The 71579-nt window shown below is 42.8% G+C and overlaps 2 protein-coding genes across 2 annotated transcripts; both read left to right on the top strand.

Moving 5' to 3' along the window:
* The first annotated feature begins 29403 nt into the window (after positions 1-29403).
* On the top strand, positions 29404-33363 carry LOC117011198 (sushi, nidogen and EGF-like domain-containing protein 1). Its single transcript, XM_033086522.1, has 8 exons — positions 29404-29525; positions 30262-30315; positions 30403-30438; positions 30724-30854; positions 31657-31938; positions 32088-32225; positions 32689-32867; positions 33271-33363. Exons 2-8 carry the CDS (start codon positions 30279-30281, stop codon positions 33272-33274), a joined length of 807 nt encoding a protein of 268 aa, XP_032942413.1. The 5' UTR covers positions 29404-29525; positions 30262-30278; the 3' UTR covers positions 33275-33363.
* Positions 33364-40670: 7307 nt separating this feature from the next.
* LOC117011212 (IgGFc-binding protein-like) lies at positions 40671-48170 on the top strand. Its single transcript, XM_033086540.1, has 9 exons — positions 40671-40869; positions 41391-41854; positions 42874-43435; positions 43620-44212; positions 44426-44999; positions 45860-46134; positions 46543-46923; positions 47159-47445; positions 47907-48170. The coding sequence occupies exons 1-9, from the start codon at positions 40671-40673 to the stop codon at positions 47962-47964; spliced, it is 3393 nt and encodes a 1130-aa protein (XP_032942431.1). The 3' UTR covers positions 47965-48170.
* The last annotated feature ends 23409 nt before the right edge of the window (positions 48171-71579 follow it).

Raw genomic sequence — 71579 nt, 5'->3', positions numbered from 1 at the left:
GCCATGTCCGTTTTATCTTCTTTTGTAAAAAGGAAGAATCCCTCAAATTGTAATTGGATTATTTGTTGTTTGGGGATGACCACTGGTTTTTAAAAATGCACATATGGCAAAAACAGAATGAAGAATTTAATTAAATGAACTATTGCATCCTAGTGGAGAAATCTTCATCCTGAAGAAAATCCTGAGAAAAAATCTTGAGAAATTTTACTTCTGAAGTTGAAAGCTTCAAAAATACTGGATTAAAGACAGTAGTTGGATGATTCATTTAAACTGCCTCTAAAGTAAACAGATAAGATAAAAAAGCACATAACAAAGATAACAAAGCACATTCTAAAGTACCCATATCTCCATTTGCCTTTTTTTTAATCTGCATTTTGCTTAGAAAAACACAGACATGAAAGTTCCAAAGCACAGATAAAAAGATGAGAGATACTGAAATTTTAAGTGGCCAAGAGGATTAAAAGCCTGAAATTTGATTAGCTATCAGAAGACGTTCCAACAATAAAACATGGGTTTAAGAAATTAAGATATTTTTTAAAAAGTACTGACCTTGAAATTTCTTGGCAATTGGAAAAGTCTAATTTTTAAAAAATTTCAAAGAGTGCTTTCCCTCATTCTTAAGTAACCCACAGTGAAAAAAATTGCTCTCTATGTGATTTTTTTTTTTCTCCCAAAAAGAACTTTTATTCTTGTAGGTTTATTTTTTTCCTCAGTATCCAAGGCGATATTACTGCAACTCTTAAATTATTTCTGAATTTAATTTTTTTTCTTATTTAAAGAATTTTTAATTTCTGAAATTCTGCTTGGTGATAACTAATGGAATTTAGCTTCAAAAGCCTGATATTTCAAATATTTCAAATTGAACCAACGTGTTCAGTGTTGTTCTTCAAAAGAAAATTCAAATTAAAATCCTGTTGGGTTTTGAGGGGTTTTGAGATGTATTTTGTTCTGTTTTGTTTTTTCTTTTATCTCTGCACATCCAGGAAATAAAACAAGAGCTGAAAAGTTATTGGAATTCATATCTGTTTGCAAGGAATTAATCTTATTTGTCAACAAATGTAAGAGGTACTTTTATGCAGTTTTCTTTTAAAATATACTGAATATGTGGCTTATACAAAGTTGTGCTGTAGGTTTTGGGGTAGCTTTTTGCCTGTTTATTTATGTTTTGTTTTTATTCTAAAAGCCTACACTGTCAAGAACTGTCTGGCCTGATATTTTATTCATAATGCGAGATATCTAGAGAAGACCAGAGACATTTAGACATATTAATGGAACATTTAACACATGAAGAGAGGGTGCTCAGAAACAATAATTGTAGAAACTGATATGTCACTTAATCCAGATCAATGTTATCAGTATGAGAGTCTTCAAATAAGCGCAAAATGTTGGTTCTCAGTGGTCCTTGGGAAAGCTTTATAAAAGCACAGTCACTGTGTGGAGTGGGGAGATAATCTGAATTTTGGAAACTGAAACAAGAGTTGTGCAGTTGAAACTGTAGGAGGAGCATTGGTTAAATGGATGTACTTCTCATGGGAATAATGCAGAGGTATTATAGACCACAATAGATGAGCACAGAGACTTGACTATTTGCCTCCTGTATATTTGAAAAAGTAGAAAGAACTGGTATCCTTCCAGGTACGATTCATATTTAATTGTATTCAGTGTGGAATAGCTCAACTTGATGCTGAAAAGGAAAAAAGTGTTAGAATACATAAAATTATTTACTGTATAAAGCAAATCATTTTCTGCTCAATAAATTCACTTTATTGCACAGATAACTTGTATTATATTCACTTGTAAATGGTGAGCATCTTTTAACTGCCAAATAAAATGCACCTGCCTTTCTGCCTTTACTTACTATTTGTATTTCTTCATACATAGCATGGGATCATTAAATGTGTTTGAAGAACAGCCAGCATCTATATCATATGTGGAGCAAGCAAGAGCCAAGAAAAATCTGCTCTGTTGCTGTTTAGTCTGAAAATAACAGCCTGCCAAACAGAGGGGATTTTTTTTTTTTTGACAAACTTTTTTTCTTTGGAAGTTGAATTCTAACCAATGCAGGGCTCAGTTAAACTTTTTCTTTATAAGAGAAGGCAGTGACAGGTATCTAAGCACAGAATGAAGTGCAGCAGAAACCTCATGGTCCATCATCTGTGAAAGAGCAGAGGTGTAATGGGTGTTTTGTGGCACCAGTCAAAGATCATCAGCAGACAGGGTCTGATCCACCAGAGGCAAGGAAACTTCCCTGGAGGAGGAGATGTGACTGAATCCTATGACATTTCTGCATTTGGGCTTTCCACAGCAGTGGATTCAACAGGACCAGGCTTGCAAGGATCTGTTCCTTAATGTTGACTTTTCTGGTTTTTATATTTAAATTATTTTATTTATATTACTATTTATTTTATTTATTTTAAATTTTAAAAGGTTGTCCTAGTATCTAGTGAGAGATGGTAAGAGTAGTATCAGTGAGCCTTTGTGACATGCCTGGACCTATTCCAGTATCCATAGTGAAAAGGAATGAGAAAAATTCTCAGAATAAAACTGATCTTAATAGTTCTGACCACTCACTGGGCTTTTCATAATGTCTTTTTCATGAAGGACTTTTTTTCCTGGTTTATGAGACCTACATAGAAAAAAAAATAATCATTTTCTACTTGAAAAAAAAAAAGAAATGGAGGTGGAAAAAAGTTGTTTCCACTTCCAGAAGCATTTTAAAGACCTTCAGAGCCAAGTACTGTGCAAATCCACTTCAGGGTCTGGGGAATCAGTGCACACCATGGGGAAATGGTTTCTCTTGTAGCTGTTCCCTCAAACTTCATCCAGACAGCAGCCAGAGGCTGTGGAGACGACAACACCTCTGCTGAATGACAAAGGTGTTGCTGCTTCATCTCCATCTCATCCTGGGTGTTTGGGAGTTCCTGCTTCCATGAATGAATGTAGGAGCAAGCACCATAATGCCACAAATTCAGGAAATACTGAATGTCATCTGGCAGAGATTAAAGCTTCAAGGTCAAATTATAGGAAAAACAGCACCACTGCAGAGATAAATTGAAACTATGTGTCTCAGGAAGGGGTGTGCTGTGAAAGACTGTTTGGTCAATTGATATTTTTTTCAAATTTGAGGGAAAAAAATGGTGAGAAACAAGTCACCTAGGGCAAAGACAAAATGTAAGAATTGCAGAAGTAAGGATGAGTAGCTCATAAAAACCTGTTTCTATCCACCATGTGCTCAGAGTGTAGCCTGGGTTTAACCATGATGAACCTACCACCCCTCTGACAGTCCTGAGTTTGTGTCAGCAAGTGCTCTAAGTTATGAAATAGGAGATGCTTTGGTTGGTGTGGGAGTTATGTTTTTCACTATTTTTATCTGGTTGATGCTATCAATGTATTACTGTCAACCCACACTGAGGAGTAAATCAGGCTGCTGAGGTGAGCACAGTTTAATTTGTGACTGTGTGTGCACAGTGGGATTAAGCAACAGGGCATGAAGGGAGTTTGATAACCCTGACATTTTTTGCTGGTTTTTGGTCAATATAATTTTGCTCAGTCTAGACAAGCCTACTATTGTAAAACTGACCATTTGTCTTATTTTTGCCTGCAGCGAGGAGCTGTCTGGTGATTGTTCTCGCCTGAGAACAGCAGGCTCAATTCCAGGTTGAATGGGTATTTATGGGTGCAGTTTCCAAAAAAGTTGCCATGGTTTTGCAGCAAAAGGAACATCTAAGAAAGTCTCTTTGGCTGCCAGACAATTGCTCCTTGAGTTGATACACTAGTTGGTGAATTGGTGAATTTCCATAAAATGAGTCCTCAGTTAAGAGATTTATGTAACTGTATTACATAAATCCTGGGTCAGACCCACTAGCTGATGTAAACCTACCGAGTTCAATTTCCATGTATTTCCATGTATCTGCTATGATTTATATTAGCTCAGAGATCAGTCTTGTATTTTCTCAGCCTGGCTGGATTATTATTTATCAAAAGTCAATTTGTCATTTACAATACCCTAGAGATACAAATCAGCCAGGTTTCTGACTTAATTTTCCTGAACATGAGCTAAAATCATAGGGAAGCAACAAATTTGGATTCCTTTTGCAGTAGTATTATGACAGAGACAATTTCGTGTTAGCTGGTCTGCTCAGGAAGTCTAAACCACATTGCAACTAGCGTTTTACACAGGAAGCATGTGAGAAAACATATGGAATGAGTTGTCTTTACTTAAACATTCAGACAGGTTGTGCATCTGAGTTGCTGCACCCGTTCTGCGCATTCCTACAAAGAGACACCAGCAGGAGGAGATCCCGGGGTGGAACTGTCCCATCAGAGGTCCTTGGCAGTGATTACTATGGGCCAGTGTGATGCACAAATAATTTTCTCTCTGAGGGTCTATGAAGCAGCCCTAAGAGGAATGAAAGTGCTGCATTTTAGCCAGGCTGAACTGGCACGGATAGCAGAAAACCAGAAGAAATGTGATCCCCAGCCTGCCTTACCATGGCCAGCATGGAAGAGATTTCCTTGAAAACAAGACCCAGAAGGAGTTGGACTGTGCACCGGCACAACAGGGCAAGAGAGCAAAGAACTCAGGATAGGACAGCTTCCCAGGATGGTGGTCAGCCTCAGACAGAATCAGCCCTGTGTGTCATGGGGTACAAATGGGACTTATTTCTGTGGTGGGACATTAGAACAGGTTAGACCATGAGAATGTCATGCATCAGTCTTCATTCTCTTAGCTGCAGACAAGAATATAGAGTAATCAGGCAAAACCAGGCAAATGGTTTAAGTATTTCTGCCAAGTATGTGAAACTCATACTCCAGTCAAAGTAACAGGCAGTAAAAAACATGAGCTGGAAGTAGTTTCTACACCTGGGCAAATACTTCACCAGACCAGACTTGGCATGCATAAGTGTGCACCTTGATCAATAATCACACTTGAGCTCTTCCCTGATCTTTACTTTTTCTATTGATTCAAATTTCCCCCCACTCCTTCCTTCATAGTAGTGTTCAAAACTAATATGGGTATATCCATGAATCCAGATTTTTCCCCTGAACCACTGGGGAGACTTCCAAAAGGGTTTTAAAATACACTGCCAATAAATCCCAAAGAGAATAGCAGCAGGAGAAGTTGAGCTGAAGTGACATTGATATACAAGTCTCTGATAGATTTCTTTCCCTGCAGTGAGTGTGACAAACGCACTCCACAGATGACAAGTGACTGCTGGGCTCCCAGCAGGAGTCTTTGATTGCCCAGCTGAGACCTCGGGAACTCTGTTTTTATGCCTTTATTTAGCCTAAGTGCCAGGGGTGTCTCAGCTGAGCCCATGGAGCGTCAGCCAAGGTGGTAGCTGGCACGGAGAAACACACACAGACATGTCAGCTGATCCTCCTAGCACTGAGTGTTGCCTTCCTGGGGTTCTCCGACACTGCCACTTGTGCATTCACCAGCAGGGAAGGGAAATTGTGTTTCAGAGCAAGTTGTGTCCCTGCTCAGGTCATTCACTGACCAGCCCCTTTGGAGGAAGGTGTGTTTCATTCCCGCTGGTACCCACAGTGATTGCAGAGCTCCTGTTGCCAATGAAATTCCTTGAGTGAGCTCATGCCTGTTGAATTTTCTGTCTACCAATAGCCATGTGGGAGCTGGTTCTTGTTTTTCTTCAGCATGCCTTCCCTTCCATCTTCACAGAGAGAAAAAGGGACCAGAAATGGCAGCTGTCACTCTGTGACTATTGGTATTAATGGATTTATAGGGTCTGCCAACACAGAGATCATGGTGTGAAAACCTTTTTACTGCTAGAGAAGATTTCCTGTCTTTTACTGTTTCTCTTATGTTCTTTTATAGAATGTTTTCACTCTCTTTCTTAATGATTGTTCTTTTTTTGCCAGAGAATGGCAGCCAGATCACAGGGAAATAGACTGGGAACTTCTTTTGATTGATTTGTGAAAGTACTAACAGGATTATACAGCAGAAAATAAAAAAGTGGTATGAACTTATACCCGGTGTCCCTTCTACTATGTGATTAATAACTAGAAGTGGATTAATGAATTTCCTTTCTGTTTTGGATAAGCAAAGTGAAGCACATCTGTCTGTTGACATCGCATGAGTATGAGGAGACATTTTTGGTGTCTTTTGAAGCTTTGATGATTTTAACACTAGGTTTTGGTGTCCCAGCAGCTGCAACAGACCTGTGAGATACCAAGAGATGACCTGCACTTCATGACAATGAACAAGAAAAGGGAAGACAACATGGGGAGTCAAAGGGAGAGGGAATGGAAGGAGGAACTCTGATATCTGGATGTTGCAGTGGACAACAGCTGGCATGGAGGCCTCACAGTTATAATTAATCCTGGTTTTATAACTGAAAGATAACTAATTACAGTAATTTCACGAATACAAGCCGCACCGTTTTGACCAAAATTTTGCTCCCATACTGGGAATGTGGCTAATATTCAGGTGCAGCCAATATGTGAATAATTTTCTGACATTTTCAACCCTGGGAGTGCAAACCAAGTCAGTGCAAACTGCAAAGTCGAGCTCCTGCCAGTAAAACCCTGCATTTACGCAGTTGTTACAAATTGTTACTCTGTTGCGCGGCGGGTGGAGTTGCTCTGTGCAGGCAGCACAGGGGGTGGGGAAGGCGGGGCAGCTCTCTCCTGCTTGGCCCCGCAGCTCGGGGGAAGGCAGGCAGCTCTCTCCTGCCTGTCCCCGAGGCTCGGGGGGCTCCCGTCCCCGCGTGCCGCCACCGCAGGAGCAGGCAGGCTACATCCCCGGCTCCCATGGCCGCCGCAAGTGCCGGCAGGCTCTGTGCCCCGCCTGCCGCCGCGGGGCAGCGCCGGGCCGGGGTGACCAAGCCCAGCAGTGGCGGCGGCCGGCCCCAAGCAGCCCCGCCGAGCGGCAGCGCCAAGCTGGGCCACCCAGCCCTATTGGCAGCCCTGAGCCCTCATGGCCCGAGCCGAGCCAGTAAACCCCGCCCTGCTGCGATTCTGTTACTATTTGGCAACTTTTTTGCACACGGGTCCTCGCTGTGAACACAGAGCAGCTTATACTCGGGTGCGGCTTATTTATGGACAAAAAACAAAATGTTTGCCAACACCCAGCGATGCGGCTTATACTCAGTGCGGCTTGTATTTGTGAATTTACTGTATGTAAGTACCTTGATTCTATAACTTGACCAGTGTGGACAGTTGGAGAGCAGACCTGGGCCACTGGGGACATGAGCACCTATGGGCTGGTTGGCCAGGCGGCAACTGGTTCAACCAACGGGGATTGACTGCACAGGTCTTTGGATGTGCATAAGAAACAGAACACTCAATAAAGTTGGCTCTTATGCATGAACTTTGGACTGTGTTGTCACATTCCTGTCTGTAATATCAGCAACCAGGTGCATCTGGGGAATGCTTAGAAATGTTTTCACATTTATCTATCGGTCTTCCAGGTTACTTCCTAACCCTTACAGTTTATCTCAACATGAGCCAGCAGAACGACTCCGTAGAGCTACTTTGCTCCAGGATTGCTCTAATCTTACCCTGAACTTGAAGTAAAAAATGTCCTTCCTTCCTTCCTGGAGTCCTTCCTTCCTTCCTTCCTGGAGTCCTTCCTTCCTGGAGTCCTTCCTTCCTTCCTGGAGTCCTTCCTTCCTGGAGTCCTTCCTTCCTTCCTTCCTTCCTGGAGTCCTTCCTTCCTGGAGTCCTTCCTGGAGTCCTTCCTTCCTTCCTTCCTGGAGTCCTTCCTTCCTGGAGTCCTTCCTTCCTGGAGTCCTTCCTTCCTTCCTGGAGTCCTTCCTTCCTGGAATCCTTCCTTCCTTCCTGGAGTCCTTCCTTCCTGGAGTCCTTCCTTCCTGGTGTCCTTCCTGGAGTCCTTCCTGGAGTCCTTCCTTCCTGGAATCCTTCCTTCCTTCCTTCCTGGAATCCTTCCTTCCTGGAATCCTTCCTTCCTGGAATCTTTCCTGGAATCCTTCCTTCCTGGAATCCTTCCTTCCTGGAATCTTTCCTGTAATCCTTTCCTGGAATCCTTCCTGGAATCCTTCCTGGAGTCCTTCCTTCCTTCCTGGAGTCCTTCCTTCCTGGAGTCCTTCCTTCCTGGAGTCCTTCCTGGAGTCCTTCCTTCCTTCCTGGAGTCCTTCCTTCCTTCCTGGAGTCCTTCCTTCCTGGAATCCTTCCTTCCTTCCTTCCTGGAACCCTTCCTTCCTGGAATCCTTCCTTCCTGGAATCTTTCCTGGAATCCTTCCTTCCTTCCTTCCTGGAATCTTTCCTTCCTTCCTTCCTGGAGTCCTTCCTTCCTTCCTGGAGTCCTTCCTTCCTGGAATCCTTCCTTCCTTCCTGGAGTCCTTCCTTCCTGGAGTCCTTCCTTCCTTCCTGGAGTCCTTCCTTCCTGGAGTCCTTCCTTCCTGGTGTCCTTCCTGGAGTCCTTCCTGGAGTCCTTCCTGGAGTCCTTCCTTCCTGGAGTCCTTCCTTCCTGGAATCCTTCCTTCCTTCCTGGAGTCCTTCCTTCCTTCCTGGAGTCCTTCCTTCCTTCCTGGAGTCCTTCCTTCCTGGAGTCCTTCCTTCCTTCCTTCCTGGAGTCCTTCCTTCCTGGAGTCCTTCCTGGAGTCCTTCCTTCCCCCCTACCTCCCTTCTCCTTTCTCCTCCACCTCCTCCTCTACCTCCTCTTCCTTCTCTTCTCCAACAAATTTTTGCTGTTTTGCCAAAATTATTAAGAAAAACAACTACCTAGTCTCCTTTCCTCCTCAATAACAACTTTCTCCTATTACTGGATGTAGCAGTGGCAACAAAGCGACATGGACTCCCTTTATGCATCTAAAGGAGATGCTTTACTGCCAAAATTGGCCCCTGTTGTACCTTTAATCTTCACCTGACAGAATGGGAACCAAACTGAGACCGAGTGGAAGTGAATAGAAAGAAGCCCTGATTGGCTGCCTCAGTTGTCCACACATCCTATCGTCCAATCAGCTTCCCATTCACAGGCTGTCACCGTCTTCCTCCAGCCAATCACAATCCCACTCCCAACGTCACCGCTTTAACAATGAGAGCCCCAAATCCCAGAGCTGCACTCCTGGCACAAAGCCCATTGTAAAAATCAGAGTCCTTATCCTTTGGTGGTGTCGCCATGTCCTGCCACATCCAAGACAGATACAAAGTTTGGTATGAGCAGGAACATCTGATCACCAGACTTGTTGGCTAAAATGTCATCAATTAGCATGTCCTCCATTCAAAAGGCAGAGTGGAAGAGAGCAAGGTGATCTGAGAGGTACAAGGTACTGAAACATCCATCTCTTCCTGCAGTGCTGACTTCCAGCCAGGGAAAGTGTTGACAAAGAGTAAACCTGAACTGGAGATGATAAGATAATTTGGGGCAACATGGAATTCAACTGAATACTTCTGTCATGGTCCTTCCCTTTCCTTTTGTTTCCTTCTGTGAAGGAAAAAAAAAACCAAGATATGCCTTGTCTGCCCTCTGGAAAAGGCTGCCTTCTGTGAGAGGAAACTGCATTCTAATTTCTATTACTCTGGGGTGAACTAATGAGCTCCAAATAGATAAAAGCAAACCAGTGAACCTGTCATTTGTAATCTTGCACTTTGTCAGATATCACTCAGGTACTTACTCTTTTGAAAACTTTTTATGGATTAAAGTCCATCTGTCCCTCTGGTTTCCATTCAATGTCCTCCATTTATTTCATTTATTTTATCTTATTTAAAAAGAATTCTAAGGGCCTTGATTTTACTCCTGTTTGGAAAGGAAAATTAAAGAAAAAACATCAGAAAACAATTTTCAAATGGTGCCATGACCAGGAATCCCCTGCCTCTTTTTCTGTTAAGTTTTCTGAAAAATTTTGCCAAGATTCTTCCCCCTAAAGTTCTAAAAATATCATGTCAAAACTTTCCTTTTCATGAAATCATACCAAAGGGGCAAGGTTGGTAATGACCACTGGAGCTCATCCAGCCCAACCTCCCTGGACAAGCAGAATCTTTCTCCCCTTTAAAAACAAAGAAAAATCTTGGCACTCACACTGAGTCTGATTCTATTTAGAGAGGCTACTGAGCATTCATTGCAGCATCGGAAAAAGATTCCTTGGGTGATTTTTAAATTTCTTTCTTATTTTATTGATGAGTACTGGTAAATAGCAATGAAGTGAATTGCAGCTTCACACAAATCTCACACACTATATATCCAGGAGCGATGTCTTTGTCAGAGGGGGCTGAGAGGCAAACCCCAAGTGATTAAAATGCAACCTGATGCTTAGAATGGGACAATGAAAGAAGCAATTTATTTCAAGAATTTTCCAGGCCCACCAGTATCATTAATCTTGCCTGAAATGACAAAAGAATCATGAAGAGAAGCAGGTGGGGATGAGGGTAGGAGGAAGAAACACGACAGGGTGAAAAAAGCTAAGTCTTTCATTTTGAAAGACTAAAGGAACGATGACATTCATAACCAACCAAAGAGAGAGATTCATAAAATAAAAAGTTCCTCAATGAAAACAGACTGAAAGATGCATATACATGAGGATTTGTGCTTCTGGCTGGTGTAACCTGGCTGAATGGCTTTGCATCAAAGTGGACTGTGGGCTCATCAGCCAGTGGAGCTGCAGCATGGAGGAACTCAGGCACTTTCTGTCCTGCTGTTACTGGTACCTCCCACAGCTGGAGCTCAGCAGTGTCAGAGTCAGTGCCAGGGGTGGCTCTGGAAAGGGCTGGATGCTGGGGATGGACAGACACCCCTCAGCCGGCTGCAGCTTCAGCTGCTGCAGGGTCATTCCCAGGGACATCTCAGCTTAATGCCGGAAAAGCCATGACAGCATGGCAGGACAGGGCTCTGTGGGGACATTTTCTGCAGGACAGGGATATTTTGGGTGGATGCCAGTCTGTGGGGCCAGTTTGGCTGCAGCCAATAGATTAATTGAAAAAGCAGCCCAATAGATTCATTTCACACAGCTGCAATCTAAATTTCCATTAGTAACAGTTTAAAAAGACTGAGACTGAGTCCATTCAAAGTAGCCAGTACTTGGACAACCTGTAGTCCCCCCCATCTTGTGCTACAGGTAATCAATTTTTCCTCTGCAGTCAATGCAGCCAGTTGTCTCTCAAGTGCCTTTTAAATATATTAACAAGCAATAAGCTGTTGTCAACACATTACAGAAATTGGTTCCCTTCATAAAACACTTAAGTACCTCTCAGGTATAATTTGGTCATTTCTTTGTGTATATTCAAAATTCACATATTTAGCTGAGCAGACAGCATTTCCTTTGGCATCCCTTAGAAAAAAGTTCTTCACAGGAGTAGCTAAATGCTGATTTTTTTAGTTCTCCACCAATGTTTAACACTGCAGAACAGGGGCAAGAAGAGAGGTATTTTTCCAGAAATATTCAGAAACATATATTTACTTTAAATCTATATTTTGCCTAGAAAATACCTACAATACCATACTATAGAAAAAACAGTCTTTTAAAATTCCTTTATTGTGTAGCAAGAGTTTGATGGAAATATTTCTGAATTCCTGCCTGTCCATTCTCCTTCCTCAAAAGATATTCCTCAATATAAAGATATTCCTCAAAAGACTGGTTGAAACACAGTCCTTGTAGCAACATGCTGGGAGCAGTAAAAACTCTTGCCTGACACAGTGACATGTTTTGGACTTTAACTCAGTAATACTTGCTGAAAATACAGCTCAGGAAATGCTCTCAATAGTTGATCACTACTTGAGTTTAGATACTCCACTTCTGCTTTGTCAAAAATACCTTCTTTAATTCACCTGGCAGCTTTCCACTTTGGACTCACCTTTTAATCATCAGAATATAAACTTCTCATTTGCAGGAGGCACAATTTCCTTTCTCACAAAAGGATCTTCCAATAGCAGCTCCTTACTCCCTCACTCTGCTGTTCAGTGTCTCTTTCTGAGGATCTTGTTGGTTTTTGCTGGATGGCATCTCTCAGGAAATTCAGTTTGTGTCATCCTTCCTGTTTCTCAGTTTGCCTGGCCTGCTGGCTTTCCAAGGAGCCAGTTATCCAAGCCTCTAGTGTGGAACATCAGAGGTCAGTGCTGTGGAAGCCTGCTGCAAGAATCAGATCTTCAGAGTCCCTGGCTCATACTGAGTATTTGTTCATGAGAGCCCAATGGCAGCTGGGCAGAGAGGCTTTCTCTGATTCCCACCCCAAATCACTTTCAGGGGTTTGCCCACCCGGGGTAGGGGTGCTGCTTGGATTGTGTGGGGCCCCTCAATGTCATCAGTCCTGATGGGACTTTACCACTCTGCTCTATTGTCTCATCATGGGACTCTGCAAAATGTGTTTTACATCACAAGCCTTTGCTCCACTCAAATGATGAAAAAATAAAGAAACCTGTGAATTGAGGATCAGGAGCACACTCTTTTCCCACCCAGCTTCGGTGGTTTAATGGTTAGAATATGAGGTCAGCCAATTTCTTCTTTCCCTGTCCAAATCAGTGCATAATATTTATGCAATATATTAAATTAATTTAACTGGCTCATCATTTGAACCTCGGGGAACCAATGCTTTAGGGAATATTCTCAGAAAAGTTAGTGTAAAGGAGCAGTTATAACTCCAACCATCCCACAGCTTCTGAGCTAATTCTGCTGTATTGGGAGAAAATGCCCAGCCACAGGGCCAGTCTCCTCAGTCTTTTGTTTGCCTTTTCAACTATATTCTAGAATTGTATTCTGAATTGGCTGAGGGATGTAAAACTCACTATTTCCTCCCAACAGAAACACCTCAGTCACTTGGCAACTCAAGCCAAATTTGCTGTTTCCTGTGTGAGTAAGTGATTATTATTTTTACTGTTTCCCTCTGTTGTTCGGAGTTCTATGTGCCACACTGCTTGCTGGCCATAAAATGAGGCAGTTATTTACTGAAAAGTGTGGGTATTGTGGTGAGAGGTCCCTTTGCAGCAATGTAAGAACACTGCTGACTACTGGAGCTTAACGCCCAGCTTTTCTCCCTTGCCTGGTCTTCTGATATTCACATACAAGATCTGCAGAAGACTTCAAGAGGAAGGCTGAGCATCAAACAGGAGGGGTTGAGGTGTTTTGTTTCCACTGAGCCTCTCTCCTACAGGACTGATGCTCTGCTGCTGGACTCATCCACTATGGAAGACAATGCTGGGATGGGCTGGGTAGGCACCTGGAGCAGAGACCTAGGATTTACCAGTTCAGAGTTCTTCCGCAAAACAAATACTTTGAGTTCATAGGTACCTCCACACAATCAGAAGATACTTGGAAATACCTTGGAAAAAAAGTGCAGTTACTATCTCCATCATCCGGTGCACCCCCTCTGCACATAAACTGTTCTTTCCACTGGACAAAGAGGTCCAAGATACATTTGCAGCAGGGTGAGCCAGCAGAGAGATGAAAGCAAGAGTGACACAGGAAGGTTTACGATAAAAAGGCTGAAGCTGCCCTCAGAATCCTATCCAAAAATTCTCTTTTGCTGTCCTCTCAAAGTCTGATTGCTGCCCTGCACCAAATGAGCAAAGGGAAAAAAAGACTTTGTTATGACAGTGGTTAAAAATAGCCCTGCCTGATAAACAAAAGACCCATCAGCCTTTGTATGAAAGAAAGGACAGACAGAGCAAAAAGCTCTCATGGATGTCACTATTTAAATAATGAGAAAAAACCAAAAATTACTGAGTTGGAAAATTTTTTTGCCATCATATTGGACGAGTTATTTCCCTGAACTTCCTCTTGACTGAGTTTGGCTTTCTGTGCCCTGCTGGAGCAGCCCATGATGGCCCTGACACAATTTCTCTTTGGACCAGAGATGTGACACTTTGGGAGCGCCAGGGAATGTGGCAATCTAGGACTGACCATGCCAGCTCATGTCCAAGGGTCAGAAAGTCTAGGATCATCTCTTGTAAGCTTTTTAAAGGAGTATTAATTTATGCAAGCCTAGAAGTAATTTTTGTAGTGATGGTTAACACTTTGCAAGCAGTTAAGCTTTATGAAGCACCAAACAAGACGCGTCAACTGTCACACCCACCTTAGAGCACTGATACAACTTTCAAAGTATTTTATTTTTGCTGAGCCCATTGCCAGTGCAGCTAGATTTCGCCAGCTTGGTTGAGAAAAAGTCATCAAATGAGATGGGGAGGCTTATCAAGTAAATGAATTACATAAATTATTTACAAGTTCAATTGATGCCAGACAGAGTGGATGTTGTATTGTCTGGCATAAAACTGAAAAGACCAAACTCTAACTACAAAATTAAATGTAAATAACCTTCTTTGATTTCCTCTAATTAAACACCCAGCAAAATAACTTTAGCATCAAAAGCATGTGAAGTTATCAAGTTTAAGAAGAAATCCCAATATTTAGAGTGGACCTGTCATCAAAATACGTATAGAAAGTAAATTACTTTTTCCTCTGACATTGAGCAGAAAAATGTCTTTCCACAAGGCAAAAGCTATGAGAAATGACACAGTCTTAATAAAGAAATGGAAGTGGATGAGGGTAATTCCACAATGCAATAGAGGTCATTCCTTCTGCTCTCTGAAACCAGACTAAGCTGCATTTGCAAACTACCCCCTCTGCACATGACTTGTGTCTTCCTTGGTGCTGGTCAATAAAGAAAAACAAAATGTCTTTTTTTCTACAATTTCCTTTATCGGGAACCTCTTTATTGTCACCAAACAAAATGAAGATTAAACAGCCTACCTGAAGCTGGGTAACACAACCAGTCCATGAACAGAAAATGGAAATAGTTCTGTTTCAATTAAAGGGGACAGAAATAGGTGATTTGGCTTGTCTTTAATACTGGATGACATAGGAAAAAGCAGTGAACATTGAATTATAAATGCCTTTAAAAGATTTTGCAACTAAGCAAGAACATCTAATTAGTTTTAGAAAGTATCTCATTACTGAGTGTAAATAACACAGTGAAAGTAATTAAATTATGCAATGCAAATTGCCAGTTGCCAAATATTTACAGTTACAGCTTTACCAATAAAGTCCAGACACAGCTCTACACCAAAAGAAAAACGAAGGTTAAAATATCTTTGAAAGCTCACATATTTTTATAAGCATAAAATGAAACCAATCATTACTCACCAATAAGTTTTTAATTGCAAATTGCAGACCCATGTCCTCAAGTCGCTGAGCTCCTAATTTCACAGCCCAAGAGAATTCCTTCTTCTTCAGAGAGAAGCAGTAGATTTTCCTCCAAAGGGTCTGAAACACTCAGCTATTCATTAAAAAAATGCAGTTGTAAGAAATTTTTTGTCAAAAATTCCAGGTTTACTTCCCTCTTGCAAAATAAATCCTGCTCATACTCCCGAAAAATATACAAAATCTTGGGGAAGAAACACCACTGTAATATTTCTAGAAGAGCTTACAGTAATTTCATGACTATAAGGTGCACCGGATTATAAGGCGCACCTCAGGTGTTGGCAAATTTCCAAACTTTTGCCGATATATAAGGTGCACTGGACTATAAGGCGCACCTTTTTTTTGCAGCGAGGATCTGCCATCGGCTCCCCCTGCACAGTTGCTGGCCGAGGCCCCGCCTCAACCCAGTAGCTGTGGCGCCGTGGGCCTCTGGGCTCACCTGCACCCGGCAGCCACGGCTCCCCAGGCCTGCCTGTACCTGGCAGCCGTGGCACTGTGGACCCGCCTGTAGCCGGCAGCCACAGCTCCGCGGGCCCCCTTGCACCCGGTAGCTGTGGGCCCACCTGCCCCCAGGCTCGCCTACACCTGGTAGCCGTGGCCCTGCGGCCCCGCCTCCACCTGGCAGCTGTGACCCTGCCAGCTCCCCCTGCAGCTTGTGGCTCACACTTCCAGGCTGGCAAATTTCCGAACTTTGTCCATGTATAAGGTGCACTGGACTATAAGGCACACTTCCGGGTTCGGGCCAAAATTTTAGTCAAAAGGGTGCGCCTTGTAGTCGTGAAATTACTGTACATTTTTTGTTTTGTGATCAAGGCGTGCCATAGTTTGAGTTTTGCTGTCAAACCAGCTATATTATTCATCAGGAAAGTATTCAAAAATCCTGAGCACTCTCTTAATTAGTGGAAAAAACATATACTGGGAGTTTTTATTCCACTATGATTCAGCATTATGTCTACAAAAGCAAAAGACAAGAAAAACACAGATCAAACTACAGTAATTTCACTAATACAAGCCGCATGGATTATAAGCCGCATTTCCAGGGTGCCGGTAACGTTTAGGTCCTTGTCCATACATAAGCCGCAACGGACTATTAGCTGCACTTTCGTTTGTAGCGAGGATCTGTGTGCAACTTTCACAAATTTGCCAATTAGCAACAGAATTGCAGCATAGCGGGGTTTACTGGCTCGGGGCGGGGCCAGGCAGGCTTGGCCCGCTTATGGTTGCTGATGGGGCTGGGTGGCCTAGCTCAGCGCTACAGTTCGGCGAGGCTGCTCGGGGCCTGCCTGGAGGTGCTGCAGCCGCTGCCACCAGGCTCGCTTGCCCCCCCTGCCACCTGTACCGCCACCACTGCGTTTGCTCGCCCTGGCCAGCACTGCCAGCCCCCGTGCTGCTGGGTTCCCCCACGCTGCTGGCCCCGGTTCTGCTGGGCTCCCCTGCGCTGCTAGCCCCGGTTCTGCCGGGCTCCCCTGCACTGCTAGCCCTGGTTCTGCTGGGTTTCCCCGCGCCGGCGTGCTTCCCACTTCTGCCATGCTCCCCTGCGCTGCCAGGCTCCCACATGCTGCTAGCCCCACTTCTGCGATGCTCCCCTGCACCGCCAGGCTCCCCCACACTGCTAGCCCCGGCTCTGCCGGGCTCCCCCACGCTGCTGGCCCCGGTTCTGCTGGGCTTCCCCGCACTGCTAGCCCCAGTTCTGCTGGGCTCCCCCGCACTGCTAGCCCCAGTTCTGCTGGGCTTTCCCGCGCCGTTGGGCTCCCCTGTGCTGCTGGCTCGGGCTCTGCCCCGCCCCCCGATCCGTGCTGCTGGCCCAGGCTCTACCAGGCTTTCCCACCTCTGCTGGGGCTGGCCGGGCTTCAGCTTGGCTTGGGGCTGCTGCGGGCTCTCACTTCCGTGTTGGTAGCTTTTAGAATATTGTTACTATATTAGCCGCCTCAGAGTACTAGCCACACTTCCGGGTTTCCACCAAAATTTTGGTGAAAATGGTGCGGCTTGTATTCATAAAATTACTGTACCTTAGAGAACTAGCTAGAAATAGAGCAACTGTGGAAAGAAAGAGAAAAAAAAGCTGACCAAAAAACCAGCGTTTGGCCTCATTCCTGCACCATCAAGTGTAGCTGAAAAAGGTGTAGATAATAAAAATATAAGTATTAGGAAGAATAGCAACACACCACACCACTCATTCTCGCAGTATTTGTTAAATGCTTGCAGTGTGAAACTTCACAAGCACAGGGCACATCTCATTCAAGGAATCATCAGTTCATTGTACAGATTTCTGACTGCATCAATTCATCAATTACTTTACAGAAGGCTCCACTTCTGCTGATTCCACTTCTCAGGGAATGTCGGGGGGTGAGGGTGGTCCCCGACAATGCTTTGTAGGGTTCAGGGTTCTTCTGATATGAGGGAGGAGTGGCGAAAATAAATGAAGAGTAGGTGCAACGGTGAAGAGTAGTAACATAAAGAACTTTAATAAGGGTGAAAACAAATGTGGGATGAGGCCCACAAATCCAAACACAGATTATGTCTCTATAGGGGTCGATGGCTGAGAACCAAAATGTGGGGTGGTCTAGGGTATAAAAGGGAAGCAGGAAAGGAGGTGGAGTCGAGGTCAGAGTCCAATGGGTAGAGAAGAAAGTGGTGCAGAGGTGGGGTTAGGGAAGGTAGGGACCAATGGGGAAACAAAGAATGAGGAACATTCTGGAAACTGGGAGTGGTAATGGTCACTGGGAAATGAGGGTCAGGAATATTTATGAGACATTAACATGGGTGATCCCGTAATCCCTTGGAACTTTTTTCTTCGGGATCGCCACAACTTAATCTGATGCCTGCCAGGGACGAGGGTTAGGGTACAGGTGCTCCTCAGTGATGTCTCCCACAAGGGAACAACTCAAGGCAGGGATGTTTCAGTGAAGTGAAATTTGAGTATCAAGATTACATCATTGTTATGCACATAAAGAAGATGTGATTTATGACTGAATTTTTCAGATTTAGATGTATCATAAATACCAACACCAATGCAGTGGCACACGCTTGCTACAATTGATTACTAAGGGAAAATGGAAAAGAATATTTCATAATTCCACAGGAGTCCTAAGGCATGTGAAACAAGAGCTGGAATACATTTCTGACCCCCAAGATAGGCTTTTCACCAAAGAAAAAAATTGATATTTCAGAGGAGATCATTCTACTTTTCCCCATAACAGGATTTCCTAAATAGTTTGTATAAAAAGAGAAAAAGCACCCAAAATCTTACCAAACCCAAACATCATCAAATCTGTCAGAGGATTATTCAAGTATTGCTCAGTGCTATTCATCTGGTCTCCCTTATGCCCTTGCCATGTAATTTCCAGATTAACATTATTAAAATTAAATATTTACATTTACAGTACGTGACAATGAACCCCAAAATGGAAAGGACTCCTATATTGGTTGGAGGGTTGGTGGTTTTGATTTTGGTTTTTGTTAATATCAGCAGAGTTTTTTAACCAAACATTTGAGTGTGCAGGAATTCGGTCATAGAACTCTTTGTAAAAACTAATGAATAAAGGTGATGAAAATGAAGAGTATTATGGGAATTTTCTCCAAGTTTCATTTTTTATTTTCTTTTTTTTTTTTCTTTTTCAAATCAACATAAAACCACAAGGTGTGTAATTGGAAAGCAATCACAATGGGAAAAGTAGGTAAGTTACCAAGTTTTTCTGACAATTTTGAGCTTTTGATTTAAAATTAATGCTTTCCTAAGAAAACCAGCAGCTAGCCTGTGTTATAGCACTAAAAAAATCAAGATATGAAATAAAAATTTTTACATAACAACATAAATCAGTAACATTTGTTAAAAAAACCTCTTCAAAATAATTTTATTTGTCTTTGGCTTTTTATTTTCCTAATATCTACAACTAATGGGAGTACCAAGAAGCCATTTAAAACATACTTGTGTATTGGGAGGGTCTTGTTAGCAGGAATCTTTCATTGTCAGTGTTTCATCCGTATTGCTTATGAATACATTCTGTTCTTCAGCTTTTCTTTCATAACTTCCCTCCAGAAAACCATTTTTTCTTCATTCCCCTTTACATAAGTGGACTTTGAGGTTTTATCCCAAAATTTTCAGAAAATTTTGATCAATTTTGTGGAGTTACAAGAAAGATTTTTGAATTGTTTGAGTGAAAATGTCAAGCAAGCCCACTGATCAAAGAAATGTGTGCTTAAAACTAATAATTGAATATTTATTTAAATAATTGTATAAATAATATCTGTAATAAATGAGACACTATTTAGTATAACCTGTTAATTTAGAATAGTAAATTTATTCAATATTGTTAAAAAATATCTGGATTTTTAATCTACAAAAATGTAGTTTATGTCTGTCAACCCAGAAACTGAAAACTACTGAGAAAATGGAATTTTTAGTAAAAACTTACTTAAAAAGAAATAAACCACAGAATATTAAAACTAAATTAACAAGTGTGGTTTCTTTAAATATCAAATCATAATTATTTTCCACTTAAATGTCCTCACACATGTTGGCAAACAAGATATGTTTTCAAGATTTTCCTCTTTATGCTTCTGAAATTTAAAAGCTGAAAGGAAGTGTTTCAGTGAAGATGTATATTATTTATGTTTTGGTTTTTTCAAATTGGTATTTTAAAATTAAAATTTGTGATAAACCTGAAAACTTTAGCAGGCTGACAGAAGTGTGAAACGCACTCTGCTGATTCCTCAGTAGCTTTCAATTTCTGTGACTGAGGAAGTAATTTGAATTGCCACTGGACATGTAATTCAGGGAAAACTTACCGATGTATTTGATAGTGTTAAAATGAGGATGAAGGGTATATCCAAGTACCCACACCACAACAGTTTTGCACTACCGAAAACACTCCAAGTGGTCACTAACTCGTGGCCTCTGGCTTTGTGAGGATTTTTTGGTACACTGCCAGGAAACCAGGGGCTCATTGTCCTGATTTCACAGCTCTGTGCTGAAATTCATTCAATTGCAGTCGTTAAGGAAGGTACATGGCAGAGGAAATAAAGACACAAAAGGCTGATGGCACATCCACAGGTGTGAAATGGAGCTAGCAGGTCCTCTCTTGCCAGCCACGCCACTCTTCAGACATCACAATGATTCTCCCGACAAATGTAGCTAATTTCAGAGGCGAGAGATTAGATGAAACACACCACTGACCTGCCAGCCTCATTTCTACATACGGGTTAACATCCTTGGCCTCTCCTGAGTTCAGCAAATATGAAAATGTAGAAGGCAGCATGGAGCATGAGAGAACAGCCAGATGAGCTTTTGTCTCTCCCATATTTCAAACAGACCATTAGAAGTTTAATGACTGACATAATTATGATACAGTGCTTGTGAGATTCCAGGTCATTAACCTTCTCTGCCATGTGTAAAATGGAATAACTCTGTGGTAATTACTGAAAGAGATATACACAGAAATCATTAATACTTATTAGAAGAGTCACTCTGAAAATACGTGGACATCAGCAGGTGCTGATGCCAACTCTGACTGTGCGTGACCCTGCTGCCTTCACAGGAGGGTGCGGTAGAAGTTGCATGTTTTAGGACTGGGATCTCTGTAGGGTCTTCAGGGGTATCTGCCAGCCCTAGGTGGACACCCACATTTACAGTCTGGTGCCACTTCCAGAGGGTACCTCTGGTTGCTTTGTCACATTGCAAACTGATGGTCAAAACCTGCCTCTCCTTGCAGAGATATGAAAAAAAAAAACCAATTTCTCTGACCCAGACTCTTACAAAAAATGTTATTTTACTGACCCAAAGGGCTGTTTTCTTCATTGTATTGATGGCAAGAGGAATTTGATGACTGAATTCTCTTACCTGTGACAACCAGACAACTACAGGACAAGGCCCTGCTCTCTGGCCCTGCCTCACATCCCCCGCAGCACAGCAGTTGGAAATTGATAGATTTAACAGAGAGAAAGCCAAGGAGATATCAGCATAGGTTCTTTATTTAAATTATCTCTCAGACATTCTACACAAGTAAATGCAAAAAAACCAAACCAAACCAAACAAACAAAAAACCAAAACTCCAAATAAAAATAATTCCTGTGCAGTTGCTGTGTGTTTTTCAGATGGATTCTGCCAGCAGTTCCCAGTGACCACAAACATTTCAGCTTACTGAAGTATAGCTCAGTGACTTTAGGCTGGACATTCCCAGATGAACCCTACTGTTTACTAAGGAGAACACTGTCCAGCTGCATCACCTAGAAACCACTTCCAGCAGTCACCCTGGAAACTGTGGTTAGAGCCCCTGTGCTCTGCCCTGCAGCACTCTCGACTGGATGCAGGATATGTTAATTGCTTTCCAACAGCCCTTCCCTCAACAGGAAGGCAACAAAAACATAACAGCATAGGAACAAAAATGAGTTTGGTAAACCTGGCCAGCCTTTTTAGACCTCTTGAAAGTAATGTCTCCCAAATATCAGGTGGCAGGAAGGCAGGACCTGTGCAAAGATGCAAGTCTCACAGGTCTCAAAGCTGCTACCCATTACTGTAGACCTTCATGAATTCTTCAAATCAATTGCAATATATTATGGTGTATTGGTTTAGTTTAGGTTTGCTAATTCTAATATACTTAGGTTTTTTGTGAGATAGGATTAGGAGCAAAACCAAGGCAGGCTTAAAACTTAAAAGGGTATAAAGAAAAAATTTATTAACAACATAGAGAAAATAAGAATTTCAGGATAAGATTTTCAGATCACTCCCTCCCCCCCCACCTCCTACATTTCTTAACAACAACATAGAGAGACACATCAGTTAGTCTTTCACTTGACTAATCATTTCAGTTTACTTCTTGTTCGGCTACAGGAAATTCTTTCCAAGAGAAAAATAAAGTTTTCTTTTGTCTTCACTTTTACAATTCCCATCTGGCCGGAGAAAAGAAATCTGCAAATCGTGAAACTCTTCCTATCTTCACAGCCTTCCCAGAGGGCCATGTTAAACTCATGGGGCACATTTAAGGGCAAGCTGTTCAAAAGTAAAAGTTCTCTTTATCTCTTTTTTCTCAAATGCCTCTGTTTATACTTCATTCTCCAGAACAGAGATCCTCCTTTTCCTCGGGGCAAAGGATCTTTTTCTTAAACACTTCAACCCTCTCAGGTTTTTTTTTCATTATTTAAAGGAATCTCCGATGCAGTACAGTCCACCCCATAGCTTACGAAAAGATTTTTCAGCCAACCTTTATGGCATCTCTTGAATCTCCTTCCATGTGGAAACTGGGCTCTTACTTCACTGACTTTAGTGTATTTTCTTTTTGTTCTATTACTTCTTACGTGAAGGAAGAAGATAGGAGGTTTGCATTGGTAGGGTTAAAATTTCACTCAGTAGGTGCGGGAACTGGGCCAGGCCCTGCTGGAGCCGCTCCAGGATCTCAGGCCGCGCTGGGGGGGCTCTGCCTCCCCAGGGCCGCTCCGAGCCGGCAAGGCAGGGCCTCTTTGAGCTGTGGTCCCACTGGAGGGATCCTAGCAGGGCCAGGATCTTAGTAAAAGGCTTCTCTACCTCCCTCCCCACTAGCCATCAGGTGCCCTGGTTGAAAACGGAAAGGGCGTGGCGGCTCCCGAGCCCACCCCTGCCCGGCCATGAGAGAAAGGGCCGGGCCAGGCTGGGCCCAGCCGGGCCGCTGTTACCTGCTTACCAGCCGGAAAAGAAAGAGAACTTTTCCGACGTTTTCTTGCTTTTACCAATGTGATTCACAGAAATGAAGTAGCTTTTCTAATTAGTTTCCCAGGCTGTCAGTTATTACATCAGCTTTCAATTAATACTATTAACTCACAGAGGAAGTTCTCGTAAAGAAAAACCTCTGTATGCAAAACCCCACATATGGCTTACATTTTGGGAGCCTTACTTAAAATTTGAGTGGAAGGAATCAGTATCACTTGTGGCTTTGGAAGAAAGTAACGTAACTTCTGGAACTGTGTATCTGCTTATGGATAACACAGTTGTATTACCCTTCAACTGGGCTCAAAAGTGAATTTCCCAATCATACCCATGTGTGACACATTCATTCATTTTATGGAGCCCTTTCAGACCACGATGATGGGCTTTTTTCTGGAAAAGGCATAACCAAACCCTGACGTCCAGAGTGTCTCCTAAAAAGCTTCACCTCCTGCAGCCTTTCAGTCTACAGGACCAGCCTAGGGTTAGTCCAAATAGAACACCCTGAGTCTGTGTGATGTGAATGTCAGCCCTGAATGTTTTGTTGTGCAGGTCTGCTCCTTTTGCTCTACAGTAAGTGGTAATGTACATACTAATGTACTCGCACCCTTGTGTTACTTCTGGTCAGCATAATTTCGGCTTGACTTAAGCCATATCATAACTTCCCAAACCACAGATAATTGGAGAGTATTATACTGCTTATAGAGAGTCAACAGTAACAGACAAATGTGTGGTTAAATGCTTGTCAAGACTGGAATAGTGGTGTTACAATCAGGCCAAAATTCTATTTCCCAAAACTACAGAAGGCCAATTCCAAAAGTTTTTGATGCAGCTACCAATATCAAGAACATCTGAAGAATTTTTCTGTACTCATTCCAGTGTTCCTCTGTTGGTCTTTTATTTCCCTCACCCTTTTTAAATGAAAGAGGGTCTTTCTTAGTTCTGTTTCACATTTGGGTGAGTCTCTCGTAGGGTAAACAGCAATTTTCTTGCACTGGTTCTCCCAGAGGGGTGGAGAAGAGAATCAGAAGGGCAAAATGAGAGTGTCATGGGTTCAGATAAAGGTTGTCTAATAAATGAGGGGAATAAAAAAATGGAAAGAAAGAAGGTATAAAGTCAGTCACCCACCCAGCAAATGATCTCCAAGAAGTGGCTGCTTTGGGAAGAGCTCCTCTCCACCTCCTGCCATTTTACTGCTGAGCACAGTACTGGTTGATACAGAATATTGCTTTGAGTCACTTTGAGTCCTAGCTGTACAAAATCCAGTCACTTTTCCAAACCCCACCTGCTCCCTGAGAGAGCACAGAGAAGCAAAGGAGGTGTAGATCCTGTGCACTGTTCAGTAATAAGAAGTCATCAGTGTGCTGTCCATGCTCTTTTGGCCCCAGATCTGAAACGCAGCCCCATATGTGTTGTCAGAAAGAAGTTTCCAGCTCAGCCCAGTGCAGTGCAGGAACATTACTTTCTGTTTCATTTAACAGTCATGGGTGGCACAGGTGTTCTGAACCAGGTGTTTTTAAAATTTTCTCAGAATTGTAATGCCTCAGAGAGATCTCCCTCCACCTTTGACTCACCTTTGCTCCCTTTGGCTCAGCCATACACAGACTGCTTCTGTCAGTATGGGAAGTCATTCTGAGAGTTAGCTGACCCCAGGTGTTTCTGGACACCTGAGTTTTCAAGGTATTTCAAAACAAGGTGACAGTAATCACCTGGAGATGGCAGAGGCTATTTTAAGGGTAGAAGACAGCAGCACTGTTGCAGACAGGTACAAGGTGTTATAAAAGAAAGGTCTTAGAAAATATTGTTTGGGCCCTGCTACCCTACTTAAGCTAGAAGTAGCCTGTAAGTGCCCACAAAAAAGAATCAGAGGAATGAAAAGTTAGTTAACACAATGATCTATTCCGGTCTGCACCTGCATAAACAGTAGATATGGCCCATGAGAATCAGTGAACAAGATAGGTAAACATCTGAGTGAGAGTGTCTTAGCATGTACACACAAAACACCTTCTAACCAATGAACTGAATAGCAAGAAAAATACTAACCAATGGGAGTTCAACACCAGGTCTGTAAAAACTGTATAAAAATGCATCATGTGAATAAAGAATGGGCTTTTCCCTGCATGAAGAAACTGAGTCCCAGCTGATTATTATTACAACACAGCATCCTTCTGGAAGCATTTTACCGTGTCATGAGTCAAAGCTGAACACTGTGTTGAACACAAGAATCTGTCAGGAAGAGTAAAGGAAGACACCAGATGTAAAAGGACTTATTATAAAAGATACATGAAATTATCTGTCATGTTGATGTTAAAATTAGAGCTCGTCTTTAACATTTCATAGAGGACAAAGACATGCATGCCTTTGTAACCAAATTCCTGCCATTGCAGAATAGGCAGAGTGGTTCTGACAGGGGAACATCCCTTTAAGGTGGCAATTAATCATTGTCATAGGTGTTCTTGTCACTTGAGACAGTACAAAGTTTTAAGAGGTTTTTTTCCCTTCTCCTCATTTTCATGAGCTGCATACAGGGAATGAAGGCAGTTCTCCACAAGAGAATTAGAGCATTTGTGTTAGGGCTAAACAGCCAGAAAATAATTTCAAGGCTGAAATTACACTCACTCAAGATCTCCTCTAAATCCTGTAAAACATCTGCACAAAATTTGTGAAATCTGGCTTTCTAAATCCTGAGTTACAGAATACCATGTTTCATTTAATTGGAGATCTTATTGGACAGACACCATGGCAGCTATGTGGAGTTCCTCCATCATTAAAAAAAGGGTGAATCTGCTTGTCCCCCTTAATTGCACACAGGTCCAATTAAACCTCAGTCCCAGTTCAAAGTCTGCTGACAGTCTGTGAGAAGTAAACCGGTAGCACAAATAACGCATAAAGCAGCAACAACAGGGTTGTGTGAGTCACAGTTAAGCAGATCTGATTGCCTGGCAGGAAGGAAAAAGACGAAGAAGGATGTACAATATCCATTACCTTCCCCATCTGTTTGTGGAGAACACTGAAGTTCTCTCCCACAAAATTTTCCAATGCAAAGTTTTTTCAACTAGATCTCACCAATACTTCGAGTAAAAACAAAAAGTTCTTCCTAAAATGCTATTTCTAACCCACTGGGAATCTTGAATGATCAATGGTCAACATGATGTTTTTGATAAAATCTTCTTTACCTGGCTTTTCTTAGGCTTTCCTGGGTTGTTGAAAGACTGAGTACTTTGTGTTCGCTGTCATCACAAAAGGAAGCTACAGTCTGATCAAAATAAATAGCTTCTCAGAATAAGTTAGCTGTGTAATTTGAGCTTCTTAGTCTCAACTGTAGCTGGAAACTGCTGGCAACAAATAAAATTCCTTTCTGATGCAGTTCTGGTTCACTTCCCTGCTGTCATCTTGGCAGATTGTTAATTTACACCACGATGTGGAGATGCATCCTAATACAAATGTAATTCAATCACAGATAAATGTATGGGAATGGAAGTGGAATTTTTGAAATCTTACATACTTTTAAAATCTGTCTTCTAGCTCTAGAAAATTTTTAGCAGTAAAGAATGTACTCTTTCTCATTTTATGGGTAGAATTTTTTTAAGTGAGACTTTGCTAACAAAAAAGAACGCTAGTTTTGATGGAGTGATCACACACAAGCCCATTTAAAATAGATTATTCCCTGTTTTTCATTTTCTAAAGTATGAAAAGCCAGTTGAATTACAAATTTAATAATGTGTGCTCAGATTTTTATTGCAAATCTGTAAATGAGCTTCTTTGTGTGTCTCCTTGCATTTCCTTCTCTTTCCAAAGGCTCATTGCAAAAAGATTTAATGCAATGAATGATGAATAAAACCAAGTGTCAACCAGGGAGGTGTTTCAAGTGTCTCTTTTTCCCTATACTAATTAGGGGACACAAGAAATTTAGGCACAGGGATTTAAAAGCAGTGACACCAGTAGACTGCAGATACAGGAACTTTCACTACAAACTGGCACTGATAGGTATTAATGCAATAGACTCAGGGCAACACTGAACCAACGCTGACCTCCTGTTGCAGCAGAACAGTGAGTGAGAGCCGTGGTGCATCACTGGGGCTTGCAGAGTCTTTTTAGAAAGCCTGCTGGCATCCCCAGCAGGTTTCCTGAAAGAGTCAAACAGAGAGAAGCGGCATCCAGTGACCAGCCAGGGGATGTGTCCTGGCTTGGCACAGCAGCCAGGATCTTGGGCAGCAAGCAGGTCTCTGCAGCACTGACTGATGGCATCATCACCCATAACTGAGTCAGTCTGTCCTTCCACGCTCTTCAGACCCTGATTAAAACATGCCATGCCTGCTTTTCTCTCCAGACTGAGGCTGCCCTTGAGCAAGACAGACAATCCTTCAGGCAGAGCTTTTTCCAGCTGAGTGCAGAGATCATTAGCACGGAAGGAAAGGAAACACAGGAGCTGCCTGATCAGGTCAGATCAGTGTTTCACCATGTCCTGCATCACAGCCCTGTGCACAGCCCTTTCCAGAAGCTTTGGGGGAACATGACAGAGCCTGCCCTGTTGGAATGCTGTGGAGTGAAGGTTCCAGAAGGAAAATGTGGCTGGTGTGTCAACTTCCTCCCTACAACCAGAAAAATAAAGAATTGATTGTGTTTAGAATCATGGCTGCTGAGGCAGAAGGGAATGAGGTCCAGTGTTCTGTGATCAGTACCAGAGGGAAGAGGCAGGGAAGGGGTCTTTTTCTCTAACTCTTGCTGGTTCTAGTTATATGAAATTACAGCAACAACATCCTCATGAGGCCAAACACAGCAACAAATATTCACAGCACCATGTTCCAAGGCTGAGGTGTAAAACTAATGTGAATTTGAACTCCTGCTTTCCAGTGTTTAAACAGCCAGTTTTCCAAGCAGGCAGAATTTGTGCCATTTGACTGAGCCTCCTTCAGGACCTAAAAGCTGGATAATCAGCAAGGGATATATGTGCATTCTTGGGTGGCCTTGAAAGATGTGAGTCTCCAGATTGCGCCTTTCCCAGGCACCTGTGGCTTGGAGGCCAGAAAGGTGGTTTCTCAGCATGGATAGAAAGAAGTAACTGAATTTCAGAAAAAAAAAAAACAGTTATTTTAATTCAAACTACGTATGTAAATCTCTTACCTGAATGGAAAGTTCAGTCCAGTCTAGAGAAAAGGAAAACCAGTATTTAACACTAGTTAGAATGGGCATGATCCATTCAGTATTCTTGTCTAATGCAAATAAGCTTTAGAACCAGTATTTAGCAAGATTTTTAGCAAGCACCATTTTGCATTTCCTCCTAGCATTAGCAGTACAGATAAAAGCCAGGTGTTGTGATGAAGTCTTAAATCAGGGAGGAAAACAGAACAACCTAGCCCCAAACCGAACCAATTTCCACATGACACACTAGGTTACAAAGAGCAAGAAATGTCACACCATCTGTTTTTCACACCTCTTCTCACCCGACACTGAAAGCAATGACACCAAGTGACTGCCAGCATTAACGTTTCCTTGGAATTCTGCTGTCTCTTCGCTCAAGGCTGGGGGTGGGTGGAGAAACTGACCCCAGAATTCTGGAGAATTTGGGAGTGGGTGGGTGGATCTTGGCGCTGATGGGTCCCTCAGAAGGTGTGGGACACCCACGGATGAGGGGAATGCACAGGGATATCCCAGCTGACTCTCCTCCAGGGAGCCCCTCCAAAAATCCAGTGAATTCCTCAGAACCCGTGCCCTCTTCTCAACCCCCGTCCACTGTCTCCAGGGAGACAGACCCAAACCATTTTTTCCCCCCGCAAAATTAATGAGAGAAGTCCCAGCTGAGGATTCTGGAGAAGTCCCAGCCCAGCTTCTGGACAGAACAAAACAAAACAAAACAACTTTAAAGAGCTTAAAAAAAACCATCTGGAACTGGGGAAAATGAGGTTTCTTAAAATGCAAGCAAATGAAGGGGTTTTTCTTTAGAAAAATGGGAAGAAAAAAGGAGGGAGATAATAAAGCGTTTTCCTGCAAAAAATACATTTTAAATGCCAGGTAAATAAGGAACAAGAATTTTTCCTAAAAATAAACAGAATAAAAGGGTTTTTTCCCTTAAAAAAATCCCTAAAAGCAGAGATATTAACTTCTTTTTAGAAGGAAAAAAGAAACCGCACTAAAAATGCTGGTGGTTTAAATGGTTATTTTTTCCTCCTAAAAGTAGAATTCCAGTGTATAAGGACTTCTTTTTTTCTTCCTAGAAAAAAAGGCCACAGTACATGATAAAGACTCAAAATAACATAAAAAATTCTCAAAATCTCAAATAAATAGGGATGATCTTGTTTTCTTCCTCATAATAAAAAAAAGGTGATAAGGGATCTATAATAAAAAATAATTTAAAAATTACTTCTTTGTTTAAAAAAATTAAATAAGGGGATGAAAGTTGAAAGTTTGGGAAGAGGCAAAACCCCCACATAGGTGAGGAGGGATCCAGAGGTGTCTCCAGAACCCCAAAATTATTCAAAAAATGTTGTCACAGTGCTTAAAAGAAACACCTGGAGGAGCCCAAAATCCCCAACACGTGATTAAGTCCTCAACACGTGATTATGTTTCCCTTTCTAAAGAATCCTGGAAGAGCTCAGAGAGATTGGATGGGTGGAAAGTTGGCAAATTCCATGTTTCTGTATTTTTTGTTTTGATAAAAAAGGATCAGGACGAGGCGAAAGACAGCATTTGAGGGTGTTGGAGCTCATTTTCAGGCTGCAGCTGTTCACTTCGTTGAAATCCAGGTGAGGGAATTTTTATTCTAGTGGGATTTTTGTCATTCCTTGGAATACTGTCTCTTTAAAATCCTGATTTTTCGTACATTTAAGGAAGATTTGTGCCTTTAAACAACTTTAAAATGAAAAAAAATTAAATAATCCTCATTATTTTCAGAAAAAAGGCAAAAAATCCTGAATTTGGGCATAGAAGGGGAAAAATATGTTCAATTCACTCACACAAATAGCAAAAACTGAAGTTTCAACTAATGAAAAATTAAATAAAAAACTAAATAAATGGGAGATAAATAAAAATAGCATTCATATTATAAGTTCATTAAATAAAAAGGCAATGCATTTAGAATTAAAAATTATAATGAAATTAAATGATCTTCACTTAAATGAATTTTTTTATTAAAATTCAATCATAGTAAGTTAAACATTTAAAAAATTAAATCAAATTTTAAAATGTCCTGAATTAAAATATACTAATACTTTAAAATGTACTGTAGTTAAATGAAAAAACAAACTTTTCAAATACTTCAATTCTGTTTTAAAAAATAGTTAAAATACCACACATACACACAACCCTCAACACAAAATTCCTGGGAAAAGTGTGTGTTTGGTGTTTTAATGTAAATTTTTTTTTGCCTCTGGAACTTCATTTTACGGCATCATCTGTTTTGGGGGGGGGGGGGGGGCGGGTTGTTGGTTTGCTTGTTTGGATATACATATAGTTTCCTTCAACTTTTCCTGGCTTTTACAGTTATTTTAGGGTCGAGGATGTTACCCTCTGGTGTTTTCTTCCTCCTGATTTTAGGTAAATGTTTCTGCAAAATTGTTGCCGTTTTTGTCCCTGTTCTAAAAATGATTGATCAACTATTTTTCCCTCCTATTTCTTCTCCAGGTTCAATGGTGGACACCAAAACCTTGTCTGAAAAAGGTGACTTTTGGGAACTTTGCCCAAAAAAATCATTAGTCTCACCTAAACCAAGCTTTGTCCCACCCACATCATACCATTTTCCCACTATTCTCCCAAAATGCATGTAATTCCACTGGAGTCATTCTCTTTCACCCCCAGTTTCACCATGAAAACCCAGAGTAGAAGATAGAACCATTTTTAGCTAACCAAGACCATGGGAACCTTAAATTTGATGGGTTACATGCCCAAATTCATTTAATTGGGTGGGAATTTGGGGGCAGTTCCCAAATCCTGATTTCCCTACAGGATCCCTGCTCTATCCCTATGGACCACACCAGGGGGATGCAACCAACCCCAAACATGATGATGGGACATCCGAGGCGATCATTCTCTCTGTTCCCTTCACCTTCTATGGCAAAACCTACAAAACTGCATTTGTAGGTCAACCCAAATTCCATTTTTCGGGAATTTCCTACATTTTTCCAAATTTTCCCTTTATTTCTACTTCTTTTTTTACTGAGGAGGGTGTGGTTGTGGGTGTGTGTGGGTGTGTTTGTGTGTGTGTGTGTCCCCAAATTCAGCCCTTCTTGAGTTCATAGTGAGTTTTATCCTTGGACAGTGAAATATCTTCAGATGGGTGGGGGATCTCGAGGGGGCTAGTGGTATTGGGGGAGTTGGAGGTGCTTGAGGGGTTCTGACAGTGGTGGGTGGTGGTGTGGTCCTTTGTGGTTATATTGCTGGTGGGTCTTGGGGCAGTTGGTTGATTTTGGCTGGTCCCATGTGGGGTGGATCTTGGGGTGTGCTGGTGGGCATTGTGGGATCACATGGCTGGTGGATTTTTTGAGGGTCCTTGAGGGGTGGGTTTCAGAGGGATTGGTGGGTGTTGTGTAGTCCTGACGGTGGTGAGTCTCTGAAGGATCCTAGGGGTGGTTACTGTTAGGGTTTCTGCGGATTCGATATTTGGAGGGGTCCTGTGGATGGTGTGTCTTGGCAGGTTGATGGATCTTGAGGGGTTCTTCGGGTGTTGAGTGGTGTGGGATGTGTGTGTGGATGTGGGTGAGGGTTCCTATGGTTGGTACATCTTGGGGGAGTCCTGTGGGCAGTGGATCTTGGAGTGTTGATAGGTGCCAGGAGGGTCCCTAGGGGTGGTGATTCATCATGTGTTTGTAGGGTCCATCTCTAGGACTCCACAACCCAAGTCAAGGTGTTGTACCCACCAGCTCCTGGTGTCACCTCCAGGTGAACAACAATGGGGTGATCTCCTTCAACGAGCCTGTCAGACAATACACCCCTGACCCCTTCCCTCTGGCGGATGGGAGCCCTTTTGTGACTCCGTACTGGGCGGATGTGGACAACGTGCTCGGTGGGGACATCTTCTACCGCCAGACCACTGACCCAGCCCTGCTGAAGGACATCAGCCAGGACATCACCCAGTACTTCCCCCAAAGCCCCTTCACAGCCACCTGGGCCTTGGTGGCCACCTGGGACCATGTGGCCTACTATGGCTCCACCTCTGAAAAGGTGAGGTCTATGGTCCAGGGGGCAGGAACGTCTCTCATTGGCTCTTGCTGTCCCACTTGGTGGCCTTGTTGACTGACCTATCTTTAACCTCCAGAACCCACCCATGACCTTCATGACTCATCCTTGACCTGTGTGACCCTTTTCCATAGGGCAACACCTTCCAGGCTGTGCTGACCACAGACTCCAAGATGTTCTACATCATCTTCAACTACGGGGACATCCAGTGGACCACAGGAGCAGCAAGTGATGGGGATGCTGAAACAGGACTTGGGGGCATCCCAGCACATGTAGGTGGGAAGGGTGGAGGAGAAGGGAGAGGTTGTCCCATTCCGTGTTCTGAGCATGATGATGATGAAGGTCAGGGATTGGCCCACCCCATTTCCTGGGGATGAAGATGATCAAGATCATGATGAGGGTCCAGGATTGGCCCACAACATTTTTGGGGAGATCAGGCTGTCTGATCCCTTCTGGAGATGATGATGATGATGATGAACGGCAGAGGTTGGCCCATCCCAGCTATTTGAAATGATAATGATGATAGTGATAATGATGATGATGATGATGGTGAAGATGGGGTAGTCCATCCTTCTTCTGGAGATGATGATCATGATAATGATGGTCATAGGTTGGTCCATATTATTTCTGGGTGATACCAAATATGTTCGCTTCCTAAAATAATTTTGGGGGCCCAATACCCCTTTGGATGGGATCAGCCCTCCTACACTCCCTCCTTCCCCCCATGTTTTCCAGGCAGGATTCAATAGCGGTGATGACACCAACTTCTACAACATTCCTGGATCCCAAACTGATGCCATCATCAACATCACCACCACCTCCAACGTCAAGGTTCCGGGACGCTGGGTTTTTCGGGTGGATGACTTCCAGGTGACAGGTGTGGATCCTCCCCAGCCAAGCAACAACTGCTGGTTGTAAGTTAAAGGAGAACATTGGGAATTTTGAGGAAAAGTGGGAATTTGGGGAGTAAATTCATGAGTGAGGGGGGAAAAGTGGCGATTAGGGCAATAATTTGTGACTGTGGGAAGACCACCGTGAATTCAGGGGAGGACAGGATTTGTTGGGGAAAATTAGGAATCTAGGGGGAGCAGTGGGAATCTTGGTTGAAATGTTGAGGATTTAGGGGTAAATTAGGAACTGGAAAAAACTGGGCATTTGGGGAACAATTGGAAGTTTGTTGGGGAATGGTGGGGATTTTATGGGATAATTTGAGAGGAAAATTTCGATTCTGAGGGGAATATTGGGATTTTTTTGGGGGGTATTGGGCATTTGGGTAGAAAGTGGCTCTTCCTCTTGGATTGCTGATATCTCCTCTAGGTGAATTGAGGGGAGTGGGGCAGAGGGACATCACCACTGCCACTGTTGTCACCAATGAAGTCACTGTGCAGGTCAAGATCATGCCAGCCTCTATCAGAGCAATAAAATTGCAGCTAAGACATTACAGTGTCCATGTCCTTGTCATTGTCATGGTACGCATGGTGATGTCATCATGCTTACATCACTATCACTCTCACTGTTCCTGCGGTTGCAGGAGATCTGAGGGGCTTTGGGGTGAAATGTGACAGAATTTATCCAATTTGGCCTTTTGGGGTGTTAATTTCTGGGCTCTTGCACAATATGAAATGTCTTGGCAGCCGTGTGCACAAGAGACACAACCCACAACAGACACCTTGGCACACACCCCCAAAATGCTGCACCTACAACACACTTGGACATCACCAGACACACAAAATACACAACACATAACTTTACCCCACCCCACCCTTGACTCCTACTCACAGAATCACAGGATTATTAAAGCTGGAAAAGAACTCCAAGATCCTCAAATCCAACCTTTAACTAAACACCCCATGTCAAGCAGACCACAGCACCGAGTGCCATGTCCAGATGTTTCTGGAACACTCCAGAGATCGTGATTATACCACCTCCCTGAGCAGACAATTCCGATGCCCAATCACCCTTTCTGTGAAGAAATTCTTCCTGATGTCCAGCCTGAACTTTCCCTAGCACAGCTTGGGACCATTTCTTCTCCTGCTGCTGGTTGCCTGGGAGAAAAGACTGACTCACACATGGCAGCAACCTCTTTTCCAGGTAATTGTAGAAGGTGCTAAAGTGACCCTAATCATCCTTTTCTCCAGGCTGAGCCCCCTTCCCAGCTCCCTCAGCCACTCCAGGTTCTCCAGATCCTTCCCTATCTCTGTTCCCTTCTCTTGACGTCCTCCAGCCCCTCAATGTCTTTATTACCATGAGAAACCCAAAACTGCCTCCAGGATTAGAGGTGTGGCCTCAGCAGTTCCCAGCACAGGGACAGTCATTGCCCTGCTCCTGCTGCCTCACCAAGGCTGGGACAGCCCAGGGGCCACTGGCCTTCCTGGCCACCTGGAACACCTGGCTCAGGTTTTGGTGCTGTCACGAGCACCCCCAGGGCCTTTTATAGTGAGCAGCTTCCCAGTGACTGTGCCCCAGCCTGGAGCTGCAGAGGTTGTTGTGACCCAAGGGCAGGACCTGGCACTTCCCCATGGAGCACCTCTTGCCACTAGCCTGAGTCTATTGATCCTATCAATTCCTCAACCCACAAAATTTAAAAAAAATATTCCCCTCTTCACCTTTCCTTTTTTTCTTTTTTCTTCTTTTTTTTACCCAAATCACACCCTCTGTTTCTCAAAAAAATATGCTATTTTTGCTCCCTCAGCTTCTTGCCATTGTGGAATAATTTAAAACACATTGGACAAAAAACCTCGATATCTGGTAATGCCAATTTTTGACATCAGTTTTAACAAAAAACCCCTGTTTTTCTCTCTGTTTTCACCTTTCCTGGCCAAAAATTATCTCACATCATTGAGTGGGGTTATCCCCTGGGGATGCCTGGATTAGTCATTTTCTTTCCCCTTTTTCTGCCAAAATTAAAAAATAATTGAGGGAGGAGCCAGATCTGCTGTCCTGGGATTGTGTTTTCTTCACAGCTTTGGGGATAAAACAGAGCTCTTTGGGGATACGGAGCTAAGCTGGGGATCAAACGGGGCCGCAGGCTGGTAAGGGCAAATGTAGATCGAATAACTGATAATTTTTTTGGCAGGAAAGACCCTAGGTGGGAAAACCCACCTGAAAACTCCTAAATCTCCTCCTCTTCCTCCCCCCCCTTCCCGCCTTCAGTCCTGGGTCTGGTCCTAGGAGCAGTGGGATTAGAAGGTTTGTGAAGAGATTTGGGGAAAAAAGGGAAGGATGAGGGGGAGAAAGAGAACAAGAGAGGGAGAAAAGGAAGAAAAGGAAGAAGAGAAAAGAAGAGGGCAAAAGAAGAAAAGGGAAAAGGGGGAGGAAAGGTCAACTGGGGAAAGAAGAGAGGAAAAGAAAGAAAAGAGGGAAAGAGTGGGATAAGGGGGTAAAGGGAAAAAAGGGAGAAAAAGGAAAAATGGGGAGGAAAGGAAAACTAGGGAAAGAAGGGAATAAAACTAGGGAAAGAATAGGAAAAATGTGGGAAAGGGGAAAAAAGCAGAAAAAAAGGGAAAAGAGTAAGGCAAGACAAAAAGGAAACAAGGGGGGAGAAGAAAAGAAAAATTGAGGAAGTGGAGGAAAAATGGGAAGAGGGGAAGGAAAGGATAAAGGGGTAAGGAAATGAAAAAAAAAAACAGAAAAGGAATAAAAAGGCAGGAAAGGGATAGAAAAGAAAAAAAAAAAGATGAAGAAATGAGAAAGCCCGGAGGGGATTTGGATGAAAAAATGGGATTTGGGGAAAAGAGGAGATAATGGAAAAATGAAGCAAAAGAAAGAATGGGGAAAATAAGGGGAAAAGAGGAAATTACAAAAAAATAGGAAGAGGAAAAAGGAAGAGGGAGGAAAAGGAGAAAGAAAAAAAAAAGAGGAAAAGGAAAAGAAGATTCAAAGGTACCTAGCATGGTGGGGGAAGGCACGTGGAAATGCCCCCACAAAAGCTAAATATTGCACCAGGCGCAATAAAATTCACGTTTTTGAGTAAATGCAATTAAAATAGTGAATTTGAGGATAGTTTGAATGAGAAAAACAGATTTTGGGGACAAATTCAGTACAACACTGATTTTTGGGATGAGTACAAGGCTGAAACACACAGATTTTGGGGATTTGTTGATTTTTATGCTAAGAAATGGTGAATTTTGGGAAAATTGTAGTGAGATTTCAAAAAATATGAGAATGTGACTGGTTTTTTTATCTTTTGCACCCAGAGCATCATGGATGGCAGCTTGGGAAAAGCAGATGTTCTGAGATGGTTCTGGATGGTTATGTTCTGGGGTAAGTTGAAACATGGTGGGGAAATGCCCCAAAAGCTGTAAAATTTCCCTGAAATTTTGGATTTCCTCAAAATAAGGGTTTTCCAGCCCAGAAGAAGGATTTCTCAGCCCAAAAGCTCCATCTTTTGCCCAGGGAATTAATTGGGATTTTCAATTTTTAAAATAGTTTGTTCCTGTGAATGATGATCCAACAGATTAATCTAATTCATTAAATATTTTGTCAGAGTTTACTCTCCCAACTGGATTTTACTCTCCTAACTGGAGAATGAGTGTATGAAAACTTAATCCAATCAATGATCAAATTAACACTCCATCAAATCAGTGATGTAACAAATTAATAGTTCATAAAATCAATAAATCCATCAAATCTATAATCCATTAAAGCTATAATCTATTAGATCAATATTAATTTAATTTTTTTCTCCAAAATAATATCCCATTAAATCAAATCCGTAGCCCATAAACTCAGTAAACTGTCAGATCAAAATCAATAACCGTGAAATTAAAACTTCGTCAAATCAACAGTCTGCCCAATAAAAAGTTCTTTAATTTATTAATTCATTGACTCAAAAGTCCATTGGCTCAATAATCTATTGAATCAATAATCCATTAAATCAATGATTCATCAGATCAATGGTCTATAATATTGAAAGTCCATCAAGCCAATAATTTATCTAATCATTAATACATTAAATTAATAATCCATTAATCAATAATCCACCAAATTGATCAAGTTATCAAATCAGTAATCCAGCAATCCAAATCAATAATCCAGCAATCAGTAATCCATGAAATCAACTGTCCACCTGCTGGGAAAGATGAATCGGGAAAACCTTGTAAATATGATAGCCTAGCAAAAGATTCTGAAAATATGGAAACCATAAGCGAGATTGAAATGAAAGCCATCTTTGAGATACTAAACCTTAGTTACTAAATAACTACAAGACAATAGAATAGCCAGCCAAAAGTAATCCCCCCATGACTGAGCAATGCCTTCCGCTGGAGAGCAGGTCCAAAGGTCAGAGAAGACCCTGCTAGTTTGGCAGAAGGGGTCCAAAGAGTAGCTTTTAGGTTTTAAAGAGTAACATAGTATGGTAATGTAATGATTCTTACAGGCTGCATGTAAATGCTATAGAACTTGTATCTTGTGTTAGATTGGTTAGTGGAAATTAGAATATTCAACACAGAAGATTTATTGTATTGTAACAGGAACTTGCGCTCTTTCTTACTCTTACTCTTACTCTTACTCTTACTCTTACTCTTACTTCTTGCTTTTACCCTCCTAGCTCCTGCTCTTCCTCTTAGCTCTTACCTTTTACCTCTTACTTCCCTCTCTTACCACCCTCTTACCCCTTTACTTTCTCACTGCCCTGTCCAAGCTGCGACTGGCAGCTCCAGGCAGGGCCCTTTCACCCACACCCTTTTGCCATAAACCACAAGTTCCAAGGCCTGGCTTTAGAGATCTCTGCATTTGTCCCGACCATCCAGCCCGCCATCTACAGTCTCCTACAGTCTCCTAGAGTCTCCTACATCCATCAAACTAATTATCCATCAAACCAATCAAATCTCCAACAAATCAATAATCTATCAAATTACCCACTCCTCTTCTTCCTCCCCCCAGCTCTCCTGCATGCCCCCAGCATTACCTCTGAGATGTCACCACTTCACCTGGGTGATGAGTTCCTGGTGGCCTTCCTGCAGAATGGTGACCAGCGCACCCTTCGCAGCGACTTCCGCCTCCTCCTCCTCACTGGCCCCTCCCCATCCACCACTGCCACCATCTCCATGAAGAGACCTGGATTACGGATGACTGTGCAGGCAGCTGCCAACCAACCAGTCCTGGTGAAGATCCCACCCCAAGCCGAGATGGTGGGAAGCCAAATTTTTGAAAACGCTGTGGTGGTGAAGACCACTGCTCCCGTCACAGCAGTGATGGTCAGCGACAAACCCACGGCAGCTGACTCTGCTGTCATTATTCCAGTCCATAGGTGGGGGACAGAATACCACGTGGTCACCCCCAACTCTGGCCCCACCCGCAATGCCCAATTTGTGGTGGCTGCTTGGGATCAACCCACCACAGTCAACATTCACCTCAATGCCGATGTCACCTTCCGTGGAAGGCTGCACCGACGTGGCTCCACCCTTACCATCCTGCTGGAGCCATTCCAAGCAGTGCAGATCCAGAGTGCGGCCGATCTTTCTGGAACACGGGTGGTGGCACAGAGGCCAGTGGCCGTCTTCAGCGGTCACACCTGTGTGGGCAGGTTGAGCCGCTGTGATCACGTGGTAGAACAGCTCCACCCTATGACCCAGTGGGGAAGAGCCTTCCTTGTGCCCCCAGTGCCCTTCCAAGGACAATCCAACCTCATCTACATCACCGCTGCCCAACCAACTCATGTCACAGGTCACGGTGAAGTCACCAAGACCACGCGTGAGATACAACCCAACCACTCACTGCTCTATGGCACCCAATCCCCACAGGGCTTGTTCGTCACTTCAGAAGCTGGTGTCCAGGTTTTTCTGTTGGGCAGTGGTGGGAACAGCGGTGCAGTGAACTTTGAGCCATTTTTTGTCAGCATCCCGGACATAACCAGTTACTGCAATTCCTACAGTTGTTGCACTGGAGGGATACGACAACCACATCCTGCTGGTGGCCAAGACAGCAGAAACTTCTGGAATACTGCTGAACCAGAGGCCATTAGGGAGTGCGGCATGGGAGCTGATCCCTGGGACAGAATATTCTTGGGTTGCGATAAATTTGGGAAGTGGATTTGGAATCCATCGTGTGCAGCATGAGACAGCAGCATTTGGGGTGTGGAACATCGGGATGGGACAGGGGAAGCGCTATGGAGCAGAGGGAGCTTGCGACAGTGGTGAGTGGAAGTGGACCCAGATATCAATAAATTAGATATCAATAATAAATATTATACTAATTATATTTAATTATATGCAGTCATGAAAATAAATATAAATAATAGAATTACATTATACTATTATTGTACTATAATGATAAAAACCATTATATTATAGTATATAATATGTAATATTGTAACAGTACTACTTCTTAAAAATACTGCTATACAAACATATAGGAATAATTGTCAAAAATCTAAATGTAATATACCAAATGAATGAATCAGAATCAATGGAGAAATATATAAATAATACATAAAAATCACTATAAATATAAACATCTAATAAATAGTAAATATCTAAGTATTAGAGACAAATATAGGAGATAGCATGTTTGTGATAAATTTATATTTATACATTATTTACAATCATATACATTGATTATATTTTTAATAATTCTTTATGATGGAAATACATAAGCAATATGCGGATAAATAATTCGTATCCAAACAAACATGGAGATGATATACAGATATTTATAAATAATATAGAAAAAGTTACATATAAATGCAAATGAGACATAAAAACATGCAAAATATAGGAGTAAATATATACTTAGAGATATCTATGATATAATAAATTAATAGAATTTAATCCTCTGTCACTAATAAACCCGCAGACCCCTGCCGGCAGGTGCAGTGCCGCCCTAAGGAGAGCTGTCACCTGGACAAGGGTGTGCCCACCTGCCGCCACGACTACCTGGGCACCTGCACAGGCTCCCCATCCCTGCAGTACCACACCTTTGATGGGGCCTCCGTGTCCCCCCGTGGCGGCTGCAGCTACACCCTAGCCAGGTACTGTGGGGCTGACCCCACCCTGGAGCCTTTCACAGTGCAGGAGCAGCGGAGCCAGGATCCTTCCAAGAAGCCGTTGGCCAACATCTATGTCTACACCTACAATGTCTCCATCCCTGCCGGTGGGGACAAGGCCATCCAGGTGAGTTTCCCCATGTATCAGGTGCATTATTCTCAATAAAACCATTTGTTCAAAGTGGTTTAAAATTTCTGGGTGAGTTCAACCTTCAAAAAACAAGGAATAGCATAAAAAAGAAGTGTGAGAGGATAAATCATTGCAATATTGATGTTGACCTTAAAAATAAGTAGAACCTCCGCATGTGTGGAATTTCGGGAAATTTTTCCATTCCCAATCAATTTTCCTGGTGGAATGTGTTTTTTTCCAATCCTGGCCTCCATACAAACAAGATTAGCTCAGAAGATGTAGGAAATGGTTCAGATTTTGGGTTTGAGCTTTTCTTAGTGTGAATCTCTGGGAAGTAGGGCAAAAATTTTGATTTATAATGAAAATTGATTATTCATAAAATAATTTTTCCCTGTTTGTACCTATATGCTTTTTATGAGGTTGGGAATTGCCTGCTGAGGTTTAACCCTCCTCACCTTCCCACCCCACAAGGTTAACAACAAACCCACCAACCTTCCAGCCACCCTGGAAGACGGAAAAGTCCAGATTTTCCAAAATGAGGGTCGGACCATCCTCCAGACGGATTTTGGGCTCCAGGTGACCTATGATGAGGACCAGGTTATCATGGTGGCAGTGCCCAGCAGCTATTTTGGGGCCAGCTGTGGCCTCTGTGGCAACTTCAATGAAGATACAGATGATGAAGCCATGGTTCCCAGTGGTATTCCTGGTGAAGGTGGTGAGGATTGGGCAGAAAGCTGGAGAGATCCCTCACGCCAGGAACATTGTGGAGACCAGGAGACTGCACAGGGCACAGAGGGGTGTGGTGAGTTAATGTGGGGGTCTGTGATGGTGTTGGGGAAGGGAGCAGAGGATCCTTGTGAGAACTCAGCTGTGGGTATTACCCCAGAGCAATGGTTGTAGGCATCAACACAATCAATGTGTCTTTTCACTCCAAAACACCCAAAATACACTCACCTAATCTGACCCTAGGTGTCCGTAACACATGGAATTATACCAGCATCTTCCTGAATGCCATCCCTGTTTGGTGTCACATGGACTCCACAACCCTTGTAGGCATCAACAAAACAGTAGGGAAGGAATGACCCAAAAATCTACTTGATCTCACTCCAGCTGCCCAAAAAACAGAATTATGCTGAGATTTTTCATGAGGGTTGTCCCTGTGGGGTGTATCTTGAACTCTCATTTGGTCTAGGTTTCAATGTAACTAACGCCTCCATTACAAGGAAGGCTTGCATTGGTTGGTTCTTCTTAAAATAATTCCGCTGGGGCTTTCCTGAGGTCCATCCCTGCATGATGTCTCACAGACTCTTAAATCCCTTGCAGGAATCAAGCCAACTAATAATCCGAACACCACTGCCTCTGCTTGTTTCCACAACAATCGCTCCTACAAGCTTCATGAGGAATTTTGGGAAGATGGGAGCTGCCGGAAGTGGTGCCACTGTGAGGGTTCAGGGACAGTGATTTGTAAGCCAGGAGGATGTAGATCTAACGAGAAGTGTGTCATGGCCAATGGCATCGCCAAGTGTACACCCAACAAGCACTCCACCTGCATCGGCACAGGCGATCCACACTACACCACCTTTGATGGACTGAGGTTTGACTTCCAAGGCTCCTGCATCTACCAGTTTGCTGCCCTCTGCACTCCCAAGCCCACCCTGGTCCCCTTCAATGTCACCGTGGAAAACAACCACCGTGGCAGGCGTGCCGTGTCCTTCACCAAGACCGTCAACCTGGAGGTCTATGGGAGCATCATCAGCATGAGCCAGGAGCACCCACGCAAGGTCAAGGTGGGCAACCCTTCAAGGAATCCCTTTCACCCCCAAATTCCCTCAAAAATTCTTTTCCCCCCCAAATTCCCATATATTCCCCCTTTTTTTCCATTCTAATTACCTTTGCCCCCCCCAAGTATTCCTTTTTCCCCCTCAAAGCACCCTTTTTTAAATGTTAAATTCTCCATTTTCCCCCAGATTCCCCCTTTTTTTTTTCACCCCAACCCCCTTTTTTATCCCTTAAATCTCCTTTCGCTCCCCAAATACCTTTTTTTCTACCAAGCATTCCTTTTTACCCCCGGACTCCTCCCCTTTCCCCAAAATTGCTCTTCATTTCCCCCCAATTTCCCCTTTTTCCAAAAAATTTCCCAGTTTGCCCTCAAAATTGTTCTTTTTTCCTGTAAAATCCCCTTTTCACCAAAAAGTTTAATCTTCTCCCCTAAAATGCCTCTTTGTTTGCAATTTTTCCTCTTTTTCTGCCCAAGTACCCTTCTTTTCACTCAAATATCACTTTTATCCCTCAAATACTACTTTCCCCCCAAAATTCACCTCTTTCTCCTAAAAATTGTATTTTCCTGACCCTCCTAGTCCCCCAAATTACCTATTTTCCGTGAAATTCCATTTTTTTCTCATGCTTTCTCCATTTTTCCCCAGCCAATCCTCCTTTCCCCCTCTAAATCCAACCTTTTGTCACAAATTCCCTTTTCCTGCCAAATTCCTATTTTTCCCCAGTTTTTATCTGAAATTATAGTAAATATATATTAAAACTGAATTAAAATAGAAAAATAATTCAAACAAAATTGCAAAAAAAAGGTAAATAAGAATAAAAAGCATAAAAATAAAAACCAGTAAAAAGTCAATAAGAAGGAATAAAAGTAAAAAGAAGAAAATAGAATTTAAAATATAAGATAAATTAAAGTAAAATTATGATATAAATAAAAAAAAGCAACAAAATAAAATAAAACTACCAAAGTATTGTTTCAAACCTCTTCCTTTTTGTCTCCACCCTTTGTCTCCTTCCCCTTCCCACCCCACAGGTTGACAGCACCTTTGTGTCCCTTCCCTTCACCCACCCCCACTTTTCTGTGTTTTACCACGGCGTCCATGGCTTTGTCACCACTGACTTTGGTGTCACTGTCACCTTTGACTGGTACAGCTATGCCCGTGTCATCCTCCCCACCACCTACCATGGTGCTGTTTGTGGCCTCTGTGGCAACGCCAATGGTGACCCCAATGATGACTTTGTCACTTCCGGTGGCCACCGTGCCTCCGATGAGACCCAGCTGGGTGACAGCTGGAAAGTGGGGGACGTCCCTGGGTGCTCAGCTGGTTGTGGCGCAGAGTGCCCGGTGTGTGACGCAGTCAAGGTGCAGCCATACCGCGGGGACAGGTACTGTGGGGTGATCACCCAAGCAGAGGGACCCTTCTGGGAGTGTCACCGTGTCATCAACCCGGAGCAGTTCCTGATGGACTGTGCTTTCGATGCCTGTCACTACAAGGGGCACCGTGACACTGTGTGTCAGGGTGTCTCTGCCTATGCCACCGCCTGCCAGAACCACGGGGTGGCTGTGGAGACGTGGAGGACAGCTGAGTTCTGCAGTGAGTGTGGGTGGGATGGGGGCAAATGGGACCTTCCCTCCCTCCCCTCCCTTCCCTCTCTCCCTTCCCTCTCTCCCTTCCCTTCTCCCTTCCTCCCTCCCTCCCTCCTTCCTTCCTTCCTTGAGGGAGTCCCCTTCCCTTCGGATATTCCCCTCACTCCTATTTCCTTATTTTTTTTCCCCAGCTCTTTCCTGTCCCCCTCACTCCCACTATGAGCTCTGTGGGAGTCCCTGCCAGCCCACCTGCCACAGCTCCTCCATCCCCACCTCCTGTCCTGCATCTCCTTGCTCCGAGGGCTGTTTTTGCAACACTGGTTATATCCTCAGTGGCTCCGACTGTGTCCCTGAGTCTGAGTGTGGCTGTGAATACCTTGGTCGCTACTACCAGAAGAACACAGAGTTTTACCCCTCGTGCAGGGAACGCTGCCACTGTGGTGCTGATGGCACAGTGACCTGCCAGGAGGCGTTCTGTGGTGCCCACGAGGAGTGCCGGGTGGAAGATGGGGTGTTGGGATGTCACCCCACTGGTTATGGTCGGTTGGTTGTGTCAGGAGACCCCCACTATGTCACCTTTGATGGGCGCACCTTCAATGTCCCGGGATCTTGCACCTACATCCTGGCACGAGTGTGTGAGCCGGCACGACGGTTGGTCAACTTCACGGTGTTGGTGGAGCATGAGGCAGGCAGTCGTGGTGACCCAGTGCTGATGAAGAGGGTGGTAGTATCCATCCACGGATACACCATCACCATGGAGCGGGGACGGAGGTGGGAGGTGACGGTAAGTCTGGAGACCCACATGTGGTGATGATGAAGAGGGTGATGATGTCCATCCATGAGTACAATGTCAATTGTGGAGAGGATCCAGTGATTCCCATGGTGATGCCATCATTATAAGGAGGGTGGGTGTTTCCCTCCACAGCTACCCTGTCACTGTGGAGTTGGATCTAGTGAGTCTATTCCAAGTTCACACGTCACCCTATCCCCATACCAGGTGGACTTGGAGCGCTACACCCTCCCACTGGTGACAGAGGACAAGAACCTCCGCATTGGCCAAGAGGGGAATAACATCGTCCTCCACACTGCTGCAGGAGTTCGCATCCTCTACAACACAGCCACCTTCCTCCTCATCACTGTCCCCGACATCTACCGTGGCCGGCTGTGCGGCTTGGGCGGTGACTATGATGGGGACCCCAGTGATGACTTCCGGCTGCCCAGCAGGGCATTGGCAGGAACCACCCAGGAATTTGTCACCTCTTGGAAGGTTCCAGAGAAGAACAGAGCATGCAGCGACGGCTGTGATGACAGCACATGCAGCAGGTGTGATGTCGCCAACGAGGAGGCGTACAGCAGGAATGGATCCTGCGGGATCATCCGTGACGCGGGAGGCCCATTCCAGGAGTGCCACTCACGCGTCAGCCCCGTGGAGTACTTCACCCACTGTGTCCATGATGTTTGTGCTGCCAGCGGAGCCCGCACTGCTTTGTGCCACGCACTGCAGGCGTACACCGCTGCTTGCCAAGCCGCTGGCGCGACAGTCAGACCATGGAGGACAAAGGAGTTCTGCTGTAAGTCTGGAAGAATTTTGCCACTCAGGTCCTCTTTTACTCAAAAGCTACCTTTTCTCCTGGAAAAAAAGCCCTAACATTTTGGGAAAAAAATCCTCAAGTTTTGGAAAAATAGTTTTGGAAAGAATTTCCCCCAGCTGGGGAAAATTTTCCTCATTTTGGAAAACGTTGCCTCAAATTTTGAACAAGTCCCCCGTGTTTCAAAAAAATCTTCACATTTTGCAAAAATTCCTTCAAGTTTTAGAAAATATCCTCCAATATTATAAAAACCCTAAAAAATGAAAAAAGCCTGCTATTTTTGAAAGACTTTGCTGAGATTTTAGAAAAATTCCCTTCTGTTTTGGAAAAAACATCCTCCCATTATGCAAAAATTGCTTTAAGATTTGGAAGTTCTTTCTCAATTTTGAAAAAAAATTTTTCAGTTATGAGAAATGCCTCAGAATCTGAAAAAATTGCTTACCATTTTAAAAAATAATCAAATTTTGAAAAATTCCCTCCAGTTTGAAACTTCTTTTCTCTAATTTTGTAAAAAAAAAAAAAAACCTTCATCATGGAAAAAAATATTTTGCAGAAAACCCTCCAATTTTGCTAAAGTCCCTCAAATTCTGGAAAATAAGCTCAAATTTCTTGAAGAAAAAATACTAAATTTTTGAAGAAACCAGCCATTTAGGTAAAATGAGTAGCATTTTACTGAAAACACTCCAGCATAGAGGAATAATGCCAGTTTGGAATGTTGTTCCTAAATTAAGTAAAAAACACCCCAATTTTGATAAGGAAAAAACCTCAACTTTGAGAAAAATGCCCAAAGTAGGGAAAAAACTCCCATTTTGAAAAATACTCCATTGAATATTTCTCTGAAGACCTTCAAATTTTGACCAAAACCCTGCACAATTTTGGAATCGTCCCAACAATTTTTTTTCCCCATTTTTCCCCAGCCCTGTCCTGTCCCCCAAACACCCACTACGAACCCTGCACTCGCACCTGTGACCTCACCTGTGCTGCCCTCGTGGGTCCTGCCCCCTGCACCTGGGGGTGCTTTGAGGGGTGTCAGTGTGATGAGGGGTTCGTCTTCAACGGGGACACCTGCGTGTCACCTGAGCACTGCGGCTGCCTCCACAGGGGACGCTACCTCAAGGTGACAGGACATGAGACATCCAAGGCTGGGGACTGGTGGAGTTGGTTTTCTGGGAATCAGTCTGGAGGTTGAGCTGCCTCATTTAGAAAGTTCCAGAGGGTTTAGGGGGGAAAAGAAAGGACAATTAACAGCAGAGAGGACAATAATTAGCAGAGGGGAAAAAAGGACAATTAGAGAGGGAGTAGCCAGGAAAAATGAATTTATAATTACTGAGGAAAAAGGAACAATTAAGGGGAGAAAAAGAACACACAAAAAAAATTGTGACTAGCAAGGGAGAAGTTACCATTAACTGGTTGAACTGCCCGAAGTCCCCCAAATCCACCTGAATTTCTCACTCTCTAGGATTTATCTCCTTGAAATTCAGGAAATTAGGAGATTGTGCTTAACCTGTGAGATTTCCTGTTCCAGGCAGGTGAGACTGTCACTTTCAACAACTGCTCCAAGGAATGCCATTGTCACCCATCACGGGGACTGGTGTGCCGGGACATACAGTGTCCCCAGGGCCAGGTGTGCATCACCCGTGACGGGGCGCAGGTGTGTGCCATGAGGGAAGGTCACTGCTGGGTCATGCCTGGAGCCACCTTGACCACCTTTGATGGTGCTTCCGGGCCCCTGCTGGCCAGTGGCACCTACAAGCTGTCAGCCCTCTGCGATGAGAATGCCCCGGATTGGTTCAAGGTGGTGATTGAGGTCAGCAACTGTCATGACATGAATGTCCCCGCTGCCACGGCTGCCATTGTCTTCGTCCGTGAGGGTGTTGTGAGCGTCAACAATGACATGGAGGTGTGGGTGAGTGGAGCAGGTGAGGGGGTTTTGGGTGGTTTGGGTCAATCTAGAGAAGTTTGGGCAAATATCTCTCTAGATTTTGCCTGGTAATGAGCTGCTTTGATGTGGAGGAGGGGTTTTGCCCAATAATGAGCCATTTTTGCACAAAGAGAAGAGTGATTTTGGCTCTAGCCAACCCTTTGCCCAAAACAAACTGGTTTTCCATCATGTTTTTAATAATTTTCTGTAATTTTCCCAGGTCAATGGCCTCTTCACCCGGCCCCCCACCACCATCTCTGACTCCATCTTTGTGGCATCGTCCCCTGAGAATGTCACCATCACCCACTGGTCTGGGATGTCCATCACCATCACCCGGAATGGGGAGGCGACCATCACCGTGACCTCAGGCCTGGCCTCTCGTCTTTGTGCCCCCTGTGGGAATTTCAACGGGAGCCCCAGAGATGACCTGAAGCTTCCAGATGGACGTGATACCCGGAGTGTTGGAGAAGTGGTGGACATGTGGAAATCCAGGGATTTTGCTGGATGGTGAGTAATTCCTAATTTATTTACCCCAAAATCCAAGAAAAATTATGTTTTCCCACTCAGAAAATTGGCAATATTGTCACTGGGGGAGGGGCTGGGTAGATCCTGGAAGGAATTTTCCAGTTTTTTTGGTTTCATCCGCAGCGACTGAGGCAGGATCCTGTGGGAACGATCCGGGTAAGCAACTACTTTGCCAAAAAATGAGCCATCTTGCATTACAAGGGGGACTTTTTTGCCCAATAATGAGATCTTTTTTCCTAACAAGCCATTTTGCTTAGTAGATACTATTTTCCCCCCAATTAGCCCCTTTCCCCCAAATCAGGCCATTACACAAAATGCTGATCCACTTTGGAATACAAAGACCCATTATTTGCACATAAATAATCCATTTTGCATAATATTTCCCCATTTTTGCCAAAACTGGCCCATTTCTGCCCAAAATCATGTATTTCTTTCTCTTCCAGCCACATCTACCACCAGACCCGTCAGGAAGTTGATGCTCCTGTCTATCCCATCCCATAGGTGGATCCACCTCAAATTCCCCCAAATTTGGGAAAATCCTGGATTTTGCTTCAAATCCATAACATTTTCCGGGATTTTTTCCAAATGGATTAACTCTGTGTGGATCCTAATGTCCTGTTGTCCCATCCACCCCCTGGAACCCAGAAATATATCAAATTCAGGTCAAAAATATCCAAATCTTGATGTTTTTTCTCATATAAAAATGATACTGCCAAGGGCTGGTTTTGATACAACAATCAATAAATGCTTCTAAAGGCTGTTTTGGGGTGTGATGTTTGAGGTTTATTTGTTAAGCTGGAAAACTAGGGGGTCATCATCCCAATTAGTAGGGATATTTTACCCCTAAATCTGGGTCAACATTTAAATGTGGGACGCCCAATTGTGGGGCACTGGGACTGTTATGTGGGGAATTGCAGCCCTGAAGTATGTGGCATCCTGACCCTAAAGTCCAGGGGAACCTGTGACCCCTAAATTTGTAGCATCATGGCCCCCAAGTGTGGCACATCACAACCCCAAACATGAGGCGTTTTGACTGCAAATTGTGGAGCCATATGACCTAAAAGTGGGTAGCACTGTGACCCCTAAGTGGTGCATTTCATCCCAAAGTGTGGTGCAATGTGACTCCAAAGAGTGGGGCACTATGACCCCAAACTGTGGGGCAATTTGACCCTAAATCATGTGATATGCGCAAAATGTGAGGTACCATAACCCACAAGTCTGGGGCAAAGTGATGCCTGTGTGTGGATCATTGTGACCCCAGAATAAAACACCATGACACCCAAGTGTGGGGCAATGTGGTCCCCAAATGTGACTTTTTTTATCCCAAAATGTGAGGCATTGTGACCCCAAAATGTTGGGCACAGTGACCCCCAGGTCTGAGATATTGAGACCCCCATTTGCGAGCCACTGTGACCCCAAAATGTGGCACAATGTGACTCCCCAAGTGTGAGGTGTCTTGACAAGAGAATGTGGGGCAGTGTGACCCAAGAGTGGGTGGCACAGCAACCCGTAAGGGTGGGGCACTGTTAACCCAAGCGTAGGGCACTGTGACCCTGAAGCATGGGGCATTCTGATCCCAAAATGTGTGGTGTTTTGCCCCCAAAGTTTGAGACTTTAAGAGTGTGGCATTGTGACCTCCAAGTGAGGGACATTGCAACCCCAAAAAGCGGGGCAATGTGACTGACAAATGTAGGGCATTTTGACCCCAAAGTGTGAGGCACTGTGGCTGCAAAATGTGGGACAATGTGACAACAAACATGGGGTGCTGTTACCCTAAATGTGGGGCACTGTGATCCCCACATGGGGGCACTTTAACCTCAAAGTGTGGGATATCATGACCCCTAAGTGTGGTGCATTTTGGTCCCCAGTTACGGGACGTTTTGACCTCAAAATGGGGGGCAGTGTGACTTCAAAGTTTGGGACAATGAGACCCAAAAATGTGGGGCAATATGACCCCCAGTTTTGAAGTGTTGTAACCCCAAATTTCAAGGCATTGTGACCCCAGTTTTTGGGGCACTGTGCCACACACTGAGCCCTCCCTCCCCTATCTCCCTGCTCCATGCTGAATTCCTCCTCTCTCACTCCCCTCCTCTTTTTGACTGTTTCTTCCCTATTCCCACTTGGATTCTCGACCACCCAGACTGTGGGGTGGGGACTCCCAGCTCCTTCTCATTTATCTCCATGGGAGCAGCTGTGTCCCAGTCTGCCTTGGGAAGTCTCCAAATCTCTGAGCTCCCACCTCAAAAATAATAACAAAACCTTGGCAGTGGGATACAAAATTCCCAGAAATACGGGAGGACCTGGCAGAATTCCCGGGTATTTTTGCAATAACTTGGGGTCAGTATAAAGCTCTTGGAATTCCTCTGAAGCAAAAACTCAAACAATAAACATAAATTACATTTTTTTTTGCATTTTCCCCCTCAAAATCTGGCATTTTTTTGCGTAATGGATGCAATTTTGGGGGGGAAAAAAGGTGGGAAAAGTTGGTGTGCAGGTGATTTTCAAGGAAAGTTTTGTGGCTTATCTGGGGGAGTGGGGTACCCCAGCATGATGGGATGAGTTTGAGTTCTTTGGTGTGACTCAGAAATGAAGAAGGTCTTTGGGATGGAAGGGGCTGGGAGAGGGTTTTGGGAGTCAGGAACTGGTGCGCTCCAGGTGTGTAGGGGGGTTTTGGGGTCCCACAAGGTGGGGGAGGAGGTTAAGGTGAAGAGCCAGAAACTCTGCTGGGCACTGGAAACCCTGGGAGCACTGGGAGACAAAACTCAGCTGGCACATTTCAAATATTATGTTACTCAAACATTCTCACATTTTATTGATATTTAACCATTATTATCGCAGTTATGTTTTTTATTTGATTTTTATATGATGCAGCAACAACTTTTAAAGGATTTTTAATTGCCTTTTGAGTCAAGGATGAACATAGTTGCATTTTACAACGACAGTTTTTTTCACCTTCACCATGCCCTCTACATCTGAAAAAAAAATTATATTTTGCAAACGTGTTAGTGGTCTGACCTTTTAATTTTTTTATTTTATTTTTTTTGTCTTAATGTTTTCAAATATTAAAGGATTTTCACTCATCTATTTATGGTGGTTTCTGAGTCCTGGAATACCTAGAGTGTGGAGGATGTCTCAGAAGCCTTTTTAGATTATTGTGTTGTAAAAGACCAATTGCAATAAATTAAAGGTTGATCAATGTTTTGTCTTTTCCTCAAAGACAAATGCATTTAACTTTTCTTTGTGTTTTAATGGAGAAAAACTTCACTGACACACAGGAGTTGATGTTAACTCTTAAATCATCCTTATTTGATAATTTATTCTCTTTCAAGTGTTTTTATAACACAGTCATAAAAGATGCCCAAGTCTCGTGGAGAATAAAAGCTATTTGTTTAAAAACATTAGAAGCATAAACTATAATACTTATTAAAAAATTTTAAAAATACAAGATTCCCTTAAAATAAGACCAGGCAGAGTATGCACATCCCATGTGGTGTTTTGCCGCCTGTTCAAGCTAAATACCCTCCAGCAGTTTTCCAGGAGAGAAAGCTCTCTAACTCAAAAGCACAGCCAGTTGCTTCTACATCAAAAACAAAATGCAGTTAGCTTCTGCCTCAAAATAGCAGTCTGAGGAAATGGCTCCAATTAAAACAAACAAACAGGTCTCTCTTTGTTTTGCTGTTTTTATTTTCTTTTCTTTTGCCTGCAAGTGCCAGCATTTTTCTTTTTTTTTTTTTTTTTTTAAGATCATGCACTAGCTTTGGCTGCAATGCCACAATTTAATTTGCTCCTTAGCTGCAGCCCAATCATTCAAACTCTCAGTAAATTAAAAATGTGACCTTAAGCTTCCATTGAAAACCTTGTGGGAAAGCACAGAAATATAAAGCAAAAGGTGTGAATCTCACTTTTTTTTTTCACAGAGGACTTATAACATCATCAACCTTCTTGTCTATCAACTTGTCAGACACGGTTAATTTAGGAAAAAAAAAATTATAATAGATTGCTGCAAACTAGTATCACCTTCTCTCCCTGTATTTGTCAGCAAGTCCATCCATGGATCCATCAGCCAGGGACTGGTGGCGACAACCACGGCAGCAAGCAGGAGATGGCAGAAAGAATCACAAATTCTTCCAATCCAATAGTTTAGGTTGGAAGGGACCTCGAAGCCCATCCAGTCCCACCCCTTCCATGGGCAGGGACACCTTCCACTACTCCAGGTTGCTGCAAGCCCCATCCAGCCTGGCCTTGGACACTTCCAAAGATGGAACAACCACACATTCTACCCTGACTTTTGGACTCCCAATGAGTCACAGACTGTTTTGCACCAGGATCCAGGATTTTTAGCTGGGGTTTCAATTTTTCAAGGATTTTTTCTATTTGATGGTTGCACACACCCTCCCTGTGCTTTGGGGTGAGCAGAGTCCCAGCAAAGGCAGGGCACCTCCAGTTTGTACACCTGTGCCATGGCACAAATACATGCTCTACTTTCAGAGTATTTCCACAAGCAAAACCAATAAAGGTTATTTCTGAATCACAGAGAATTTTTTTCCCCTCAGTGGAGAACTTTCTACTTAAACTAAGCAGACAACTTTTCTTTCAGAATTGAAAGGGCCCAGGAGTAAACCTAGCTTCTGTCTCAGAGACTAGGTCACCTCTGCAGTTATTTTCTACTTACAAATTCCACAATAAAAATGCCAAAGATACTTTCTCTCTGCAAAATAAGCCTACATGCTTAGATACGTCTTTTTTAAATTCCTGTCTATGAAAACAGATGCAGTTTGGAAGGTTACATGATATTGTTCATATTATTGATCCAGCTCTGGGAAAGAGAATCAGGTGTAAAGATGTAGCTGAGCTGGACAGAAAAAGACAAGACCAGACTGCAGAAAAAGGAGGAAATGATGATATTGTCCCATATATCACTGTGCCTTGGCAATGCGAAGTGTCAACCTTGCCAGAGCTGAGATAATGTTCTGATAGTGGTGTCTTGCCCAGTCCTAATATTGCGAATAACTACAATAATTGAGAGCAGGCTTTTATGCCAGCTAAGCCAGAAACAGGAGAAGCTCTTACTGCAGTGAAACTGTGATCAAAGTGTGTTCTGTGTGAGAAACTGTGATCACTTGCCAAAACCACCTGCTTTCCACGACTGCATCCTCCCTGCTGCCTGCCAGCAAACCTTTTCCTTCTGCCTCTGCCTCCAGGCCTGGCAGAACAGAGGGCTGGCAAGGCAGTCAGTGAGGCTGAAGTTATAATCCTATTGTGTTTCACAAAGTCTCACACAGTTTTGGGCAGTACTTTCAGGCTCTTTGTTGTTTAATAATGTCCTCAGACAGCAGAGCTTGGAATTATAAATCCAGCACCAACTGCAGGCGATGCAGTCAGTGCGGAAAAAGTTCGATGACTGCCTCGTTGATGGAGCAGGAGTGGAGCTGGCATGCACATCTGTTGTACAAGGAGGGAACTATGCTCTTCATTAAAAGAAACCAAAAGTGTCCTTTTCCACTGATGAATTGTGTGGAGGAGTATGGAAACGAGCCATGGAATACAGAGGAAAGGTGTGGAGAACTAAGAACTGCTGGAACATAAGTGCAAAGCACCAGGAGAGCACCAGGCCCCTGAAGATAAGCCCTAAATGCAGTGAAGAAAGGAGGAGCAAGAGAAGTGGGAATATCTCTCAAAACAAGAATAAGCCACATTTTTAGCTTGCCTTTCACTCCAGGGAAGATTTCCCCTCCAGCTTCTAAATCAATGTTCTGATGTTCTGTCAAGGGAACCCCTCTCAGTGTGTTTTGGCACAGCAGAACCTTGCAACTCTGCTGCCACCAGGGCCACAAGGACCCCTTTGGGGCTGGTTTAAATTTTAAATTAGCCAGTTTCTAAAGATGCTCTGTTGCATTTTGGCTGCAGTGAGCAGGTGTTTACAGACATCACAGGCTGTATCCCTCTGGGAGGGCCTGGGTAAAAAGGTAAAATCACCAGTAATTTGTAAATATCTTCTTTTGCCGGGTGCAGTAGTGTCTTTTCTGCACTTCCACTTTTTCCTTAGAGGGCAGGAGTTATCAGTCACCAAGGGAAGAAAGAAATATAAACTTCGTTTCCTAGCAATCGATTCTGAACCACTCTTGAAGTAATTTTTGCAGTCCTGGATCCATAGCAACTCACACAGGACTTGATGCAGTCACAAATCCAAAACCTGTGGAGATAAACCTGCAATTTGGGAGCACAGGGATAGGATCTTGCAGCAATAATCTTATCTGTCTTTCTCTCCTCCCACAGTATAGCTAAACAAATGTGTACAGATACTTATTATTTGCTTGTTTACAGTCATTTCTCAGAGCACTGAACTATGCTTCACCCATTTGTCAGGAATCCAAGGGAAGTGGGAGGAGGAATTGTGTTTCTGTGCCAGTCTAAAGTTTCACTGCTTCTCCAAGATAACAGAAAAAGAATCTGTCTGTCTGCCTGATGCAGAGCGTGATTCACACACCTATTACAACAGAAGCACAAAAGGCATACAGTTGTAAAGCCAATACAATTAAAACTGGAAATACAGTAAATTCACGAATACAAGCCGCACGGACTATAAGCCGCATATCCGGTGTGTTGCCAACATTGTTGCCTTTGTTAATAGATAAGCCGCTCCCGGAATATTAGCCGCAATTTAGTTCGCTGCGAACTTTCACAAAGTTGTCATTTAGTAACACAATCGCGGGATCGCCGGGACTTACTGGCTTACTGCCGACCTCGGAAACATTGTTTCCAAGTGAAAAAAGACACACCCTTTATTTACAAGCAGCAAAAGACAGGAACAATAGTGTGGTCATTTTGCGAGCATTCCCAATGGATCTGCGTTGCCTTTAAACAGCCGCTCAGCCGCGCGGGCAGGCAGCTGAGCTCCGAGCGGAGCCACATCTCCGTGCTGGCACAGACACCCCGCTCAGCCCCGCGGGTGAGCGGCCCCCCCCAGCCCTGTCCCAGCAGGGCGAGTGGCTGCTCTACCCCTCTCCCTGTGAGCTGAGCGGCACCCCCCAGCCCTCTCCCAGCAGGGCGAGCGGCTGCTCTACCCCTCTCCCAGCAGGGCAAGCGGTTGCTCTGCCCCTCTCCCTGTGAGCTGAGCGGCCCCCCCCAGCCCTCTCCCAGCAGGGCGAGCAGCTGCTCTACCCCTCTCCCAGCAGGGCGAGCGGCTGCTCTACCCCTCTCCCAGCAGGGCGAGCGGTTGCTCTGCCCCTCTCCCTGTGAGCTGAGCGGCCCCCCCCAGCCCTCTCCCAGCAGGGCGAGCGGCTGCTCTACCCCTCTCCCAGCAGGGCGAGCGGCTGCTCTACCCCTCTCCCAGCAGGGCGAGCGGTTGCTCTACCCCTCTCCCAGCAGGGCGAGCGGCTGCTCTGCCCCTCCCCCTGTGAGCTGAGCGGCCCCCCCCAGCCCTCTCCCAGCAGGGCGAGCGGCTGCTCTACCCCTCCCCCTGTGAGCTGAGTGGCCCCCCCCAGCCCTCTCCCAGCAGGGCGAGTGACTGCTCTGCCCCTCCCCCTGTGAGCTGAGCGGCACCCCCCAGCCCTCTCCAAGCAGGGCGAGTGACTGCTCTACCCCTCTCCCATCAGGGCGAGCGGCTGCTCTACCCCTCTCCCAGCAGGGCGAGCGGCTGCTCTACCCCTCTCCCAGCACGGTGAGCGACTGCTCTACCCCTCTCCCATCAGGGCGAGTGGCTGCTCTACCCCTCTCCCAGCAGGGCGAGTGACTGCTCTACCCCTCTCCCAGCAGGGCGAGCGGCTGCTCTACCCCTCTCCCAGCAGGGTGAGCGGCTGCTCTACCCCTCTCCCAGCACGGTGAGCGACTGCTCTACCCCTCTCCCAGCAGGGTGAGCGGCTGCTCTACCCCTCTCCCAGCACGGTGAGCGACTGCTCTACCCCTCTCCCAGCAGGGCGAGCAGCCGCTTCATCCTTCTCCCTGCGAGCCTAGCAGCTCCCTCAGCCCTCTCCCTGCAAGCCCAGCCAGCCCCGCAGCCGCACAAGACTGATAACACTTTAAAAAGTACAGAGAAATATCACACACTTTTATCGAACTGCCGAGGTAACTCGCCGAGGTAACTCATCCCGATAACAACCCCTGCCCCTCAGTAACGCCGCCATCCACAGGCAGGCAATAAGCTGTTCTCTGATTGGTTCATCGTCAGAACAACGGGAAACCATGGATTTCAAAGTGTTTCGGCTCGGGACTGGACTGGTATGATACTAGGTAAGGGCAGATATCACATTTTTGTCCATAGATTAGCCGCACCCAAATATTAGCCGCACTTCCGGGTTTCCACCAAAATTTTTGTCTAATTACTGCGGCTTGTATTCGTGAAATTACTGTAATTAACACAATTGGCTGATGACAGACACTGCTGCCTTGCACAGTTCTTCTCAAAGGAGAACATACACAGTTAAAAGATACCTTTTTGGCAGAGCAACCCTGCTGAGTAAATTTAATTAAAACCCACAGAGATTGTTATGTCATATGAATCTGAATACTTCTCCAGAAGTTTTCAAGTAACAAATATTGTGGTATGGTCTCTCAGTCATTTTTCTCTGCCCAAGTAGCACTATGATTGATGGCTGTGTAAGGAAATAAATGAGCTTATAGGCAAATAAGACTTCCTTCATATCTGAAAATGATTAAGAAAGGTCTTAGTATGACTGAGAGGAACATTCACCCCCAAAAAGGTGCTTAATTCTCCCAGAAAGAGAGTGATATTCATGGTAAATCCACATGGCAGATTATATTCATATTTTATCACACCTAATGAGATTAGAAGTGCCATGAAAGGACAAGTCAATGCAAAACCACAGGTGACCCTGCTGCTGACAGCCTTAGCAGATGCAGAAAATTAATCACTGTCCTGTAAGTCCCTGCAGAAATGCTTCAGGGGCCTGCTTAGTGCTTAATGCCTTCTCAGACTGCTAAAAATAAGTCAGCATTAATTCTGTTAAGGAAAAAACTGCCTTTCTTTTGAGGACTGAAACAAGGAGTCCTGCTGGACAAAAGTGGGCAAAAGAAGAGAAGCCACCCAAAGAAAAGCCACAGAATTCCTCAGTGAAGCCATGTGATCCAACAAACCACAGCAGAAAACACATACAAATAAAGAAAAATGTATGCAACCTCAGTGAGCAACTGATGTAGGTTTCATTCTTTACACAAGAAGAGTTAAGCAACAAATAAAATCACAGCCATGGGGCAGTTCAAACAAGAGTCCACTACACCTCATTAGAATACTCCAATGTTTCTCCCACAAAAGAATAATTCCAGCATGATTATAAAACCTAAACCCTTTCTGAAGGCTAAATCAGGTGCTTCATGGGGGAACCAAGGCACAAGCCAGATAGGGATGAAAGGGCTGCTCTGATCTCTTTCTTCCCACCACAAACCCAGGAACACCTGCCTCAGTGCTAGCAGAAGTGCAGTGTCCCTGGTGCAGGACAAAAGGAATTTTTCTCACACATTCATGGACCCTGAAATACCACGTGTGCTCCAATGGCTCTGATTTTTATGGCACACGCCTGTTGGAATAATACCAAACTCCATCCCAGATACTGTGAGGCAGAACAGATACCAATGGCTCACTCCTATTGCAGGTGGTGTAGCCTTGTTAAGCATGAAAATGGAGCAGGGAAAGGGGCCAGGAATTGCTGATGTTCTTTCTGGGATTTTGCACAAGATGGCATATGTCATAGGGAAGTGATCAGAAGAGGAGCAACCTAAACCAAACTGCCTCATATTTGCCCCAAGCTAGAGATACATGCATGGCTCCTATGGCTTAGAGTGGCTGGGTTTGAGTACATGGCCATGTCTGGACAGGTTGATGAATATCCAGTCTCTCCAAAGAAGCAAACCTCATATTTCTTTAAACTGCTCTTTTGACCCTGAAGAAGAAAATGACCATTTTTTAAACACATGCATCAGGAAAGTCAAACCATTATCCTTGTCCTATGTCTACCCACTATTTTTCTCTCTCTTTGAAATATCTTCAATTTTCATTGTGACTTGGACCAAGAATCTCAGAGTACCAGCAGACCACCACGAGCCGGTAAAATCCTGAGTCAGAGCAAACCCAGGATCAAACACCTTTTAAAGCCACCTAACAGCACCGATTTAACTAAAGCACATAAGAATCTGCTAATCATTCCCTTGGAGCTGGCACATGATGAAAGGAGAAGCTATGATCCTATGTAGTCTTTGTGATACAGGTTATTTGCCAGTGATGTTGTATTAAGCATAAAGAAGAATGAAAGAAAGAGAAAATAACTTTATGCATAAGATTAAGCAACTGGGGTCTCTAAAATTCCCTTTTTAGAACAGGGCTTACAGGGTTATTTTTTGTAAAAGCAGGAGGCAGTGCAGGCTGAGCTCTCTGGCCCAGTGAGCATCTGGGCAGCTTGTGCACCAGTGTTTAAGTCATGCAGCCTGTACTTTCCCACATTATTCTCCTAGACATCTACTTGTTACTGACCAGACTTTTATTGCATCCACAAGCTAAGTGTTTCCCTGAAAGACTGGGGGAATGACTCATATCACAACCTGAGTGCAAGAAGTGCAAATCTCACAGACTGGCCATGGGGCAAGAAAACCTGTGAGGGGCAAATTTTATCCCAAGTTCTAGTGATCAGGAGGCTGAGAAGGATGTGAGCATTGAGGATGTAGTTGAAACCTTCTTTTCATTCAGGACATAAATAATTTGAGCATATAAATCAGACTGATGGATCGTTGAAAAATACCTGGAAATAGGTGTCTTAGTGCTGCAGCAGAAAAACCCCTTCAAACAATTTTTTATAAGGAACCTCATGGATATAATTTGGCATGAAATTTTTCATATTTTGCTGCGCAATTCTCCTAAACTTGGTGTCAATATTTGTATTGCTCTCATCCCTCATCAACCAAGAGCAATTTTATCTACACTGAATTCTTCTCCCTGCTAAAACAGCTTGCTATGCAAATATTGCCTTTTGCTGCAGAAATCCAAACATTTTTTAGCAGGACTGAGCTGTCCCCACCTTGTGCAGGTATCACTGCACCTGCCACCAGCCAAGGTCCCAAGTAAGACATCTGTTGGAAGACTGAAAAAAAGACTATATTTTATTTATCCTTGGGGTATCTGAAGCATTCATTGACAAGAGAAATTGAAAAGTTTGCAAAATTCAGTGCAGAGAAGGACTGGGCTACACAGTTGTTATGAGTCGAGATGCTGAAACTCTTGGAGAAATTGAATAAAAATTAGATTTTCAAGACTTGTCATTCATTATTATATTTAGCAAGCCTGAGGTCTTAAGCCTGATACTTAAGATGCCCCTTTGTAAATGTAATGAGTGTGCTAGGAAAACGGATACTTTGCAATTTTCAGAATTAAACGGAAGCAATAATTACATAAGTTATTGAAAGTCATCTAATAAATATACTTCTCTGATTTTTTCTGTATAATGTCTGTAATTATAAATAAATAGCACATTTCATATGCCCTTCCTAGAATAGCAAAAATGACTAAATACTGAACAAGAAATGTTTTCCATTAAAATCTGAGAGCCTTTTCAGTTTTGCCATGTGTGGTGGATTTTACTTATGTGGGAAATATTAGTTTTTTAGGTGTTGTTTATATTTTTTCCATAAAAATGAATGGCAATAGGTGGTCTCAATTTTTTTAAAAAATCAACTAGGAAAATATTTAGGCAGAAACATGGGGGGTTTTTTTCCATTATTGATACATGTAATATTTTATTTATTATGCAATAGTTTCAAGAGAGGAAAAATTTCCAATTTGGGAGCAAAACAGGGCAACCTGTCTTTAGCTGATCAAGCATACATTGCAGCTAACAGTAAATATATCCAGGAATTTAACTGCTCTGAAATTACAACTGTGGCGAACCTGGGTTTGGAGGTTTTTTTTCCTTTTTTAAAGATTGAAGTGCTGCTCTCCTGCAGTTTCCAAACAAACAAACTCACCTAAAGCAGATACTCAGAGCACAGGATTTCAAAACTGCAAAGCAATCACCCACAGCCATGGAGAGAGACCTGGGAGGGTTGTCTGGGGTCTGAGGGCAGTTAGGAAAGTTCTGCTGGGAGCTAGGAGGAGAAAGAGTAAGAGGAGGCAGAAATAGGAGATCTCCATGATGGGAAGAAGATCTGTGACTCCTGGAAAAAAACTATTGCACAGTGCAAGTGCTCCCGAAGTTCAATTTTGTGTTAAATTGAGCATATTTGGTCTTCCATGAATAGCACAGGTCATGTAGACAACCTTTCCTACTCAATTGCTGGGAAAAAAAAAAAAAAACATACCTGTAGCAAAATACAAATACTTTCATAAAAACACAAGCAGGTGAATGAAATTTAATTCAAAATGTAGGAAATATCTGATGCAAAACTTGGAACTGAACATGACCTTTACTTTCCCAGCAGATGTTATTGCAGCTTTTTTCCTTAAGTTTGCTTAGAATGTGCCTAATGGTGCCTCTAGTGTGTGAGAACCCATTGGATTAAACGAGAGAACAAGTCTCCCATACTGTATTATCCCAAATTTACCAGTCCATGCAGGTGCAGCCCCTTCTGTTGAATGGATGTTAAGGAACATTCAAAGGTGATATCTTTATATTTTTTCTTCCAAAAATATAAACTATGAAATCCCCAAGAACACAGGTCAAGTGGATATTTGTAGGCAGCCCAACATGTGAAAAGGATGGCACATATTCTGAACAGCTCTGTCTTGTGTTATTGTTGGTGTCACTGTCATCTCTCTTGATTTCTGAACCTAACGATAGAGGAACACTTCTGTTTTCTCCTGATATGATGATTATTAACGACCAACAAAGTGTGCAAACACAAACCACTAACAATGCATGAAACTACTGCTGTAAAATAAAACATTAAATTATTTTACTTCTTTTCCAGAATGAAAACAACCCTCTGCCTTTGGGCAGTTTTCTTGCTGTGGGAAAGTCATCAAACACAAGTAACCAGCTTAGTGTGCAGTGCTGACGATGTGTGAAATGCATGAAATCAAGGCCAAAATATGGAGTTTTACTATTGTTGATGCTGCATGATCTATCTCCCTCCCTGATACGGGGTGAGGAGGCAGCAGATTCCACCCCACACATGTGAGGTAAGTGTGGGATTTCTGGGTGTGCCACAGGGGCAACCCAGGCTGGGCAACATTAACAGGGGAGGTCTGGCATGCTGGGTTTGCTTCTCCAAAAATGATATTCAAATTTTGTGCTGGGGTCTTAAGCAAAGACCGATAATTTTTGTGGGAAAGAGTGCAGGGATGATGTAGTCCCAGTATCTGTTTGGCTGTATGAACACACTGGGAACTCAAAGACCCCATCAGTATGTGCAGTCATGGCATCTGAGAAATTTGTTGCATTCAGAGGAGTAAAATAACCACATCAACATTTCCACTGCCTTTGAAAAATGTGTTTAAAGGTCAGCAGGCCAAAAAAGAATACTTTAGAATATGTTTAGCTGAGAAACCTATGCAAATTGTGTGTGGTAATTCATAGCTGAAACCTATAAATGTCTGAAACCTCCCTGTAATGACTCCCTTAGCAGATGCAACTCATGTCCTTTGTGCACTTGCAGGATGGGGAACTGTCAACTTTTGCTTTGTGCCTTGTTTAACCATCATATATCTACACACTGCCACGGAGCACAACTTTATCCCTAAGGTTCCAGGAGCTCAGAGTGAAATTTAGACTGAATAAACACCAATAAAAATTGCAAAATAGAAGTGCAAGGCCAAAATCCAGTAATTAGTAGCATATGTCACCGAATTAAGTTGCCACAGATGTTACAAGGAAAGAAGGAAAGAGGAAAAGGAAAAAACCTTGACTAACCAAACAAACCCCTGCCAAACCAACAACTAAACAAAACAAAACACAAAAACTCTATCCAAAACAAACAAACAAAGAAATAAACAAAATCATCCAAGGCCTCTGATTTATCATAGTGGTTATTTGCTGTATCATAAGTGCCACCTTGCACAGGGGAGGGAAAGGGGCACAGGGTGAGTAGCTGGTACTGGGAAAGGAAAAGCTTTAACTGAGCCCTGTGTGAAAGCACCTGCTTATTTGTAGAGTGCAATTACATACATCCAGAATATTTTATGGTGACTTTTCTGCCTGTTTCTGTGAAATTCCACATCCATCTCACAAAGTTGCAATTTCTCACTGTTGTTTTTTTGTGGGGGTTTTTTTGGTTTTTTTTTTTGTTTTGTTTTGGTTTTTTTTTTTTTTTTTTTTTTGCCCCAGAACATTTGGTTCATATCTGAATGATGAAGATCCTGCCCATCCATGACCAAATGAATGCTGTCAGTTTTTTCACAGCAAGCCCTTTTCCGAAGAAACAATTGGGAGTTGGTACACCCACAAATTTCAGAAAATGGAAGTTCACACCTTAAAATATTCAGGGCAGTGTGTGTCTGTGTGTGTGTGCAGGGGAAACCCTTTACACTATCAAGATTACCTTTCTTTTGAGCCTCAAAAGGCAAATCTTTTGTGGTCAGTTTCAAAATTCCTGTTTTAAAAGTTTTTCTGAGATCTTTGCAATAGGAATATTTTAAACAGCTGTGTTTATTGATGACCTGTGCTGTATGCATAGATATATACATACATGCATATATACATAGTCCTGCAGGTGTTAGCAAAAAGTTTAAGAAACAAATAAAGATGCAATACAAGGCTCTTAAAATAATTTGGGAAGCATTTTTTATAAACTTCAGAATAAACCTGTCACAAAACAACTGAATCTAGCCATTGTAGCTAAAGATGTGCAAGACAGAAATGGAGAGAGGAAAAAATAGTAGCACTTCTAGTTTTCCATCCTCTCAGGAGTGCCAGATATGTGAGATATATTCCATATTTAGAAGGAAAGAGAAAATAAAACAAGACAGGTGAAGCACAGGGTCAAAATTTTTCAAACAGTGTCCTCTAATGAGAGTGTTCAGGAGCTGACCTTGTTTCTACTTCTTTCTACTTATTTTTATTTAACATTAGGAGTGAGTAGTATCTAACAGATATCTCCCATCTCATTTGAGATTTTGAGCAATCAAGAGCATAATGCCTGGAAAAATATATTTTTCAAATTGGTGACAAAATAACATGATGGAAAAATAATAAAAAAGTAATTATAGAAGGCAACTCTATTAAAAATTAAAGAAAAAATTTATAATTTTAATCTAATTACTCCAAATGACATCACACAGAGAGGATATCAAATGCTTGGTCAAGGTGGAAAAATTGACTCTGGTGTCTCTCAACAAATCTCAAGTCCTCACTTTGGTTTTGGAGTAAGATGTGAAAAGTCAGCTCGGGAAGAAGATTTGTTTCAGGAGCCTGTTTGGGAGGAACGGGAATATTTTTAATCAGTCTGTCTCGATGGCATTACACTCCTCATAAGGAGGAGCAAGGTCATTGGTGGAAATGAGTCAAGAGTCAGAGTAGTGATCCCCTGGCAGATGTGCATGGTTACTGCAGCAGGGTGTGCTGTGCCTGTATGGTCAGAAATGTAGAAAAGCAGAATAGAGCAAAATCAGAACATTCAGAGCAGAATGGGATACATCTGGTAGATGAGAAAAATGCTGCTACTTTTGGAAGGAATGAGTGCAAAATATGTAAAAATCTGAAAGGCCACTGGCACTCTGGTGAGTTTGTGACAGATAATTTCCTGTTGCAGACTCACCTCCCTAAATCCTTGCTCCTCTTATTTCGTAGAATGGCCTCCTTTGTCTCCAGAATCCATCTGTTATTTTTGAAATAATGTTGTTAGTGTTGGAAAAATGTTTCTGTGGAAAATTTGTGGATCATTTCCACTGTCGTCACAAAGTGGTCTCTGGACACAGGAATTTGGCTTCCCTGACGATGATACCAAACCCCAGGAGTGTCCCATAGTGATGGGACCTGGAAGTTCTGTGGGTCTGGGACTGGAGACTGACATGGAGATGTTACACAGAGTGATCCCAGGAGTGCTGGGAAGGTCTGTCACTGTCTCTGAAGATAGAGATGACAAGCAGGATGCTCTCCGAGGGTCTCATCAGAGGCAAAGCATCACTTGAAATCCTTGATTACAGCACCTTCCAGAAGGATAAGTTGTGACTATATAGCCCAGAAAAGGTGGGGGGATTTCTAGGGCAAATCCCCTATTCAAATAGCAAAAAGGATGAAAAGACACATTTCTGCTGATTTCAAGCAATTGATATTTAATAAAGACTTACGGCTGGTTTTGGCCTCGGTCTTAAGTTGTTGAACTTAATTTGTCTTAATTTCAAAGCATCTGTTTTAGAGTGCACTCCCTGAATTGTCAAGCCACAATTCTCAGCCAGAAAGGAGAAATACAACAATACAAATATAGAATGAGTCCAAGGAAAATTAATCTATCAGATTAAGTTACTTTCATTTGAACAGAAAACTGTCAATTGATGCAGCATACTCTGTAGAAATGCATATTTTGTCGATATCCAGTTTTCTTAAAAAAATAGAATTTATCTTTCTGGTACACGAAACGTGGTAGCTGACTGATTTATGCTTTGGCATGAATCCTATTCTATTCTAATTCTGAATAACAAGTAAAGGGATAAAACTGATTAATGAAGTGCTGGGTTAAAAGAAGTATCTCAGTGGGTATTATAAATCTGCCCTTTATTGCTGTACATGGCTCTTTTATTCCAAGCTGGCTCTTGTATTCTACGTTTGAACCCTTTTAGTTCATAGAGAAATTTTTGCAAACATTAACAAAAGCAATGAGTTAGTCCCAAGGGCCACAAGTTCATGTTTCCTGAGAAGGGAACAGAAGGGTGATACCAGAGATGATCTTGCAGTGATGTCCATCAAGCTCAAAATCAACTTTAGGGATTTTATTGCATTTTGATGGCCAAAGGATTGCATTTTCAGACATACTAATATGAATTTTGCAGTGAGATTTGATGAATTTGACAGTGTTTAGTGCCTCTCACTGGAGAAATGACATGACAGCACATTGCATCTCTTCAAAACCATTATGTCAAGAAGTTCTCTGTGTCGATACTGTTCTGCATCCATTTCCTTCATATGAAATGATAATTTAAACACTTCCAGGGCTACCTTTTCCCCTACAGGGCTTTGTCTGCTCATGTCATTTCATGAAGTAATGAGGACTAATTACATACAGTGTCATGCTGCACTGGATAAAAGGAAGTCTTGTTCCAGAGAGTGATGCCCAGAGCAGAAGTATTTGAACCTTACATCTCCAGCACCTGGAAAAACAGGAGCTGTCAAGTCGCTCCCTCTATGCATCTTTCTACTGCTTGTCCAAATGCACTGTTTAACTTTTAACAGGACAACATTTGGAAGTGTATTTCTGCTTACACGCTCAGAAATGGCTGATGAGTTAATGTGTTTTTTGAGCATTTATGAAACAAAAACTCTCTAGGTAAGTCTCCTCTCCCAAGTGAATTAGTGAAAGACTGTTTTAAAGATAGTAAACTGACTGAATTGTTTCTGTGCATGGTTGGTGTGAAAGAAAATAAGTTGGGGGTGGAGGAAGTGTTCTTAAAGTTTTATTCTGATTCTTATTATTTTTCCTTATAGTTTCTAGTAATACAGTTTTCTTTGTACCCTTTAAATTTTAAGGCTGTTTTGCCTTCCTCCTAATCCTATCTCACAGCCTGAGATAAGTAATTAATTCTAGTTGGTGCACTAGCAATTTAGCCAATGCAAAACCCATGACACTAAGGAAATCCAAATGGCTGGTTTTGGGGGAGATGTTTTGTTTGTTTTGTTGTTTTTGTTTGGTTTTTTTCTGTCCCAGAAATATAGGATTTTGAATGTATTATTGGACCCTTACTGTGTGCATTCATGATCTGCAAAGGCAAAGTTTATTCACTGTAGTGTCATAGGAAGAGGAGGAGGAGCTGCAGAACAACCACCTGTGGGACATTTGAGGGGGTTATTTGGGCTTATTTGCCAGAATTCAACACAAACTCCTCTGTAAATGCTGAAAAGAGAGAAAAACAAGTTAATACTTCAGTTCATGGCTGCATGCATAGTGATCTTTAAATCTGACTGGACCTTTGGGAACTCTAAAGGCATAACAGGACAAAAATTGAGAACTCTCACAACCACCATGATGCAAGAGATCTGACCACTAACAGAGGGATTTATCCCTGTCCTCAAAATCAATGTTGCCTAGTATTTAATACTGTGTTACAGGCATTAATTTGGCACTGATTTATATGGAAATCCAATAAAACTATAAAAAAAAGTCCTTTACAACTAGGTTGTGAATGGCTGAAAATAAAATTACAGGGAAGGGAAAGAAAGGAAGACAAAAGCTCTGTTAGAGAGAATATTTTTTTCTGTTTTCTGAATTTAGCTGTAGGTGGAGGAGACTCTGAATTTGGCATCACTTGTGCCACTAGGTCACTGTAACACCAGCAGCATAATGAAGTTACACTGGACCTGGTCACAGCACCCTCTGCACCCAGAGGAGTTGACAGTCCACCCACTGCCCTCACAGCCCTTTCCTGAACAATGGGTGGTTGTTTCTCCCCTCTAAGTTTACTGAACTTCTTCAGCCGTCTCCACCAACACCGTGTGGCAGCCAGATCATCTACATAACACTTTTAAACTGCTCTGACTGGATCCATCTAAGCCTCCCTCAACAACAATTGTGCACAGAAATTTAAAGGGTGATTTTCCATAACAGCCTGAACTCATGACTTTGGATTCTGTCTTTTTCCAGCTTTTTTTGCCAGCAGAACTGGGCTACTGAAGTACCTCTTTGAGGGAGTGGAGCAGGCAAGAGTTTAGAGTGACACCATAGCCAGGTGACTTCTCAACCGTTTTTAGACATCTCTGAGCATCAGCCTGGTCTGATAACTTGATCCTCATCACTACCACAGTCTCAATGAACACTACAGAGAATTGATTTACACTAAGAATGGTGTTTCACATGAAAATAAGGCATTGACATTTATTCGGTTCCTATGGAGCTTACTCTGTGTGCTTTCTTGAGGGATTTATCATCATAATTTAGCTTAGAAACTCCCCCTCCCACTGAAAGCACCTTTCTCAGGTGCTGGTAGAGGAAACCCAGTTTTTTCAGTGTCATTTTCTGAAGCAGAAATCTGTAATTTTTTTTTCTTGTCAACAACTTGAATTGACGAGGATAGATTTCACCTCCTACTCAATATATTCCTTTGGACACAGTATAAGCCATAGCTACTACCTTCATCCCAACAGGAGTGAAAATTAAAATTAAAATGAGATAAACATGATACGAGATCTTCATGAATACAAAAAGCATTTCATGCAGCACATATCAATTATATTGGCCAAGTCTTAAAACGTTTATTTCTCAGTGCTTAAAACTGTGTTATCCCAATCACTGTGGTTTTGGAGGAACTTTGTGCCTGTCAGTTTATTTCTAGTCTTGCTGATCTCAGCTGTCCTGCTCAGGATACAACTCATATCTTTTCAGGTGTAAGTTATTTTTACACACGGTTCTCACAGCATGTAGAGATTTTCCTTTTGGAACACAGATGCAATTTCAGTTAGAATTTTTCTCTTCCAATTAGTTTATTTTAACCACAGACATGCATATTTTTTTCCTCCCTGTATGTTATTTTCCTTCCATACAGTTTCTAGAAATGCATAAAGGAAAAATAAAGATCCAATCAGTGTGACACTGTTTCCTTCAGCTTTTATCTTGTCCAATACATTTATTTGCCCTACAATGTGGTGTAGTTGTCTTATAAGTGTAAAATGAAATATTTTCTTACAAGTCCTCATTGTTTTTTAACTTCTGAATTACTTGCACACTAAAAATACTTTTTATTATTACTTGTGAGCACAACAAATTAAAAGGTAGCATGTCTCACAATATAAATGTGACTCTTTTTTTAAATTGCCATTTCAGTCCCCTCATTCAAAAGGGCAATGTGAGTCTGACTCTGTGAACACTGCAGAGTGACCACATCAAAAAAACTGATGTAAATAAACAATAACCAAATGTCTCTTAAGAAATGCTTAATTTTTTAAAAAAATTATTCTTCCATAAACAAGTAATTTAGTTCACTACAATGGTTCTTCTTTTTTAATTTTCCTATTTCTAGCAAATGAATGGCTCAAGGACTCGATTTGTGTTCTTGCATGCACGACTACAGCTGATCATGGGGAAACTTTTTATAATGAAGGTTGTTTTTTCATTATTTTTTTGGGGGAAAAAACCAAAGGTCACTATTTACCATTTCAGAAATTCCTCTTTTGATGAGCCCTGACTCTGTACACTGAACAAGGTATTCAGCAGGAAATGACAGGCACAATTTTTAATGCCAACCTTTTGAAAACCACAGGTTTTCTGTAGCACCTTAACACACTAAATTTTTATTTTTATCTGAGTGCAAACAGATTGCTCTTGGAAAGAGAAAACTGCAATCTGTCCCCTGGCATTTTCATGGCTGATAAGGCTTCATCTGAACTGCCAGAATGGTTAAGGCTTCTCTGAGGAAGTAAAAAAAAAAAAAAAAAAATCACTGTTCTGGGCGGAATGCCTGAAAATACCAGTGGAAGAAATGCAGCCTGGCTAATAGGCTGGAATTGCTATGAGATACACGTGACATTTTGGATATAAAAACACAGACTTTGTTCTTAATGAGAACCTAATCAGGTAGCTAATAAAATCGGCTTAGCATTCAGATATGCATAAATGAAAACAACTGCTCTTACATGGCACAGAGACAGGGATGATAAATCTGCAGGCACTGGATTTCACACTGCTGTGAGCAACCCTCAAAAACACCTTGTGCAGCAAAGGAGAGCTGGGGCTAGCCAGGCTGGAGGAAATAGCTCATTAGGTGATGAAGATGCTTTTAAATTCTTCATCAGAACAAGCATCCCCAGCAACCATGGAGACTCTTGATACTAATCACTACACATTCACCTTTTGTCTCAAGCCTCAGTGTGTGCCTTATTCTTTCTGCTGCTCTCATTGTCAATTTACACTGGCTTTCTGTTGTTCCTCCTTTTTGTAATTCACAAAGGAGTCGAACAAATACATATCACCGTCATATTTTTCATGTTTTGAATTAGTCAAGAAATTATTTTGAATATATAAAATTCAGAAGAAAATAAATCATTGGGATTACACCTTCAGCCTCACTGCTAGCTGGACCTGGGGACAGGGAGCTGCCTCATGTCTGTCAGATACTCCATTCAACACTTCTAACAGAAGCTGCTCATATTTTTTAGTTACATGTTTGCAAGATGATAAAAATAATTCTCAAGTCCAAGCTTTTACAGAAAGAGACTGATATAAGAGGGAGCTTCACTTCCTAATTTCCTAGAGGAAACTTCCCTGAGATGACCAGAATTCTAAGGGGCCCAGGGTGAGATGAGAGGAAGCTCTGCTTGCCTTATCCCCCTGCTTCATTCTGGGAGCTGAAATGGATGCCAAAAATCCCCCCCAAAATGGTAAACCTGGCAAAAAGCTCTAAAAATTGGGGGAAAAAACCAACCGAAAAACCAACCAAAAACAACAACAAAACAAAATAAAACAAAAAACAAACAAAAAAACCCAAACAAAAACCCAAAACCCCAAAAAACAAAACAAAAAATTCCCCAAAACAACAAAAAAAAGTGACTTAAACAAATAACTAACAAATAACCTCAAAATAGCTTCCAAAATCCTGTCAGACTTGAAACAAGAAAACTGTTTTCAAGTAGAAAAAAGAAAAGTCAATGGTCATGAGGGAAGTGATAGAAGAGAAACTTCAGCACTGGGAGGAGATTTTGCTTTTGCCAAAAGCATAATGTGTCAGACTTGCTCAGACAGGAAACAGCTTCTCTCAGTGCAGAAAACTTTGCTGTGGAGGAGAACCAGCTGAGAGGAATTAAGTCTGACCACAGACTGTGTGTTCTTTATCAGCCATGAGCACAGATCTAAGACAGTGGTGAGCAGCGGAATAGGATTAACAGTTCTGGTAAGTATTGAAGCAAAAACCTTCCACCTGATCTCTTGGGAAATACCATCTCTCAACAGCACAAACAAAAATGACACTGTCAGCCAGTTCACTCCTCCCCACACACAGCTGGGCTGTCTCTCCTCTGTGAGAGTGGCTCTGGCTGCTGCCAGGCTTTGGATTTTGAAGGGAGGAGAATAAAAAGTCTTAAACATATTTCTGTTGTCAAAAGGAAAATACTTTGCCCTTCTCACACCTGCTTTTTCTATTCACATGTCCTTACACATGGAAGACTCCAGCATGTCCACACAAGTTTTCTGGAGAATCACTGTGAAATTACTGGTAGACCCAGCAAAATATTGGCACACTTTGGTACTTCATGAAAGGCCTAAGCCCATGACCCTTTGTCAGCCAAAATTTTTCTTTGTCTGAGAAGGCTGTGGATGAGGAAGGAGCGCAGAGGAAATAAAAAGGATTGTCCTTGTGTACAGAGTTGGGATTTTAAGCTGAGGCATTTACAGTCAGTGTGGTCAAATGGGTGGTTTCTCCAAGTGCTTTTATCTTTTGCTTGGGAGTCTTTTCAGCATCTTATTTTAAAAAATGAAAAAAAAAATCAATCTTGGTGTAATAGGCCTGCATTTATCTTCCTACTGCAATTCATTTTCTCTGAGGCTGCAAGATTTAGTCTAAGGGGTTGTAAATGTAATCCAAAGTGTTCTCACACTGAAATGCTGATCTTTTTTTGGTTTTTAGCTATCTTTAATATCTACTGAAAGAGACCCACATGGGAGAGATGCTAAATTCACAAGCCAGTTTATTTGCTTGTCCCCTTGAGTAATATTTCTGCCCAGTTATCCTGAAAAATAGTTGCTGGCAGTTCTTATGTCTGTCCAGGCTGACAAACAAGATAGAAAGTAGTAGGAATAATGCAATCCTGCTCTATCAATTAATTAATAAAAAACCATATTTACTATTGACTTGAACAGTATTCATTGACTTCCGATTCTTCCCCTTATCCTTATGGATAACTTAATTAAATTTAAGGAACTTGGGAAGTGTTATTTTGACCAAGAACTTTTTATAATGATGATCATTTTTTTTTTTCTAAAAAACAATAAACACATGCTTATTTCTCTGCTCTTCCATGTGCCTAGAGCTAGGTCAAATTGCTACTATCTGCCTAAAAGGGTTTATTCTCTCCTCTTCGCAAGGTTATTAACTATCTCAAAACTGAATATAAATTTTCCACAATGCTGTCCCTGAAATTTCTTGTCTTTCAGTAGCATCACACCACATTGGTGAAGGAAAAAAAAAAAAAAAAAAGACAGAAGTCAAGTCAGAGAAACCTAAATCTCTGTTGTTCTTCTTTGGGTTGCTGCAGCTAATTGAGAAGGAGCAAATAAAATAAAAATTGCTCCAAAAACCTTTTTTTTTGTTGCACATAAACCACATTCAAGAAAAAGCATCATTATATTTGGAGCAGAATGGACTAAGCACCAGAGGATTTCTCATGAAAAAGTGCTATGGTAGAGCCATCCCTCCTCTGAGCAGACCAAGGTGAACTCCACACCTACAGGGAGCAGAGGTCCATGGGTTTTTTCTTGCTGACACTTTTTACTTCTCTCCCCATTACTAAGAAATATCTGAATTAAATATTTCTGGTTTGGTTTCCCCTTCACGTCTTTTGGTCTCTTTTAGATCTCCCTTCCCATCCCTGCAAATGACAGCTCCATCATGGTCCTCTCTGTGCTCTGCAGCAGCTTCCAGAAATCCCAGAGCCCTTTTACAGAGATCTGGGTCTGTCTTGGCTATTGTTGAAAATCCCTCATAATACCAAGAAAAACAGAAAAGAAAAAACAAATATCTAAACAAATTTTACAAAGAACCATAAACAAATAAAAATAAATCAAACACACACTCCTGACAATGAGCAAGTGGAAGAGATGCCAACAGACAAATTTGTGACAGAGGCTCCTTTCCTCTCTCTCAAATCTCTGATTGCACCATTTGGCCTTAACACAGGAAAAGTAGCATTTACTCAAAAATATTCAACATTCTAAAAAAATTGTGCTCCCACAGGAATGGGTCTCTGTGGCTACAGTGCCTGACCCATCTTCCCAGAGCTGTCACTTAGCTTTCTGTTTGGGTCACTCTGGCAAACCTGTCCCTG

Source organism: Catharus ustulatus (assembly GCF_009819885.2).
Source record: "Catharus ustulatus isolate bCatUst1 chromosome Z unlocalized genomic scaffold, bCatUst1.pri.v2 scaffold_29_arrow_ctg1, whole genome shotgun sequence".
In the NCBI taxonomy this organism is placed as follows: Eukaryota; Metazoa; Chordata; class Aves; order Passeriformes; family Turdidae; genus Catharus; species Catharus ustulatus.
The sequence above is the reverse complement of the archived record's forward strand: the minus strand, read 5'-3'. Positions and strand labels throughout refer to the sequence as shown.

Excerpts from the sequence above, each read along its gene's own strand:
- LOC117011198 (XM_033086522.1), top strand. The coding sequence starts at position 30,279 with ATGTTACCCTCTGGTGTTTTCTTCCTCCTGATTTTAG. Across the intron at positions 30,316-30,402 it reads TTTCTTCCTCCTGATTTTAG|GTTCAATGGTGGACACCAAA; the intron begins GTAAATGTTTCT and ends TTTCTTCTCCAG. Across the intron at positions 31,939-32,087 it reads ATGGCTCCACCTCTGAAAAG|GGCAACACCTTCCAGGCTGT; the intron begins GTGAGGTCTATG and ends CCTTTTCCATAG.
- LOC117011212 (XM_033086540.1), top strand. The coding sequence starts at position 40,671 with ATGGTGGCAGTGCCCAGCAGCTATTTTGGGGCCAGCTGTGGCCTCTGT. Across the intron at positions 43,436-43,619 it reads GAGGACAGCTGAGTTCTGCA|CTCTTTCCTGTCCCCCTCAC; the intron begins GTGAGTGTGGGT and ends TTTTTTCCCCAG. Across the intron at positions 46,924-47,158 it reads ACAATGACATGGAGGTGTGG|GTCAATGGCCTCTTCACCCG; the intron begins GTGAGTGGAGCA and ends TAATTTTCCCAG.